At 32.4% G+C, this 67567-nt stretch overlaps 7 protein-coding genes across 10 annotated transcripts; all 7 read right to left on the bottom strand.

Annotated features, from left to right (window-relative positions):
• Nucleotides 1–13608: 13608 nt before the first annotated feature.
• LOC112466264 lies at nucleotides 13609–15370 on the bottom strand. The gene is made up of 4 exons (XM_025034283.1): nucleotides 14959–15370; nucleotides 14240–14387; nucleotides 13754–14167; nucleotides 13609–13656 (listed from the first exon to the last, which is right to left on the bottom strand). The coding sequence occupies exons 1-3, from the start codon at nucleotides 15298–15300 to the stop codon at nucleotides 14121–14123; spliced, it is 537 nt and encodes a 178-aa protein (XP_024890051.1). The 5' UTR covers nucleotides 15301–15370; the 3' UTR covers nucleotides 13609–13656; nucleotides 13754–14120.
• An 8779-nt stretch (nucleotides 15371–24149) lies between these two features.
• LOC112466207 (peptidoglycan-recognition protein LC-like) lies at nucleotides 24150–30837 on the bottom strand. 2 transcript variants are annotated; one of them, XM_025034173.1, is made up of 5 exons: nucleotides 30727–30837; nucleotides 30026–30580; nucleotides 27809–28409; nucleotides 25928–26077; nucleotides 24150–25662 (listed from the first exon to the last, which is right to left on the bottom strand). In XM_025034173.1, the coding sequence occupies exons 3-5, from the start codon at nucleotides 28404–28406 to the stop codon at nucleotides 25142–25144; spliced, it is 1269 nt and encodes a 422-aa protein (XP_024889941.1). In that variant the 5' UTR covers nucleotides 28407–28409; nucleotides 30026–30580; nucleotides 30727–30837; the 3' UTR covers nucleotides 24150–25141. The 2 variants fall into 2 exon arrangements, with proteins under 2 accessions (XP_024889941.1, XP_024889933.1); XM_025034165.1 differs by having other exon boundaries at nucleotides 30036–30580.
• Nucleotides 30838–35428: 4591 nt separating this feature from the next.
• On the bottom strand, nucleotides 35429–38306 carry LOC112466258 (peptidoglycan-recognition protein SD-like). Its single transcript, XM_025034269.1, has 4 exons — nucleotides 38212–38306; nucleotides 37886–37938; nucleotides 36500–36691; nucleotides 35429–36024 (listed from the first exon to the last, which is right to left on the bottom strand). Exons 3-4 carry the CDS (start codon nucleotides 36663–36665, stop codon nucleotides 35501–35503), a joined length of 690 nt encoding a protein of 229 aa, XP_024890037.1. The 5' UTR covers nucleotides 36666–36691; nucleotides 37886–37938; nucleotides 38212–38306; the 3' UTR covers nucleotides 35429–35500.
• A 2570-nt stretch (nucleotides 38307–40876) lies between these two features.
• On the bottom strand, nucleotides 40877–43986 carry LOC112466228 (peptidoglycan-recognition protein SD-like). Of its 2 annotated transcripts, none has more exons than XM_025034231.1 (4): nucleotides 43809–43986; nucleotides 43461–43532; nucleotides 42756–42914; nucleotides 40877–42261 (listed from the first exon to the last, which is right to left on the bottom strand). In XM_025034231.1, the coding sequence occupies exons 2-4, from the start codon at nucleotides 43483–43485 to the stop codon at nucleotides 41735–41737; spliced, it is 711 nt and encodes a 236-aa protein (XP_024889999.1). In that variant the 5' UTR covers nucleotides 43486–43532; nucleotides 43809–43986; the 3' UTR covers nucleotides 40877–41734. The 2 variants fall into 2 exon arrangements, with proteins under 2 accessions (XP_024889999.1, XP_024889991.1); XM_025034223.1 differs by having other exon boundaries at nucleotides 43461–43513.
• Nucleotides 43987–45231: 1245 nt separating this feature from the next.
• On the bottom strand, nucleotides 45232–50912 carry LOC112466244 (peptidoglycan-recognition protein SD-like). The gene is made up of 4 exons (XM_025034244.1): nucleotides 50685–50912; nucleotides 50344–50396; nucleotides 47491–47643; nucleotides 45232–46784 (listed from the first exon to the last, which is right to left on the bottom strand). Exons 2-4 carry the CDS (start codon nucleotides 50366–50368, stop codon nucleotides 46264–46266), a joined length of 699 nt encoding a protein of 232 aa, XP_024890012.1. The 5' UTR covers nucleotides 50369–50396; nucleotides 50685–50912; the 3' UTR covers nucleotides 45232–46263.
• A 4480-nt stretch (nucleotides 50913–55392) lies between these two features.
• On the bottom strand, nucleotides 55393–58692 carry LOC112466250 (peptidoglycan-recognition protein SD-like). The gene is made up of 4 exons (XM_025034255.1): nucleotides 58671–58692; nucleotides 57710–57762; nucleotides 56985–57140; nucleotides 55393–56276 (listed from the first exon to the last, which is right to left on the bottom strand). The coding sequence occupies exons 2-4, from the start codon at nucleotides 57732–57734 to the stop codon at nucleotides 55753–55755; spliced, it is 705 nt and encodes a 234-aa protein (XP_024890023.1). The 5' UTR covers nucleotides 57735–57762; nucleotides 58671–58692; the 3' UTR covers nucleotides 55393–55752.
• Nucleotides 58693–64019: 5327 nt separating this feature from the next.
• On the bottom strand, nucleotides 64020–66656 carry LOC112466224 (peptidoglycan-recognition protein SA-like). 2 transcript variants are annotated; one of them, XM_025034199.1, is made up of 3 exons: nucleotides 66355–66656; nucleotides 65983–66252; nucleotides 64020–65678 (listed from the first exon to the last, which is right to left on the bottom strand). In XM_025034199.1, exons 2-3 carry the CDS (start codon nucleotides 66242–66244, stop codon nucleotides 65125–65127), a joined length of 816 nt encoding a protein of 271 aa, XP_024889967.1. In that variant the 5' UTR covers nucleotides 66245–66252; nucleotides 66355–66656; the 3' UTR covers nucleotides 64020–65124. The 2 variants fall into 2 exon arrangements, with proteins under 2 accessions (XP_024889967.1, XP_024889978.1); XM_025034210.1 differs by having other exon boundaries at nucleotides 66385–66656.
• Nucleotides 66657–67567: the final 911 nt, after the last annotated feature.

Raw genomic sequence — 67567 nt, 5'->3', positions numbered from 1 at the left:
TATATAACGTTTCGGAGCACGCACAACAATTTCTTCTCTTTCATCTTTACTCTCGACGTCCAAAAAATCGAGAATATTATCCAAATCTCGCAAATCTATATCCTGCACGTTCATACTACAAAAAATTACATTCACATCACATATTTATAAAAAAAATAATAATAATTTTACAAATATGTTTGTTCTATTTCGAAGTAAACACTAGTCAGAAAGTTCTTCGAAAAAGCTGTTGTAAAAGCAATATAAATGAATTTATTCTATAAAAATATCAATAAATATCAGTATTAATAAGTATTAAATCAATGTTATTATGTAATTTTCTTACCTCTTGCGTGCTTAGATGTGATAGATTAAACTCGTTACAAATTTCTAAGCTACGTCTTTATCTTTTAGTGTAGTAGAGTTGCTTTTCTTCACTTCTATTATAGCTTATACCTTTAACATATCAAGAAATAGTTTTTTTTTCAAATAATGTAAAATGTCTTGATTAATTTATATATTTTTTTATATCATACTATTATATAAAACCCGACTGTTTGTCCGTCTGTCCGTCTGTCCGCGAACTACTCATTCGTTAGTGGACCGAATTTTTACCAAGAGTACATGAAATAGGGGTAGAATTTCCCGGGGAGTGCTATAGGGTGTATAGTTTTTCGTTACCGATTTTCTGGAAACCGGTTTTTTTAATTTCTTCAATTTTTCGGGAAATAATTGACGGAATTTCAAAGAATTGTATATAAAACAGAGGTTGAATTTTCCGGGGAGTGCCATAAAGTGTATAATTTTTTGTTACCAATCTCTTTGGAAGCCGGTACCGAAATTTTTTCAATTAAACACCATTTGACCGAATTTTTATTAAATTTCATATACTTTTAATACCGATTTTTTTGGAAACCGGTATGAGAAATTTTTCGAATTGAAAACCATTTGACCGAATTTTTATTAAAAGTATATGAAATAGGGGTAGAATTTCCCGGGGAGTGTAGAGTGTATAGTTTTTTGTTACCGATTTTTTGGGAAGCTAGAAACAAAGTAACATATCTTTTGCATCTATTGTGTTACAGAAGCTTTATACCGTTTAATTACTCTGGGTTTACATGATACGAATCAAATGCGAGAGCAATTCCGCCACGCAAAGCAGACTGCAGAGCAGTGAATTCCTTGCAAAAGTTGCAAACAGCAACTTTTAATTAATAAACTTAATTTTATATTATAAAACTTATTATTATGCTATATACATGTAAAACAGAGAGCATATAGACTTCTACATAACACATAAAAAAGGAATGAACCAATCTTTTACTTCCATCGTGGAGATTGAAATGAATTGGATTCCTGCCATTGACTTGTCCTTGTGCATTATAGATAAATAAATTTCCTCGTCGATAAACCTCTATAATTTTAATAATATGATTAAATTAAATAATTGTTAACTTTATATATTAGCCAATTGAGTCGAAAAATAAAACTTTTTATTATTGTTAATTTATATTGGCGGAACACTATCATTTTTGGTTTATTACACATCATCGACCTAAATAATGATGTCTAACAAGGAAGAATTTTTCCATACCATTATTAACAATCAATTTAGAAAGAATGCGGTAACTAAGTTGAAATCTTGGATTAATAACAGGAGGAAGATCTGCACAGCAAGACAGCAACTAATCTTTTTACTCCAATGTAGACGACACGAACGTGCTACCTCCACACAATCTATATCTACGCTTCAACATTAATTTGAGAAGTTCCACCGCAAAAACTAATATTAGTCATAAAAAGCGATATCAAAAAACAATGTTATTTAGAGATCAAAGATCTGAATCATCACTTGAATTATTCGAAGTCGAAGTTTAATTACATTCACGACCGTCTCTTCACTCTCTTACCAGAACGGATATTGATTGAGTTTTTCGATGAAACTGATCAGATATAACGGTACAATTAAGCAACGTTATAAAATCGATTTAATTATAGCCAAATACTACTAACAATAAGACAAATATAAATCTAAAAAAATAACATTTTTAACTACAATACATATGTTTAATTAATAATCTTTTATTTTATTTTTCTGTGTCTTTTTTGTGATTTCAGGCAAATTCTAAGAATAAGTCATTAAAACAAATCTAAAATCAAAATAAAGCATAAAAATTTAGCTCGGTTCGCATTTTGATATATAATGTTATGATCAAAGCCCGAAACGCAATCCTAGGATTGACTAAATTCTACCGAACAGCCAAGCATCCTGGTCAATAATGAGCGGTTGTGCTTTTGGGGCTCGAGTCTTGAATTCATTTGAAAGAGAAACATATGCGTAAATTTTACTCTTACAACTTTTCTGTAACAGCAGAATTTCTGCGCATACACAATTAATTTGCGCAATTAATTTTGTAAATTACATTAGTTTGTTTGAAACTGTTAAGTCTATCTTTCCCCTTCTTTACGCATTCAAGTGCTTTAGGGACTGTATAGAGAACGTGAAGACCGCAATTTCTTAAAATGCACAAAAGTCTCTCGCTGAGATCTTTAATGTAAGGAACTGTTATACAATTTTCCGATATTTGTTTTATATTATTATTCAAGTCGGATGTGTTATCGCGGTACTTAAGTACTTTCAATCTGTCCTTGGTACATTTGTCGATAATATGTGGGGGATAACAATTGTTTAACAGTATTCTTTTTATTTTGTCGATATTACTATCGTGAAACCGCTTGTCGGATAACAAAATTGCGTGGTCAACTAAACTTGTTATGGTGTTCAATTTGTATTACTTCGGGTGACTAGAGAAATAATTAATGTATCGACCCGAGAAGGTAGGTTTCGTGTATCAATTAGTAAGTAACGTATTACCATCTCTAATAACAGTCGCATTTGAAAAGTTGATTGAGTTATTTTCCTCTGTAAATTTCAGTCGGGGATGACAATTGTTAAAAACAGTTAAAATTTCATCGATTTTTTATTTAGGAATCACAGCAAAAATATCATCGACATAACGATAAAAAACCCGGACCACGAAATTTAATTGTTTCAGACAGAATGTCTCCAAGTCGTCCATTAAAATAAGGATAGGAAAGAGAGGGTACCCAATAAGGCTACCATGTTCATAAAATTGTCCGTTAAATTGAAAGCTCGTAGAAGATACAATGAGGTCAATCGCGTATAAAAATTGTTCTAAATTAAAATCTGTCTTACGGAAAATATGTTTCATCAAGAGAAACCAGCAATTCGTCAGAATTAATCTTGAAATTGCTGATCTCAGTCACGAAAGTCCAGCTATCTTTAATGTATGACTTAGGTTTCGGGGGTCAATCATGAATCTTTTCCCCTAGAGTGGAAACGTGAAAAATGAAAAATCTCTCTTTATATTCTGTTAAATAGAAAGAGATAGTCATATAAAACTTTTCACTTTCCACGTTCCACATTAATACATATATGATTGACCCCATGGAGTCATGTAGGATGTTGTGGAGGAAACGAGCCTCATTGTAGAGAGGACTACCCACGGCGGAGACAATGATTCGCAGTGGAAAACCGTGTTTATGTATCTTAGATAATCCGTAGCACCTCGGGAGGTTTCCGTTAGTACAATTAAGGCATTTATAAGTACGATCATCGACGATGCCATTTAATAGTGTGCCATGATTTGACCAGTTCGTTAAGTTTTATTGTTATTCGTTTAATTGGGTCATTTTTTGATTTCTTATACGTTGTTTGATCGTCAAGCAGCGACATCATCTGATCAACATGTTTTTTTATTCATGACAACCGTTACTTGGTCCTTGTCAGTTTTTGTAATAAAAATGTCGTCATTGTCGCGTAGATATCTATTACATTTCGTGAACTCACTTAAAATGCGACTATCTAAATAATTCATATGTCTGTTTTTACTTAAAAAATGTAAGGTGTTAGTGATCAAACGTGTTACATCAACGGCATCGTCAGCTATTTTGTAACAGTTATAAACTCGAAATTCTTGATTATCTCCAAAGTTGAACGCATGCGATCTTTTTCATTGTTTCGGTCAATCGGAACGCCAAACCTATCACCGAGGCTTAAGATTTTCAGTATTTATTCCGGAATTTGTTTACTGTTAACATTAACAATCCATTTCGATCGGTCTATGTTTGCGAAGGAGTTATAGGGTTTATTTTATTTATTGATGATACGGTACGATGAAATTTGTTCATTAACCTCATTTTTTCCAATCTATTATATCTATCAATTTTACTTATCGTTCGTAAGCGGACCGAGTACGCGAGAGAAGGCACAAACCGCGCGCGCGAATTGCAATGAGACAATAAAGAGTTGACGGACAAAGGTTTATTATAACTATAATTAACGTAATATGCGATTTACGTAACTATTAAACCGGTAGTAACGCATATTACGTAATCATAATTACTCCGCAATATTACAACTATTTACAATAAGAAGATAGAAGGGAAATCGATTCGCGCGGACACAGCAACGAACGAGAAAGCGAGCAACTCTTAGAGATATCGATTCGCGCGAAAGCAGCAACGAACGAAAGAGCGAGCGACTCTAACTATTTACCTACGTTTCTTTTTCGAATGAATTCAAGAATCGAGCCCCTAGATGCACCCAATGCCGGCGCGGCATAGACGGTACTACTTCTCACGGCGCTCGGCCGTCACAGTATAATATAAGAATATACAACAGAGACAAAGCACGTCGGCACCTTTGATCTTTTTCAGCTGACTTTTCAGAGTCCGCTATGTCTTTGGGCGGCAAGTACCGTATCAATATATAGTATTAGAAACAACCGCCTCTAGTAAATCTTTTTAATTTTTACAAATTATATAATAAAATGATAATAATATGGTCGCAGCACACATACGATATATTATTTTGCTTGGATAAAGAAAGCAAGACAAAGTTATAATACAAAATATGGAAGCAGCGTGACGGTAACGCTCATTAAGAGGAGAAACCAGTGTAAATTTTTTTTTGTATTTCCCTAATGTTTTGGGTCATAAAAATATCCCCTTGTAGTATTTTACTGAAATTCGGAAAAACAAGGGCGCTATTATACAAGCTACAGATGCATTGAGGTATGTCACTTAACCCTCGAAAACTGACCGCTCACAGCTGTTCGAAATGCCTTTATATACAACATTTATTTATTTATTTATCTATAATGTTGTTAAAGTAGCTACACTCCAATCTGAGCTCTTTCTCCGCGGTTTACTCGAACAGTCGCACGGGGCTATTTATTGTGTTTCACTATTAAAAAGATACTTATTGGTTTCACTCAAAATAATGAGTTTTAACGCTCTCGTTTGAAAATATGCTCCGATAAACACTTCAAGCGAAGCTAAAATCGCTGAACTGACGTCTTATTTAGCTATAACCCAGTAACGAAGGGTGTACACTAGATTATTGAAAGTATTAGAAAATATTCTAAAGGTAAAATTTGGACAACAAGCAGCCGAACAAGCAGAACGCGCTCCGTATTTACGCTACTGAACGAAAAGCAAAAGCAGCGACGCGTGACGCTATAGACTTCAACGGAGACAACTTTAAATGCACAGAAAGATGCTGAACATAATTTGGGAGACTTATTTTATGGTCCTGGATTAGATGCGCTATGTTAAGTTAAAAAATTTCAACGCATCTCATTTAAATAAATCACCCTGGCTGAGGTAACATTTTTCGCAATAAATTTAATTATTTAAATGAGATGCTTATATATAAGTATCAAAGATTACATCAATTTATATTGGTTAAAAGAGCGTCTTGATGATAATCGAATCAAATCGTTGTCTTGACGATTATAATGGCCAGTAGAGTCGATCAATATTCCCATTGTTATTTATTATTTGACTGACGAAGTATAAAAGTGATTTATTCTTGTTTGGCGCTCGCCTTTGTAAATAATTTTGTCATTATTAGTATTAGTGTTAATATTAGTTACCTTTGTTAGTATTAGTATTATCGGTACATTACCATATTTTCGGTAACTCGTCGGCGCGAAACGTCGACAGATCGCTCGGTTGTCCCGCTTGCCAAGTGTAAGAAACGTTTTTTCATAAATTATTTATTAAAAACTAACTAGTAAATAAGTTTCAAGGTGAATAAAATTTGACACACCCTCTGCTTTATTTTTCCACTCCCCCGCAGGGGTTGTCCCACCCTCCAGGTGTAAGAATTACTTTTTAATATTAGATGGATGTACTCTATCGAATATATAGGGTTTCCCGATGAATAAGATCTGACACAAATTTTGGTCGTGGGCTTCCGGTCTATTGCTGCTTGCTCCTGCCTAACGACGGACGAATCCCTCCAGGAGATGACGGCCGACCGAAGGTGAGTTGCTTTCGTTTCGCTTCAATTTCGCGTCGAGGAAACGCCACACACCTCCTCTGGTCCTTCGAGCAATATTTAGACCAACTCGCAACCGGGGCCTTACACCCCCCCCGAGACAATTTTGTATAAATAATTTGTTTTAAAACTTTAAATACGTTTTCCTCAAAACACGATTTTTTTAAACTGAGCGTATTCATAACTCAGTAAATTTTTAACGAATACATTTTGAAATTTTGCTTTGAAGTAACTATATGATATAATTTCTTTTAGATGGCCCATACTATTGCGGTTATTATAGCTATATATTATAGCTATATATTAGTATTTTTTCACAAAAAGTTCAAATTGTGTATTTTGTGATGTTAATAAAGTAATTAAAAAAAAAAAAAAAAATATTTGTCAGAAAAAAATCTTTAAAAATAGCCTTTTTTAAGCTGTTACTCTGGTTTCACCCCTTAAGTTTGGTTATCTTTTTCTATCGCTATGAACGGAGATACCTACTATAGGGTCATTGCTTTAAACGAGATTGGTGATTTGCAAAAACATATAGCCGCTTGAGATGCGCAAGCAAATCTACGCGGCTGAGTCGAAAACGAAGGATTGTCCGTACTGATATTCTTTAGGCAGGCATCCCATAGCATGTATTTTCCGCGTAACGCGTAACCGCGTAAGCAATCAGAAGTGCGAATATGAATAACCAAAATTGCGAAACATTTTTCTAATTGGTTACGCGGAAAATACGTGCCATGGGACGTTACTCTGAGAGAATAAACTTCCAGAGACCACATATTTTCACTCGTTGCTATATTAAATTGATATTTTTGAATAGATTAAATCGCATTGATTTATTTTGGGCTGCGGGAGTTTGCCAGGATACATTCATCTAAATCGTTGTAGTCAGTACTTTCCAATAAACGGTTCTGAAAACAATTAAGTCAAAAAAATAAACGAGAGGAAAAATATTATCTTTTATTATTGCTTTGTATTAAAAATTTTTAGATGTGCATGACAATGCCCTCCCTTGTATCATCCCATATGCTTTGATCTCGAACGATATTGAACACGCAATTATTTCTACACATATACATACATCAGCGTTTCTTCCGTCAGATATTGGATTCGGCGTAACGACAATAGCGCGTAAACAGCGTAAAATAAATAGGCGGAAACTGATACTGAAATGAGACGATGTGATTGGTCGACGTAAGTTACGCTTGCGCAAGTTCCGCAAGTTATTAGGGCTATAGTACACGTAACATATCCTATATGATTTTTAAGGTACGTTCCACAAAGCTACTGCTTGCAAAGCTCATGGAATCATTTCATCCTTGTTGTTTGTCAAATGTTAAACAAGGACGAATAATGCTCGCGAGTGCGTGGAACACACCCTTAGCACTCGGGTGGACGGAAGTAGGGAGAAAATAAGGTACCGCGCCACCGCGGTCTGGACAGGTAGTTCGAATTTAGCGTTCTACCGCCGCGCACGTTTTTGTCTCACGATTTCGTGAAGGTGGTGCGACGAATCATCTAATTAGTGATTAACGAGATTCCCACTGTCCCTATCTACTATCTAGCGAAACCACTGCCAAGGAAACGGGCTTAGAAATCTGTAAGGTGGCTAAAAGGTAAGGTGTTTATCAACGAAAATTATTCTTCTTCTTTTCGATTCTCTCTCTCTCTCTCTCTCTCTCTCTCTCTCTCTCTGTCGTAAAAACTCTCATGTAAGTGAAAACGATATAGTAGTGCAAAATTGGATTTGTTAAAAATAGCGAGCAACAAAATCAGGGATGCATAATCAATTCGGAAATCTGTTTAATTTACAATTTTAAGGTGTTGTGCTGGTGTAGGATAAGCTAAGGGTGGTATTTAAGCATTAAGGGTGGAGCAACAAAATCGGAATTAATGCAAATATTTGGCAATAAAATCAGTAAAACGTAATTAACTAATCTTGAACATAATTAATTAATATCTGACTAATTTGCAATTTTAGAGTATGTTTTTAAGGAGAAATAGCTTTTTGGGGGTAGTTTCCAGGATTTAAAAATAAAATTACAAAATCGGGAATAGAGCAACAAATTAGCAACAAAAAAGCACTAAAAGAATATGTCCTATTTTTTTATTTAACACAATTTTTTGAATGGCTGTGCTAACTTTAAACATAAGTTAGCTACTATTTTCTCCGAAACGGCTGGAGCAACAAAATTGGGAATTGAGCAACAAATTAGCAACAAAAGAGCACTAAATTTTTGTATAAATTTTATTCGATTGTGCTGAATTGGCTGTGTCAGCTTAATAGACGTCGCGGCCGCAGCATATCCCCACTAACTGGCTAGTTCGGACACGAACCATTAGCACGGACGCAAACCATGTGCGGTTACCGAGCGAAACGACGTAGTTGAGGCGCACTTTCTCAGGCGGCGCGTCGGAAAATCGGGCACACAAAAATTGACGGAAAACGCCGAGATGGCCTCTCTCAGGTTTCTCTCTGCTGTCGACAATCCAGTGACGAAGAAACGATATTACCACCATATGGTAATATCGCTTTTTCATGCCCCTGATGATGTATGGTGAAAAAGCGATATTACCATATAGTGGTAATATCGTTTCTTTGTCACTGGATTGTCGACAGTCGATAAAATAGTGGTAATATCGTTTCTTCGTCGACAGTTGATAAATTCCCGAGTAGAAATTTATTCAGGCGTGCCTGTTGTCATGTACGGCCCTGATCAGATATGAATGAGGCATGCCTGACTACGGCATGCCAGATCAGGTCCTGACTGGTGCCATATCAAGCGGTAGTCAGACAGAACGTCCAAAAAAAAATTTCCCACGACAGAACATCCCACGACATTATGTCCAAAAAAATAATATCCCCGTGACAAAATTTCCTGCGACAGGACGTCCACGCGAAACCAGGAGCCACATGGGTTCATAACTTTCCACGCGTGGAAAGCCTACGCATGTACTTTGAAGGCATACTATGTGTGTAGTTTAACCATAGTGGAGCCCCCCGCAGGGAGGCGGAACCTACCACCTCCATGCATACGCTATCCACGCAAACCGAGGTTCACGCACACTCCCCTCGTGCTTTTGGGGGAGGTGCGGTAGTCCCGAAATAGTTCACGCATACACTTTCCACGCGAACCGAGGTTCACGCACTAAATACTTTTAGTCATTTTGAGCAAAAACGCTTTAATTGAGCCTTATTTCATCGAAATCGGAGAGGAGTGAGCTTTCCTTCAGATTTACTAAAATAAAAAAAAAAATAGGTAGGGTGCATATTTTTCGGGCTCCCCCGATTGATTATCACTGTCGGAGTCACAACAAAGGTTTTTACCAAGAAAACCGCAAGAAAATATCAAAATTCGGAAAAGGCCCTATTCTGAAGAATTACCTTCATGTGCCGATTGTGTCGTAAGTGTTTTGTCGTGGGAAGTTTTGTCACGGGGATATTATTTTTTTGGACATATTGTCGCGGGATGTTCTGTCGTGGGATATTTTTTTTTGAACGTTCTGTCATGGATCCATATCAAGCATGCCTGGGTTATATATAACCAGGCAAGCCTGATAAGGCAATAGTCAGGACCTTATTGAGTATCCCTTAATACACAAATTTTTAAAGGTCATATCAAAATTAATTAATAATTATAATTAATCTGATATTATTAATATAATATCTATAATAAAACATTGAAGGTCTTTTTTATTTGACTAATATTATTATTGTAGGAAGTACAATTCGTCTTCTTTCATCATATAATATTAATATAATATTATATCATATAGCCAATTCAAAATTTTATTACTCTTTTTAAATTAAATTTGTTTCTTAAGATGATTTTTGAAAAATTATATATTTGCGCTGGTTATGACATATGTAGACTATATATAACACTTACATTAAATTAAGAAGTAGTCTACCACGTAAGGCAGTTGGCTCACGATCCAGAGGTCCCGAGTTCGAATCCCACCAAGGTATAGGTGTTTTTTTTCAAATACAGAAAATATTTATAATCATAGACTGCATCTAAGAAACAAATTTAGTTAAAAAATAGTAATAAAATTTCAAAATAAACAAATTTTTTTATGTCGGGTGAATATAAGGGTTTTCATTAATTCGCCTGACATGGTCCTTATTAGGTAAATAAAATCCGGTCCTGAACATGCAATGCGTTACACATCTTGTCAGGACCATGTCAGGTGACTTTACCAGGGCCAGATTATGTATTATGGCACACCTGATCTGGACTTGTTCAGACAGTAACTGAAATTTCTACTCGGGTTAGAGAACATCCTTACATGGTTATCTGGGTGTATTTTGACACTTTATCTTCCATATAATTTTTTTTTTCCTATTTTATCAATTATCGACAATCCAGTGACAAAGAAACGATATTTCAAAGTATATAATATTTCGAAATTTCTAAAGTGCCGCGAGTTTTCCGATTGTAAATCTATATAATTAAACGTATCTCCAACCTCGTGACGACGTTGCTGATGCTGCTGCTGCTGCTGCTCCTGCTGCTGATGATGATGACGATGATGCCGATGTTTGTCATCCTCGGCGGCGGTCGCGACAGTGGCACTATCGTTTGTCATATTTTAAATACAAGAAACAATTGTTCCATCGGTCGATCCGATATTTGCATCCCATAGGTAGAAAAATCGTGACTAAACTGTATGGGCTATAGTTGGACATGCTTAAATTAAAACGAAAGAAAACGTTGATGACCTAATCAGATTCGAGATGAACTCTATACAAATCAAAACATTTAATCATAACAATTAAAAAAAAAACTAAGTTCTAAAAGCCGGCTTCCTTACTTTATTTGAGGCTCAAGTTAGGAGTCTACCTTGACCCAAGTTCGGAAAGCAATAATTAACGTTACGAAAGATTTCTCTATTATTAAATTCTTTTTTTTATTGGAACACTCTAGCGACGGGAAAAGAGAAACTGCCCACGGATACAGCAACGTTAAACAGCATGCAACGCGGGCTTCCAGGTATCCGGGTGATATACCCTCAAAATGCGGTAAGTGGTCGCATCACTGAACTAAAACTGTACAAGAATGCAATAAAAGCATTCATTTTTTGAAATACATGTCACTTGAGTTAAGTTAGGTAATATAATTTTGTAAAGAAGAAATTAAAGATTTTACATCTTTTTTTTTTTAATACATGTCACTTGAGTTAAGTTAGATAATATAATTTTGTGAAAAAGATATAAAGCTACAACTTAGGTTAGTTTTTGAATTTATAAAATACATTCCCATACAGCACAGATTGTTGCAGAAAGCTTCCAGAAAGGTTTCTTGTTGCAGAAAGCTTCCAGAAAGGTTTCAAACCTTTCTGGAAGCTTTCTGCAACAATCTGTGCTGTATGGGTTGCGTGTACTTGGCACTTTTTTTACCTTTTTTGAAAAAGGTAATTTTGTACTGATTATAACGAAAGATTTTATTGAGTCAATAAATAATGTAATTGAATCATGCATACGATTTTATCATTATTAATGCATGTAATCGTTAATTTGATTAATGATTTCATTACTTTATGATCACGTTTATTGATAATATGAAGTAATTGACTACTTCATTGTATTAATGAATTATTTCATAGATTTATTAAAAAGCTTTACTGAGTCAATGAATAATGTAACTGAGTAATACATTAGATTTCATTAGTTTATGACCACGTGTTTTGATATTGTGTAATAATATGATTGATTTATTCATTAATGAATTTTTTCATAGATTAATTAAAAAACTTTGTTGAGACAATGACTTTTTTTATAAGTTATTGAAATTATTATTCATTGAATTAATGAATAATATAATTGAGTAATACATTTAATATTATTAGTATTAATGTATATATTTATTAATTTGGTGAATAACTTAGGGCAATAGTCCTTTAAACTGAAATTTATCTAAACTCACTCTTCATCTTTTTCTAAAAGGGATATTTCTTTTAGAAAAAAATAAAGAGTGAGTTTAGCTAAACTTCAGTTTAAATGACTATTGAAAAACTGGCCCTAAGTTATTCACCAAATTAATAAGTATATACATTAATACTAATAATAATAAATGTATTACTTAATTATATTATTCGTCTCTTTCTAACTATAGTTACAAAGAGACGAAAAGTGAGTTAAGCTAAGATTAGAGTTAAAAGCGACTATTGAAAAACTGGCCCTTAATCACATAACAATTACATTTTTTGACTTTTATTAATTACATTGCAATTATGTTTATTGATTATTATTACATTACAATACATTTATTGATATTATAAAGTAACATATTTGAGTACGGCATTGTGGCAATAAATAATTTTATTATAAATTTATTAAAATACTTTATTAAAATGCAAAAAACAACTGTTAAATCTGTTAATTTATTATTAATTCATTAACAGATTTATCACTTTTACAAAATTTTTTAACTATGTTTTACAATATTCATTAATGCAATGACATACTAAAATATACTATTTTATAGTAATAAACGTAGTTATAAAGAATATAAAGTAATTAAATCAGATATCGAGTTATTAAATACATACATTATTATTAATACTAATATTAAATATATATAATACTGTAATAAATGTATAACATTAAATGTATTTCTGCTTATACTAATAGTAGGTACTAATCCATCTGTGACTAATTTAAACTGATAATTTATTCTTAAAAATACGATTATAAAACCGTTTGAAATTAAATAAAAAGTTAATCAAAAATGAAAAAAAAAACAGCCCTAAAACTGATCTTCGGATAATAGAACAAATACAAAATAAGAATTTTATTAAATATCTATATTATTTTGTATAGATATGTGTGTATTATATTACATGAGAAAGTAAAATAATACGATTAATATTTTTATGTAGCTTTAAGATTTTCTATTAATACGTGAACTTTGAAAAAGGAATTATTAAATTTAATTTCAAAAAAATTCAATTCAATAAAGTTCCAAAACATTGAACTTTCAATCAGAAAACTTAAATTAAATACATAAAAAATTTTAAATAATATATTAACTGCCCTAAAAAAAGCTGTTAAACGAATAACATCGTCGAAATACACGTAAATATCTGTTATTCTTGAAATGTCTTCGCTAACATAATAAAGGGTTGAATGCACTGTTTTTGATTTTTGAGATACATAAGATGATCCTCTATTTCTTGATGAGATTTGCCAAAGTAAACAAAAGATTCCTGAGAATCTCTAATAGTGAATTTTATGATACTTTTTCTGCCAGTCAAATCTTTTTTCACAATTTTGTTGGTTGGAACCAATAAGTAACCGTGGAGGCTCTAAAAAACTATTGCATCACGACTATTTATACAAATAAAGTCAAATAAATAAAAAATGTTTACAAGTGAAAAAATATAAATTTCTAACAAAATAATATAACTTACTTTCAGAAAGTGTCTCCTGTTTTAACATTTGTAGGTATGCTTTTATGGATTTGTCTTTCACATGATTATCTTTGCATAAAAACGATATAAGATTATTTAAGCAAGTCTCTCACTTATTTAACAGACCATTTCTCGTGTAAAATAAGACATTAAAATCCATGTCAATCTGTAAAACATTTTAAGAATTAATTTGTTTGTTAGTTCTAAATTTCCGTTTAATATAAGTACCAATCTAAAGCAAGATGGTTTTTTATAAAAGGGCCACTTTTCAAAAATAGCTGCCGTGTTTGCAACACTGTTTATTTCTTTTAATCGGTGTTGGCCACATGCTTTCCAACAGTTGTCAAATGTTTCTGATGTCAGTTTGTCAAATTTGAGTTGCATTAATGCAACTTTCCGCATCGTTTTCTGGAACTAAAATATTTAACATCATTAACACATAATTAACATCATTAACATATAATTTTTAAATTTGTAAGAATTTACCAAAGATTTTCTCTGATGATCCCGTTGATAGTTTTGAACTTTCTGCTTTTTTTGCCAAAATATGTTTCCCAACTGTTGTTTTAAAAGAAGATTTTAAATTGGCAAGTTTAGTATATAATTTTCCGCGTTTACCTGTTCGATAACATTCCTATAATAAAAGCAAATTTTATAAAGATAAATATCTATACTGATCTTTTTTAATGGTTACTTGACCCTATCTAGTCATCGCTTATGTTTTGAAACATTTTTATTTATTAACATTTAAAATTATTTACACAAAGCAATAAAAAACAATTACATTACAATCGTAAAAAAAATTTTATAAAGTAAAATTATAAAAAGTATCAGTCTCTTAATAAATAATACAGTTTACAAGTTTTTATATATATATAATTTATGATCGTAATACAATTTTTTTTTGTCTTTATGCAAGTAATTTCCAACATTTTTAGTATTTAAAATTTTGTTTTATTTTTAGTTATAAATTATTATAAATAATTTTATTTTATATTTTTTGATTTTATTGTATATCTACTTTAAATACAAAAATTAAATGGAGTAAATAAACTGTCGTTGCTATATAACGTAGAGAGATTAATGTATTATCTTTTTATTTTAAATAAATAAAAATGTTTAAATCAAATGTATAACTGGATGGAGTCAAGTTAATAATTTTGTTACATAAATATTATTATATCTTTGTGTTCTAATAAACTTACTAATTTTTGAGTAGGAAATCTTTCTAATATTTCTTTTTCAAGTCTATAACTATCTGCCATCGACATCTTAATATTATTTTTTTCGAAAAAATTTGCACAAGTATTGATCAATAATGATCTTTGTTCATCATCAAATTTTTCATATTTTTTGTAGTATTCTATCAACATAATGCCCTTTGGGGTTTCATTTAAAATAGTTGATAATGTTATCATAGTAATTTCGTCTGATGGAGTTGACGATCTTCTATAAGGTGAAAAACGAGATGATCTCGATGTCGAAGGCACATCAGATTCAGTTGATAGAGCTGGGGATGATGGTCTGCTTAAATCGGAAAAATTCATATTTGGTATTTCCAGCGGAAGGTTTAAAGAATTTCTCCACTTCTCCAAGTTATTTTCGAATAATATTTGAGTGCCAAGATCGAATGTTTTCAGAAGTTTTTTCGATATAATGCTGCTTTTTTTTGCCCGCGATTTTAATAAGTATTTTTATTACAGCATTCTCCCCTAAAAAAAAAGGATATATTATATTGAACCATAGGTGTACACAAGAAATTTACTTACTTAGAAGATGATCCACTAATTCTTCTTGATTCCAATTTCGAAGTAGCAATCTTAATTCCTCTCTGTCTCTATTATTCACTAATAGTTGAAATGAATCTTGTGGTGCAATTAATTCGTTTGGAGAACTTAAGTTTTTGAATATTAGTTGAAGAGTTTCATTGTGAGGATGTTGCAAATTTTTATCCTGATTTTGATGAATTCGTGAATTTGCTGTCGTAGCTGTCAATTTTGAAGAAAAATTTTCAAAAACTTTAGGCAAATCATACTGATAAATATTTTCATCCAAAGAAGCGATAAGATTTATATTTTCGACGCCTTGAGGTACCGATGAATTATTATTTATATGGGTTTCCATTCCTTCCTGTGTAGTATCTTGACAGCTAGATTTAGGAATAACTTCTTTATCATTCATTATCTGTATTATATAACAATCACAGAGCGACGTTTACCTGCGGGATATAGTTTGACCATCAGTATAATATTGTAATATTACTAAAAATATAAATAAATTATCGAAAATACCGATATAAATGCACCTAAAAAATATAAATAATGACATTGACATTGCTATGACATTAAATCCTGTTTCGCGTCACCACCATACATAATCCGACATTTTGGGGATATCTGACATTTTTAGTACAAAATTTAGAATAAAATTTAGAAAGAATAAATGTTGACAGAAAATACTGCACAATGATTCGTGCGAAACAGAAATTGTACAGAAATCACATAAAACATCATCAATTCATTACTTAATTTACAACTTTTTCTTGTTATATAGAAGTAGGTGTAATATTTTAAGCGATAGATTTATAATATTTTTTTATCCGTATCATTGATTTGCTTTTAGCAGTTTTTATTAAAGTAACTGAAAGTCCGATTATATCATTCGGAGATATTATAGAAAATTGTCCTAAGATCGTTTCATCAATTTTATACACTAAAAAATGTTGCCTATATTGCAATCTTTGCAACTTTTGACAAAAAAATAAAACTTTATTGTTTCGAAATAAAATAATATCTAATATCAAATATATTTCAACATAATTTCCAAAAGTTGTTATATAGTTGTTTGTATTGTTATACTCAACGCCTTTATACTCTATACGAGAATACAATTTGATATCTTCTTCATTAACATTGTATAATTTTTTAATAATAATAGAATAATAATTACTTGATATTTTGTACTTATCATCGAACTTATAAAAGTTTTACTTGTTAGATTTTCAATTTTTATTAATTTACATGCAAATTGTAATCCATATTTTTTACTTAATGTAAGACAAATGTTTTTTCAAAAAGTGATACAATGGGAGGACACTTTAAATTGCCGATGCTTTGCCTCATATTTAAAACACTAGAATTTCCTTAAAGGTCTAGATTGACGAATAATTGTGGGATAATGAGTTAAATTATGAAACTTGGGCTTTAGCGTATCATTAAATAGTTTAATGCAATCACTATTATGATTTTTAATTTTGTTTTCTAATAAAAGAATGTTCACTTCGTCAATTTAAAAGCAAATTTTAATGTTAATGAATAAAATTAATTAGAAAATTCCAGACTTCATCATCAGATGGAACTAAGTCTCCAACCATAAAATGAAAATGCATAATAAATGTCATCATCTCTGCAGCTGACATTCTTAAATGTTTATTTTCTAAATGTGATGTGATTTCACCCGAAATATTTCCAATTTTTTTTGGTCTATATTCAAAATTTTGTTTTTTTGGATTTAAAATTTTTAGATCAAAATATTTCATTTTTATTGTGAAATAAGTAATTGCATAAATTGCATAAATTGTAGTGGCAGACTCCCTAAAAAATATCATGCATGATGTCCACATAATAGTTTTCAACTACATGAAATGATGGAATATTATTTAATAAAGAATTATTTTTAATTCCAGTGCGTTGTGAATTATTTATCTTTAAGTCATCATCGTAATTTGTAATTGTTCGCATCATTTCCTTATTTTCAGTGGTTAGTTTATACAATCCACGTTTTCTACTTTACAAAGTCGACAGAAGGAATTATTCGAAAACAATTGATTAAAATCCAAAAATAAATTTAATCCTAAATTATCCCCAATCACCAAACTCAAGATAAAATAAACGCATAAAATTAAGTTTTCATTGATTTTAATGTCTATACCATTTATTTCTAAATATTTTAATTTATTTATAAGAGACTAAAAACATTTTTCATTCCCATAATTTTTTATATCAGTGGATTTTATAATCGCAGCAAAAAATACATTTTCCAATTTAGATTCTTCCACCGGAAAACACGAAAAAGAATAGTAAACATTACAAATTGAATGAACCTTGGAATAAGATCCAAGAGGATTATTAATTTCAAACTCATCCAAGTACGAGAAATATGGCATCACTATTTTATTAGAATATAATTTAGTTTTTTGTTTCCATAATTCGCCTTGCACAAAATTTGTGAATATTGGACACTTTTGTAAAAAGTCTGTCCTGGAAAAATAGAAGATATGCGCCCGGGGCATCGAGTGTAAACAAAAGGCGCGAGCTAGAGAGTGGGGAGCGCTCGCCCGGCGACAGTAGTAGCACAGAGACCTGAGAGACCACGAAAGCTATCGGTCTTCTCAATAAAGGTTATTCTCTCTCTGCACTGACCCGAGCTGTATTAGTCGTGTATCCTACCCCGAGATCCTGATATTACCGAGAACGTCCACAACAAAGTCAATATTATCTAATGTACGCTTTAAAAGTCCTCCTTTTTCAAATATTTTTCTAAATTGAAATCTCAAGGGCATAAGAGGGCCTTTATTCCTTTTTCACCATATATAAAACTACCGTTTCGATGAATTCCACTACTTGCGTCATCAATTGTAAATTCTTGTACATTTTCAATGTAATTCTCACTTTTTAACCATTTATACAATAAATATTTAGTATTTAAAAATTTGAAGGGATTTCTACAATTTAATATCAGACTATTAAATTCGTTGTGTACAGAACTATTTGCTTAAAGTTTATTATTGACAAATGATTTCATAATATCTAATAATGGATCAATTAAATATTTGTTCGCGTATTCCTGTATTTTAAAAACATCTTTCCTGGGAAAATTATTATTATTGTGGAGAGTAAGTACAAATTCCGTAACAGAATTAACCATGTTTTTAAGCGACTCTTCCATTTGAAACTCAGGAATTGAACTATTCTCTATTTCAATTATTTCTGATGTTCGCGTTTCATTAATATCATCATATGACGTACAAACAGGATAATTAGAAACTAAAGATGTAGTAGAATAACTAGCATTTGCATCAAATTTCGTGTTATTTTGTATATCATTTTGTGTATCATCAAAGTTACAATCTTGACTTTCAAATTTATTACCAATATCTTTATCATTTACATGTTTACGCGTTATATGCTTTTTAAAGCTACTTAAATTTTTAAAAATTTGAAGACAATTGGATTCACAACATCTAAATATTGAATTTGTTTTCAAATTATGACTGCGTTTAAAATGACAAATTAGTAAACATAAAGACTTAAAGTCTTTGTTACAAATATAACATAACATTTTGTTTAAAAATGTATGAAATGTATGAAAGTATCTTATTCGGGCGAACTATTAACAGCAGCTTCTCCCAGTGGAGTAAATTCAGTTGTAATTATCAACCACACAATATTATAATAATTATATAGGTTTACAAGATATAACACATAAATATAACGCCAATTCATACAAAGTATTTAAAGTACCGCCAGATGAACATGTAAGTCATAAAGGTAAAAGTGGCAACGCAAACCAAGAATACAAGTAATAAATGAGAAGGATGTAATGAACGTATCATCACTCAAGCATAATAATAGTAGTGAGACCCCGATAAAATCCGATACGTGACGGTAATACAGTTTAGTAGTGTGAGAAATCTGCAGTCAAAAAGATACGAAAGCAACAGCCGATCTACATAATGCACGCATTAAATGTAACACAAGTAAATTGACATACGATATGTAACGCGAATAATGGAACACAAGTAACTCAATGGGAAACCAAAACGCAAGTCACGGGAATGGGTTAAAGTAATTGCAATGTAATAAATACAATGCGAAGAATATAACGTAAATGAGTCGTCGCAAAGTACACCGCAAAGAATAATTAAACTAAATTAACGCCAGGAGTAAAATACGAGTAAACACACATGAATAAACGCAAGAGATTATCACACAACAGATGTGCCGCAATTAAATAACAGCAACCGACATGTCAAGATTCCACCGTAAATAAGATAGACATGTAGTGTTAATTATAAATAATATATATCTTCAACTCGTAGTTAGATATAATCAAAGACACTTCAATATGAGTTTTATAGGAGCTCAATTCGCTTCACGGTCCCAAAAACGGTCAAAAATTCCCAACCTATATTAACATATATGAATCTAACTAGAATCATATTAAATCATATTAAATTTGGGTAAAATTCAAATTAAACCCAGATTTTATATTAAAATTATATTTGTTTAAATACAGTTTTAATTTGCACTTATTAAAATCAGTTATGTAGATTAAATATGATCCACAATAAAATAGGGCTTTAATTTAAATTTAATTAGATCACTTATGTGGATCATATAACACTTCGAATCAAATATGGTTTTAATTTATATTTAATAAGATAACTTATGTGGATTATATATGATCCAGAACCATACATGATGCAGAATATTTATATACATATATGATCAGATCAGAATATTGCATCTCAAAGTATCCAATAGATGGCATTCGATGTGATCTGTTTCTCGTAATTAAAATTTGACAAAGAGTGTTATAAGAACGGTATTAAAAAAACACGACACTGTCTCGCGCTATTCTCGCGCGACGCTGTCTCGGAGCGACACAATTTTTGTATCAGTTATATCGTGAAGTTCACTCTTATAATAAAATGGCACGCTTAAAAAATATTATAACCCCCTATAATTACAACCATTAAGACCAAATAAGATTGAGTTACAGTCATATATAAATATTATTTGGATCTTATTAGAATTTTATATAATCTGGTTTAAAGTTAAATTTAAATTGATTTAAAAATTTGATTAAATTAATTTTGAATTTATTACCATATTTAATCCACATTTGGCATATTAAAACCATATTAACTCTGCATTTCCTTAGGTCTGTGCGGCTGATTTTGCATATTTCAACAAAGCAAGGTCCAGTTTAATCCATATATAGATTAAATAAGATTGGGGTACTTTAATTTGATTTAAATATGACTTATATTTAAATTATAATTGATTTGCATATTCGGTCCTAATAAGACTCTTATTGAATTCATAAAAACTTTTAATACGGTTTTAATACAATTGTTTTTCGCGGATTGTTTATTTTAATTCATTAAATAGCCACACATAATAGTTATAAAATATAGTTAGCAATAGTATATACTTACTTGTGAATGTTACTTACAATTCCGCTGAAGCTGAATTTCGCAATCTTTCACACAAGAAAATTTAAAAAAACTAATAGTATGCAATACACACACACACACACAAAGCACAACTGCATCCTACAAGTTATAACGCGTATGTGAACTGTGGTCGTGGACGATCGAAGACGCGAAAAACTCATAAAAATCGGTATAAGTTGATGAAGTGGATACGTTACCTCAACAAATATTTTATTCAGCCAATGTCCAGTTTCATATTTAATGAATGAGTTTATTGATTCTACTAAACACATTCATTGGGAGAATTAACTTTTTTATTGATTTAATTAAATGTTACATTGAGCTAAGAAACGTCCAAGTACATTCTATTGAATTCGGAACAAACAGCGATTCGTGATTTAATGAATTCTATCATTGACTAATGAAAAATATTCAATGTACGATTCGTAATGTCAATTAAAATTCACTGTATCAATGAATTTCAAATTAATAAACGTTATTTACTAAGAGGCAAAATGGAATAAAAAATCCTATAATACGAAAATATGAGGCTACAATAGTTTTTGAGTTATAATTAGTGATTAAAATTTGCCAACAATATTGCGCAATAATATTGCGTACAATTCGCGCTCTCAGGCTCGTAACTACACTTATACCGATTTGTCATCTGTTATTAATTTTTACAAGATAAATAATAAATAAATTGATTTTCACAAATATTTCTCCGTGTGATAAAAATAAAAATAAACTTTGTTTCTTAAATGTATCAAAATATAAACTTTATAATTCTATTTGAATGTAATAATTAATCAACCATTTACATTGTTATTTAAGAAAAAATTAAATATTTTACGTACAACATTTATAACGCATTTAATATTAGTTGACCGCCGTATGTAATACCCACACAGGCACATAGAAACAATAAATCAGCTGTGCAATAAAAATCAATATCACCTGATTTGTAAAAATCAATAACAGATATGACAGATCGGTACGCGCGTATATGTATATCTATATAGTTACATCAGATCTGAGCGCGCAAATTCTACGCGATATCATTGACGATCGCTCATAACTCAAAAACTATTGCAGCCTCAAAATTTTTGTATTAGGGTTTTTGACTCTATAATTTTACCTTTAGAATACACTATATTAAAGTATTGTGAGACACTCTGAATATTTTTTCGTTATTTATTGTATTATTTGCCGTTGCGCTGGTAAACTGCGACTATATATATACATACATATATATGTTCATATATGTATATATCTATATATTGAAGTAAATTATGTGATACATTGATCTTATATTCAAATGAATCCGGTAAAGCTAATACGTTAATATAATTATGTGAATTCATTGTATTTACATATGCGTTATTAAAAGTAAAAACTAAGTTTTATAGTTTAATAAAAAAAATTTATTAATATAATGGACAGATCATAAATCCTTCTTCGATATTTCGATACATTGATTCAATGAATTCGGTTATTGAGCCAATGTACAAACTTTATTTTTTATCACTTCTATGAAATTTTATGGCACATTTAATGAATGAGTTTTTTTATTCCACTGAACACGTTCATTGGAAGAATGAACTTTTTCATTGGTTTAATTAAATGTTACATTAAGTTATGATACACTTGAGTACAGTATATTAATAAAGAGTGATTTGTTATATTAATGAATCCAATTATTTGTTAATGAAAAATATTCAATGTTATATTATATTATCAATTAAAAGTTTTAATAAAGTAATTTTTTCATTGTATCAATGAATTTCAAGTCAATGAGCTTCATTCATTGATATTACGAACAATATTTTTTTCAGTGCATAACGTGCAGTGACCAAAACCAATTTTTTCATTGCTGTTTTTATTGCTGTTTTAGGCGATTATGGTAGGCGGTGTCCAGGTCGGAGTAATAGAATTGAGACGAGCGCTGAGAATAATACTTCTGCCTGAACAAGTAAGTACGAAACGTCCCTTTATATAAGTATACGCTTTGTTTAAACTAATTTTTCCATTGCTGTTTTAGGTAATTGTCTTACAAGACCCCGTTGAAGTACTGGTGCACAATGAGTTCAGATTTGTGTTCGTGCCGGCAGATGTAAGTACAAATAAACGTTCCTTATATAAGTCTACTCTTAGTTTCTATGCGTTGCCACATATTTTTATATTTTTTATATTTTATATATTTTATATTTTTAGATAATATACGACGAGGTGGAGATAGAAGGTTATTTGAATTTCCGATACCGCCAGCGGATAAGACGGCAACGCCGAGCCCGTCGCTACGAGCTTTTACACCTCTGGCTTGAGACCGCCGAAGATAGAGAAATAGAGGAGTTTTATTATCCAGATTCTCCCCCATATGATATATTTAATCTGAACCTTTTATTTGATCTTCGGTCGAACGACGAGCCGGAAGAAAATTATTAAACTTTTGAAAATAATTTTTTGTTTTTTATTTTTTTCTTTAATTTTTTTATAACAATTGATTTCTTTTATTATTCTATGTATTACTCTTATTATGATTTTAGTATCTATTTCATTTACTTGTAACATATATATGTATGTACATGTAATCTGTATGTTTTTGTAATGTATACCTGTACACGTGATTATTCCAATTCAATTACTACTAACATATTAAACATCACTAATTAACACGGAAAAATATATATCTATGGAAAAATATATATGGAAAAATATATATCTATGTATAAATGTATTTAAAAATATATGTAATATATTATGTACATATATGTGAAACAAATTAAATTTTGATTCTCTCTGTCCAAGTGCTAGCTTGGGAGTTCGTTCCAGTATAGTATATATAGTTCACTGGCATATCATGTTCATGTATAAACAGCTTAATCAGTGAAATTACCGACATACATGTGTTTTGTCAAGTAATGCAATAGCGTATCTATTTATAGCCCTTCATAAACGTCGTACGACGTTTAATTAGGATTAATTAAAGTAGGACTTTACAAAGCGTTATTAAGACGGTATTGTGTATGTGTAATATTGCGATATACTTGGTAATTTGCCCAATAATCGATATGCTATCTGCTGAACACGATTCTGCAGACTACAGTTCAATTAGTTCAATAGCAAAACAAAATGGTTTTTCTGAAATAATGAATGTTTAAATAAGATTTACATAAATTTGGTTGTATCACTTGTATCTCATATTTATTAAAGATTTACATAGACTCAGTTGTATCTCATATCGAGCATGTTAATTATATCGTAATATGAGTGTTCAACATCACGCTTATTATCATTCGAGTCATGATTAAGAACTTTAATGGACTTAATATTTAAATGCATTTTGCTGAACGTTATGTACATTTTACAATCAAACGTGGGATGAGTAAAAATGACAATAGAATGAAGTTTGACAATGGAAGAAAGATGAACAGGAACTAAATATGTATGTTTTTTTACTTAAAAAATTGCAGGCTTGTTAAATGTACAACAAATATTATATTGTTTAACAATAATAAATTGTATACAAGATGGTCATCTCCAAGATCGTGTACTAACACAACCGGTGTAAATCCAGGATACTTATAAAATATATAATAGTATAATTGTCACGTTGACACCTTTATTTCTTTACACAAACTACTGAACTGGATAATCTTGTGTTTCTGCACACTAGTGAATGCATGTGATTGACCGAGTGATTGACTTAAAACGAATCGCTTATCTTTTCTTACTGTAGTGCATTCTGTATCATACTCGGTGTATATTTTCATAGCAATTTTTAATTTTAACATTTATTTAACACCCAGTTAATTTTATTGTCAAGTTCTACTAGTGCAATGTCTTTTGTACCTCCAACATTTAATATTTTTTCGTATACATATGACATTTCTTCCTTTATTCACTAATTAGCTTGCTTTAATTAAAATTATTGATACCACAAAATCTGCAGGGACTGTCTTTGTCATTTTATTGTATTCGAGTGTAAAAAGGTTTTATACTCGAAACGATAGTGGTAATAAATTCGTAAGATTTTCAGCAAACTGTTATCTTGTGGGAATTATCTATCTATATAGACAGATGGCAACTACAGATTTAAAGGAAAAAATGGATGTGAATATTTTCAGACATTGTATTTCATTTACAAGTTGAACTTTCAAGTTATCAAGTCAGGGCTGGGGTGACCAATGAGGCCAGTTTTTAATTTCATTATATAAGGCATCTCCAGGACTCAGAGTTTTCGAAACTTGTCGGTGACCTAACAATTTATAGTCGGGCGCGATCTTTCCGGCTTCGACGCCGAGCTCTATGATCTTTCGCGCGGCATGTATTTGCGTTTTCGGCGGTACAACCGAATTGAATGTACCGATGAAGGAAATGCCAATACTCTTGATGTTGAAACCGAAGGAATGGGCACCGACGTAATCCCAGCTTCTGCCAACGTATGCGAGGCCGTCGCCGCCGACGAGGAAATTGTAAGCGATATCCGACCACTTTCTAGATTCGATATGGAAAGTCTGAGCAAATCTCACGTGGAATGTACACTGCGATTGCGTGGTACAGAAATCCGTCGCGGTGTGACTAATAATTACATATGGTACTGGCAGCTTCAGTTTTGTCAGGGGTTCCGAGGGCGGCTGTGCACCCCATTCATTCCTTTCGACAAAGCGTACTGAAGTTATGTTTACACCTGAAAATCATGGAAATAAAGTACATATCAAGTACATATCTACATTGGAGTGTAGAATATTATTCTTATATATGAGAATGCAAAAAGTTTTAAAATATATAATATATATATGACTCGTGGAAAGTAAAGAAGATACGTTTTTAAGTAGACGAATAAATTGAATAAATACAAATATAGAGTGCAAAATACAAATTTTAATTTTGCAATCGTGATAAGATAACGTGTCGCGATTGCAAAACGAAAAATTTTCTACATAAACAATTACCCTCAAGCGATGAGTCTGGAATTTCCGGGAAGACCGGTGAATCCGGATGATGAGAGAAATATACAGTTGTGATTATTACAACAGCTAGAAGTATTATAGCTAGAATGCATGATAAAGCCGCACATCTCCACGTCCAGAGCCATTGGGTCACTAGAATAATTGTAAAAAGCTGTATTAGAACGATTGGTTTATGAGCTACTTAATAACGTTTAATAAAATGCATAATTATTACGTCGGGAAGCGCGTGTTCACGAAAGAAGTATTATAATTACATTAAGCCCCTCGCGTAAAGCATTAAAATTCTTATTTGATGTCACTTTTTTGTTATTTTATTCACAATCGGGTAAACAATTTGCGACGTTCAATATCTGGCCAATTTATACCAGAATAGCATAACACGTACATACTGTGAGGTCAAAATAGCTTTTTTATATTTAGCTTTAATTCTTGTATAGCGCGACTAAAAGTATAACAATTTTTAATTTAGAATATCATCGATATTGATTGAAAATTGTTATACTTACTTTTAATCGTGCCATATTAAAAACTATATTCTGGATTAAAACTATATTCTGGAATTATTGTGATAAGACCATTCAAAGGTATTAATGATATTCGTGACACATTAGTGAAATGGCTTTTAAAAATTGTTGCAGCCTAGCTGGCTCTGATGATAACATTATTATTACATTTTACATAAGAGAAAAAAATTATCGAAGCTATTTCGAGATAGATATAGATCATCGATTCTTATCGCATTTATCTATAATAATTAGCCATTAATACATAACGATATGTATCCGCTTTTATATTTGCTACTTTTCGATTATATCTTAAATAGAACTATCAGTACTACCCAAGATAATTAGTCAAATCGACGTCAATGCGTCGATGAATAAATTATGTCAAACACTGTTTGATAATTTTATCATCTCTATCTTTCAGCATTGACTTTAATTAAGTAATTACTTCATATTTCTATAAGTAAATATTTCTATAAGATTTCTATATCATTCAACCAATTTTATATTGAATTACATATATACCTACATATATACATATATTGTGCTTTCCCTCTTTCGACTTTGCACTAATTTGATATAGAGTTAAATAAAAGACAATAAAAATTTTACAAAAATATTTGCAATTATTTAATTAACATAAAAACAATTATGATAAGGTCAAAGATGGCAAAGATATCAATCAATATTTGATATCGATTGTTTATCAATACATTGACATCGAATTGACGTCGATTCGACTAATCATTTCTGGCTGGATACGTAAGCAACACAAAATGTGTTGAAATGTTTACCATGTAAATCAAAGAGAATTTAATTCTATGAATTTATCAGATTAAGATATGTCGATCACGCCTTCATCGATACACTTCATCGATTACGAAAATCAGTGCCCGCGAGTAATCATTATTACGTTTTACTGATAAATTTAAAATTTAGGACAAATATTGATTTTTCCTACAATATTTAGATACTGAAGATATTTACAACATACACTTTCAAAGTAATTTAAAGCTATAGCTTAGCTTATAGAGCTTGAAAGTATATTTTCTTTATGAGAAAAGATATTAGAGTTTTGTGGCGATAATATTGATAAAAAGTATTTACACCATAATATTTAATTGATGGCTTTGTACATTATAATTGAATTTAGTGGATCGCGATTTATAATTTCTTATATCAAACTGTATCCTGTTGTTATTCTAAGATCCAGGAAATTAAGAGAGATCTATCCTTATTAGTTATCCAACTACTTTGTAATTAAACACATCTGTACTTTGGGAAAAAAAGACAAGTGTAGATTAAAACTAAAAACAACGGGCCTAAACAATCTATTACGCTGCACAAGATTGCCCATTACCTTTATTTAATTCAGTATTTTGCGGAAAAATGGATTCGTTTGGGGCTCCGTTGTCCTTACTCGTCGACAAATCCGAGATATCGATGTCGCAGGCGCGGCTGGAGTCAAGTTTACTCGCATCCTGAATCGGAATGGGATTCGTATAAACGAATTGCTTTATGGTAACCGGACCCTGGTAGAAGGTCTTGTTACCCAGATGCACATTCGTCGAGTTCTTTACACAAACGTCGCCGAAATTTGACGGATCGGCGTTCGGCAGAACGACATCGCCATTCGGAGTGGCGACCGCTTGATGTTGCTGGACGATGGTCGACGACACCGACTGACTCGCGATCCAACCACCGCCTTCTTCGACATCCGTCTCCTCTTCCTCATCGTCGTCGTCTACGTCACTGCACTGCGTAGAGAAATCTCCAACGCTACCATTACCCGGAGCGACGACCGCGGTTTCCCTCGCCGAACTCCCAGCCTCGCCGCGAAACCTGTCGACCGCGTGACACTCGGCAGACACAACAGCACCGTTCACCTGCTCCTTTTGACACTGGTGATTATCGTCAAGCGTTTGCTGCTGCTGTTGCACCAATGTCACCATACCCATGCGCTACGTGTAGTTAAATAATTTTAATAATTCACCTTCTTTACTTCGGATATGTCTTAAAATGCGATATGCCACATGCAGCAGAATGCGCTCGTCGAGAAACAGCTGTGGAGTCTCTTTGTCAGGTCGCTACGAGATGCTTTCACTTCCATTAAAATATAAATGTGCGGTTTAATTCTTTGTCTTTTAATTTGTTCTCTCTTTTCAGATAACAAAGAAAGATCAGTTTGAAAACGTGATTATTTCGTTTAAATTGAAGAATTTGTTTAGTTAAAAAAAATTACTACGTTTTCGAGTTTTCCTTGTAAGATTTACAAAAAAAACTGATTGTGAGAATAGGTTTTGAATCATACTTATGATTGACTAATTGGTGAAACTGGTCATTATAGTATTGTTGAATAAAATCATCGAGGAATGTAACAAACTCGTTCTAATCGACGCTGCTGGATGTGCCTGTTGGGACCTTGTTTTACACAGCAATAGAGTGCTTTCAAGGAAATTATGTTAACAAAACGTAATGCGCGAATCAACAAAATTAGTGATCGGGGAGCAATTTCTGCGATATAAACGGCAATGATAAGAAGCTTAAATGAATAGATTAAAAATAAAATTTAATAAGTCTCAAATACTAACTAATATGGCAAAACTCAAACTTTCTCCGTTAATTGAACAAAATTCCAACGTTATGTATGCTGCATACGGTATAAGTCGCATTTATGCATTTTACACGTTGCGGATATTTATTAATCATTGTAAATTTGATACAAATTATATGCGTATATTAAAGACGTTCGGTGTTGCTGATTTAGTAAATAAATTCTTTATAATATCTAAGAATCATACTGTTTTGGTGAATTATGGTATCATCAGGAATTCTTATATAAATACTGACATCATTATGTACGCCATTATACGCTCTTTTTGCATCAAATTTTTTACGTTGTTATTTTAAAAATAATCGCGATTAATGCAAAATGTTCCGATAAAATATTCTTCTATATATATACCCCGTATTAATATAATATTATTTGAACTCCGTTTTTACAAATTATGGATATTTACGCCGATCACAATCGGACATGTCTCGAATAGAATGTATGTAATAAAAGAACGGCGAAGAGAAAATGATGAGTATGTTTCATAAGAAGTAGAATACCTACAACGAATTGATATTTTCGTAAACAAATTATGGACATCAATTATACTAGCATAAACTGAACGTCGCAACATCATATCTTCGCCGTTCAAAATATTTTACTGCGGAATAAGTTGCGTTCAATCTGGCCGATCAATCGTATCTCGCTTATCTATATCACAGTAGCAAATTTTTAATTAGTCATGGCGTCACTCTTGCTCAGGTAAAGTTATCCTCCGATCGCAGCAAATATAACAGTTCGTCACGCCTTAGCTTGACAAATTGCAACAACTGTAAAAACGAAGTTTATCATAAAAATACATATTTTAACGTGCGTTTTATTTGAATCGAGAACTCATAAGTAAAATGAAAGACAAGCTCGATTGGGAAACATATCACTCGTGATCATCAGTATTTCAAATCGGCGTAGTCGGTCGGCAACAATCCGCACTATCCGCTAAATTAAGTATTGACTGACTCATACTTGGGATTACCTCGTACAAATCATCGTTCGTGCTGGCGGCCGTCACTTTGACAACACTAAATTCACCATCGATCTACAACCTGGTGCCGTCATCGTGGAAAACGCTTCGTGGAAAAGAAAACTTCATTCTATATCTGGCCCTAACACGACGTTGACACCACCTGCAGTTGGAGGATGCACTGTCCCGCGGGAACAAAGTACAATCTGAACAAAAGCGGACTCTAGTTCAAGCCACTATCGGCTATTTTCGTTGATCCTACGACACTGTCAGATAGATACTGGCCTCAGCGATGACGCCACACGGCTACCGAAGGACGACGCGCCTTGGAGGTGGAATCGTGGACAGCGCTTGTTCTCGCTCGCGAATAGCAAAGCGAGAAAAATAACAGAAAAGCGGAGTCCAGGAACTGGTATAGCGTGCACGATATTCTCTTTCGCACAATAGGTATTTCCGTATTTCATTTGAATGCTAACGCCTTGGATTCCTCTGTGCTGATGATACTATACGTGGATGGCACTGCGGTCACTGCGGTCGCATCTCAATCTACGTCACTGCTGCGTATTAAAATGACGTTATCATAAATATAAATCCGAGAATATGTTGTACATATAATATATAAGTATATTTCGGAAGTGCGCGACGCTCGTTTTTATTGAAAAGAATGGATTTTGCAGTTGCAAGCCACTTGTTAAGCACTTACTGACAAACGAACTGCCGATGAAACCAAAGCACGCGTAATGGCAGCATTATCTCCGTTCAATTCGACACAGAACAGACTACTGTTGCGTTGTCGAACGTGCTCGGAAATCGTTGGCCCCACTCTTTGCCTCTTTCTCTCAACTACAACGTTGACGACATAGTTGCGGCGTGCATGTATATGTGCGATAACATCGCTTTACACGATTTTTAGTCTTTTCTGTGGAGCCGAATGGACTTGTATCTTTATTTCTATGACAGGAGATTTCTAACACCAGTAGCGTACATGAAACATCTATATTATTCCTATTATATAATGTTTTGCAATTAGAGACGATAGATTAGTGCTTCGCGCTAATTTTATCATGATTATTTGCCTTGAATTAAGAGGCTGTGTATTTAAGACGGAGCTAAAAGTTTTGTAGAGAAGAACTTTCTACAAACTTATAATCATGCAGTTATGTGTATATTTGTATAATTATATCTTAAAATCAAATAGACAATGTTTTAAGAGACAATTTTTTATATCTTTAAAAAAAATTAGTAGCATGAAGCATGATAATATGCCAGATTCTTTCGGATACAATGACATTATATGAATTGAAATGAATTTAACATGCCAAGATGTCAATATGTGTTTTACTTGGATATAATATTTTATTTAATAAAATAGTATTATTTAAATAAATATAAAATATTATATTTGATATAATAATATTCTACATTCATAGTATTCAACACATATTCAACATAATTATATTAAATCGACAGTAAATGAAAACATGTGATTAAAAACTTGATGACAAGGTTTTCGCAATACTAATAAAAATATTACATATGATAACTTGAGTTACATATGATGCGCGAATACATACATAAGATGATAATTCCTTAATCAAAATGCCTTCCTTTATGCTATCGCATTTATAGATAGAAACTTTAATATCGTAATGCTATCAGCGTCGAGTTTAAATTAGCAGATTGTTGTATTAATGATATAATAATACGTATGTAAAGCTATGTGACGAAAAATATCATATAATCAGAAAATAAATCGGAAACGTTGATTAAGTTTTTTTTCGGAGAAATTAATTTTTGAAACTGGGAAAAGTATTTTTAAGACACAAATAAATAATATATTTGTTTTATTTGCTTATAAGATAGGTTAGGTTTTTATATGCAGAATGCAAGATTTATATGGTGATTTCGGTTTGAAAGCTTTTGAGCGATTGAAACTTATTTACACTTTGATATCGTATGTATTTTACACACATGTATTCGTGACTAAAAGCATATTCGTGCATGTTTTACTGATATATTTTGTTAAAGATTATTACATATGTATACATGGGTATATGCAAATGCAATCGAGATTTACCTCCTACGATAGCTTCTGAGAATCTTAATCACGAAAATAATTGGAACACAGCGATAAAGTCGTGTTTCCCGGAATATAGATCTCGAATGTAGTTAATGTAGTTATATTAATTTTTTAATTTACCGAAGACTCTATAAAGAAGATAAAACTGAAAATAAATTAACAATAGTTGATAATTGTAAGAAAAGGAGTATTATCATCAATCTTAATTATTTTACTCTTGACTATTTTATTTAAGTACCGTCTAAGTTCCGATATCAATTCTCAACAGTATCACTTAACATATTTCAGTATTTATTATTACATATATTTATTATTAAATAGTTATTTACTGATACACTGATGAAGACTGACAATGAGTCGAAACGTTCGGTTATGTACAATGTTTAATCTCTTATTTTTTATTATTAAATAAATTAATATTTAAAACTTAAGTTTATTAAACTCGTCCTTGGCTTAGCAAACTTAGCTTATTGTTTAGCTTGTAATGAGAGAATTAATTTTATTTAATTTAAAATATTAATGTCAGTCTTATCTTTGACATTAATATCAATTATGTCTCTTCATATATAGCAAATTACTTGAATAACGATAATAATCTGTCAATTATCTTTCTTGTTATATGTTATATGTTATAATATAGATTGATTGATATATTAATATCAATACTGATTTGTAATTATATGATTAATAAGAGTATTCCATGCTTAAGATTAGGATAAGAATTGTGTTCTTCTTTTCAATTAAATGTAAAATAAAGTTTTATCTCTATTATCTTTAAATCAGATCTTTTTGTATATTATTTTTATTACTCAATTATTAAGAAATAATATTTGTACTTGAAGATAAAAACAATAATTTATTATGGAGATTAAGTATATTAAAAAATCATGAGCGTACAAAATAAATTTTTCAGAAACATTTCTGTTTGTCTAATTATAACTATTTTTGAAAAAATAAATAATAATGATATTTTAATAGATGAATAGAGCAAAAAAGAATATCGCTAACTACAATACTATTAATATATGAAGCAATAATTGCACGAAATATATTTTTAATAAATTATTTTATTGCAGTCGCGTTTTGTACACACTCCAATTTGATACTAGTTATCTTCTTCAAAATTATTATTTTCTCATATGCTTGATACATATATATGTATAGTCCGACAGATTATTCATTTATAAAATGCAATAAATAGCAAAAGACACCAAATGTTATTAAGAAATTTAATATCACGTCATAATTTACACTTTTAATAAGTGTATAAAAGGTTTTACTCTAGCAATACATCCTAATTATGAAATTACATGACATGAAAATAGGAATATCATTAGACTATTATTTATTAGATTTTTTGTTTACACTTTCTTTTAATTTGTTTTGAAATTATGTGAATATTTTTACGTACAATATATTTAATTTAAAAAATATATATTTACACCAATCTGGAAAAAAAGATACATATTATTTATCAAGCGACGCAGTAGCATCGTGACGCCAAGTACGTAAAAAAATGGCTTGTAATTTGACTGACCGCGTTGTTGCCTACATTCAGGGGCATATGACCGCGGCGCGGCGCGGCGCTACCAAATAACTTTACCGAATATTCATTTTATGCGTATAACGTTAATACAAGCTTTCGGTTGCGACTAGTCTGAAAAAGATTGGTACAGTCAATACTGAGATCTCAAAATCTCGACGTAAGACAAACGTAAATCTCAAAAAATAACATCTTTTAAAATACTACATATGTTTTATTAATAAATTTTTATTTTATTTTTCTGTGACTTGTGATTTTAGGCAAATTCTAGATCATATAAAACCCAAAATCAAAATAAAGCATAGAAACTTGGCGTGCCCGGGTCGCATTTTAAAATACTTACACATCACATTTCTATACAATCTAAATTTACTTCTTTTATATTTTATATAATAATTTGCAATTTTTTATTTTAATTTTAATTACATGCAATAATATCAATGATATATATAATTTGATACAATGGAAATATTATGTGTGTTTTATAATATTTAAATATATATGTAAATTGCGATTATATATCAGAGGACTAATGATATATTGTTATTATGCTCGAGCTAAACTTCCGCGCACTCACACATGCGACCGCGTTTGCGCATTCTCGGACCCGCGGAGGAATGAAAAACACCAAGTTTCCATACACTGAGCAAAAAAGCTGTTGCTTCAATTAAAGTGGTATCAGGGGGTGTCAAAACATAAGTAGTTTATTCAATTGTATTTATATTAGACCCAATATCTGGATTATTAAACCAATAATTTAATTATTGGTTCACTTAAATTGTTGTGTTAATTTAACATAATATGGATGTGTCAAATGGTAATACCGATGCTATGTTAAAATATTTCAACAGAAAGGAAATGTAATTCTGATCGTAATTTGAGGTTAATTATGTATAACAATTAACATAACTTTTATGTTGAAGTTAAGATTGTAAGATAAAATCAACACTTTTTTTCTGTAAATTTTAACACATTTAATAAATACGTTTAAATTATGTTACTTTAACATATTTTTAAAATTATTTTAATAATTTTATATTTGTTAAGTTCAATTAACATAGCAGGCATATGTTGTGTAAACTGTAAATCTACAATATGTATGCGTTGATTATTTTACACATAAATTTTAACACGGACTTTTTTTAACAAAACTAAAAAAAAATTCCAACAGTGTATGAAATTTGATCATAAAATGTCAAACCTTTTGTACCTTCAACATTCAATATTTATATATATATATATATATATATATATATATGACTAGATTTTTCGCCCGCGCTTCGCGCGGGCTCAAAATTTATTCCTTTCTCCTCAAACTCACTCATTAATTAAGAGCACCAATAGAACCCCATAAAACTCAATTTTCAACCCCATAGTAGCCATTTCCATAAAATTAGTAATCTTTTGGTACCAATTTCATCAAAATCATCAACAAAAAATTAGAAAAATTTTGGCACCGATTTTAAGAAAATCGATCCATTAATAAAAAATTATCCATTAATAAAAAATTAAACTTATCCTTCAAAAATTAAAAAAAAATTTGGCACTGGTTTTAAGAAAATCGGTTAATTAATACTTATTATTTCTCAAAATTTGAATAATTTCCAAACTGGTTTCCAAAAAATCGGTAACAAAAAATTATCCATAAAAAAAATTTAGTTTGATATCTCAAAGTTTGCGGAAATTGGAACAATCACGTACACTTTTTTAAAGCAGAAATCGGAAACTTTTTTATTATTAACAATTTTTCTGTTACATTCTTTAGTTCTTTCTACCCTTATTTCATATATAATTCTTTGAGATTCACTCAATTATTTCCTGAAAAATTGGACTTTTTTGAGCTAGCAGGAACCTTTAAGGTCTGGGCTGAGATGACCAATGGGGCCACTTTTTAATTTCATTATATAAGGCATCTCCAGGACTCTTAGTCTTCACAGCTTGTCGGTGACCTAACAATTTATAGTCAGGCGCAATTTTTCCGGCTCCTCTGCCTAACTCTATGAGCTTTTGCGCGGCATTTAATTGCGTTTTCGGCGGTACAACCGAAGTGAAATCACCGATAAACGCAATACCGATACTTTTGCCGTTATATTCTCCTGAATGGCCACCGACGTAATTCCAGTTTCTGCCAACATATGCGAGGCCGTCGCCTCCGACCATGAAATTGTAGGCGATATCCGCATAATCATTTTTCATCTGATAATTCTGGATAATTCTCAATTTGTTTGCGCACTTTGATTGCGTGGTACAGAATGCTGTCGCAGTGTGACAAATAATTACATGTGGTACTGGCAGCTTCATTTTTCTTAGGGGTTTCGAAGGTGGCTGTGCACCCCATTTGTCCCTCTCGACAATGCAAAACTCTGTCCCGTTATCATCTGCAAATCATAAAAATAAAATACATATTGTACAAAAAGTTCAAGATAAACCATGCAGACAATTTAATTAAATGCTCTTTAATTTAATATCAAATGTTGCAATTTTAATCAGATGCATACGTTAATTTTAATATTAAATTCTAGAACATTACTGTAAAGACTTTATCGATTAGATCCTACTGACTACCATTTTTAATTGTCATGACAATACGACCATTGATTTGATCAATTAATCATCAAGATGTTCTGACCATGGGTTTTGGATCTTTTAAATTAATGTAATTTGAATGCTTATATACATAATATAGATGACTCATGAAAAATAGAAAAGACACGCTTTTAAGCAGACGAATAAATGGAATAAATACAAATATAAAGTGCAAGATACAGAATTTAAGTTTGCAATTGCGATAAGATAAAACATTTGCCTCGTGTCGCGCTTGCAAAACGAAACATTTTCCAGATGAACAATTACCCTCGGTCGATGAGTCTGGATTTTCCGATGGGACCGATATGGTCGGTGCGGGCCCGGGCGGTGCTGGCGGTACGTCCGGATGATGAGTGAAATGTACAGTTGTGGGCACTACAATAGCTAGAAGTATTAAAGTTAGGACGCACGATAAAGCCACACGTTTCCACATTCAGAGCCATTGCGGTCGTGACGTCACTAGAATAATTATAAATTGCTGTATTAGAACGATTTGTTTACGAGCTACTTACTTAACTCATTAACTGCTTTGGACCAGAATACTTGCGCGACGATATCGCTCGTCAAACTCTTTAAAATTAACTTGGGCCGCAAGTTTGTCAAGCAAATTTTCATACTTTAACTACAAATATATCTAAAAATCAAGATTGTTTAATCAACATCAACTAAGTCTTTTTTATATTAATATTTAAGGTAAGAGGAGAAGTATAAGGAAAAAATGTGTATAAAGAAAAAATACTAATTTATTTGAATTGTTTTTTTGTGTGATAAATCCGAAAGTATGGAACAACACAAAGGACAACATTACAATGCTTATGACTTGACTTCTGAGTTTCCTTAACAAACGAGTTAACTCGTCCAAAACAGGCAATATCGTCGCACGAGTATTCTTATCCAAAGCAGTTAATGAATTAATAATATTGTTTGAAATTTATGCACGATTATTACGTCGAAAAGAGGGTGTGTACAAAATGAATATTATATATATATACATATATATAAATAAAACAAAGTCGGGTTAGTTACACCATTTATAACTCAAGAACGGCTGGACCGAATTTTTACCACAAGTATATAAAATAGGGGTAGATTTTTTCGGGGAGTGCTATAGAATGTGTAGTTTTTCGTTACCAATTTTTTGGAAACCGATTTTTTTAATTCTTACGGGTGGTGAAAAAAAAAGACCAGGGCGAAGCCCGCGGGTAACTAGCTAGTAATTATTATGAAGTCCCTCGCGAAAAGCGTTATAATTCTCATTTAACATCACTTTTCAGTTATTCTATTCACAATCGAGTAAACAATTTGCGGCATACATGTCTCGCTAATCTATGCCAAAATAGTATAACACGTATGTATTGAAAAATAAAAATAGCTCTTTTAGCTTGAATTCTTGTGGCGCGACTAAAGTGTAACAATTTTCAATCTAGAATATTGACGATGCTAGAACTATATTCTGGAATAGTTGTGACAAGACCATAAGTCAAAGAAGTTAATGATATTCATTACACATTGGCTGTTCTTTCAAAAACATCCATGTTCCGATTTAGGTCAGAGTTTGTAAACAATAAAATTTGCATTTATCTAATAATAATAGAATGAGTGTGATAAAAGAATGGCGAAAAGAGTAACTTTTGCTCAGATAAAATTACTTACATCTTGGAACAGAGTAGTTCGTCATGCCTTATCTTGACAAATTACAACATCAACTGCAAAAACGAAGTTTATCTTAAAAATACGTATTTTTCACATTTTATTTAAAAAATGGAAGACAAGGAGCGAGCTCGATCGGTATCCCAAATCGACGCAGCCGGTTTGTTAAATTAAGGATTGACTGACTCATACTTGGAATTATCGTACAAATCATCGTTCGTGCTGGCGGCAATTATATATACTTTACCAACACTAAATTTACAATCAATCTATAATGACAGTTATCGTGGAAAACTCTTCGCGGAAAGAAAAACTTTATTCGATCTTACCCTAATGATTTTTTGACACGTCGTTAACACTACGCTGCTATTAGAGAATGCAGCGTCCAGGGAACGAAGTACAATCCGAACAAGAACGGACTCGGATCAAGCCACTACCGGTTATCTTCGTTGATTTTATGACACTGTCAGTCAGACAGATACTGGCTTCAACAATGGCGGCACGCGGCTGCCGAAGGAAAACGCGCCTTAACGGTGGAATCGTAGAAAACGCTCGTTCTCGCTCACGAGAAGCAAAACGAAGAAAAGAACAGAAAAGCGGAGACTAGAAACTGGTACAGTAGCAGGAAATTGCCTTTCGCATAATAAGTATTCCTCTATTTAATTTGAATGATAACGTCTGGGATTTCTGTGCTGATAAGTGGATGGCACTGCGGTCACCATGTCGCACCCAATCTACGTCACTGCTGTGGATCACGCTGCGTATTAAAGCGAAGACACCGTAAATATAATGCGATCCGAGAATATGTTGTATATATCGCACCCTGAGAAGAATACTATCACAACAACAAAAATACACAATTTTTAGGAAAGAGGAAAAACAAATTTAATTCAATTTTTTTAAATTGTTTGATAACTAACACAATACTTATGCAATTATGATATTTTGTTATAATAAAACTTATATTGTTTTTTGAAGAGGTCTGCTATAATTTTACTTGTCAATTCACTTATAACACTATTTATCCAGAAAATCGCAATATAACGGGGTTTAAAAAAAAATAACAATACTTCTACTCCGGTCAGTGGACGTCGCATGTAGACTTGTGATTTATTAAAACACGTAGATAATATTTTAGGCATACCTACTGTTATGGGGTTAACTCAAAATCGGAATTTTTTTTAATTGTGACAGTATTCTTCTTAAAGTATATAATCAGTACAATCTCGTAATTCGGCACTATTAAAAACCAGGTTGTGCCGAATTAATGGATTTGGCGGATTATTGGAATGTAAGAAATATAGGAGGTAAATAAAATAATTGAGCACTTTAAAACTTTTGAATTTACAACAAACAAAATAAAACTAGAAAACGGCGATGTATTTTCGCAAAAACATATAAACAATGCAGTATCAGCGACAGTTTAACGGTCACTAATTAATAGATTAACAATACACGTAAGCGTTAAATCTGTCCCCGTGTCTTTTGCTTAAGAAGTCGCGGAAGCACGAGATAGTGCCGGATTATTGGACGTACAAGATTATTTATCAAAGTGCCGGGATTAGCGAGATTGCAGTACTGTATATATTTCGCAAGTGCGCGACACTCGTTTTTATCGAAAAGAATAGAATTTCTCGTAAGCTGCTTGTCAAGCACCACCAGATCTGTTTTCTATTGCTGAACTAGTGCAGCCAGTTCAGCAATAAGAAATAGACCCATTGATAATTGAATTGCCGATGGAATCAAAGCACGAGTAATGCCGACATTATCTCCGTTCAATCCGACACTGGAACAGACTGCTGTCGCGTTGTCTTGTCGAACATGCTTAGAAATTGTTGGCTCCACCCTTTGCTTCTTTCCCTCAACCACAACTATTAACGACATGTGTAGCTACGGCATGCATATATATGCACGATAACGTCGTATTACACGATTTTTATGGTGCGTACTCTCCACCTGCGAGTAAGAACTCTCGAGAGCAAAAAGAAAGAGAGAGAGAGAAAGACTCTCGAGAGTCTTTTTCTCTTTCTCTCTTTTTGCTCTCGAGAGTTCTTACTCGCAGGTGGACACGCACCATTAGTCCTTCTCTTGGAATTGAATGGACTTGTATCTTCATTTCTATGACCGGAGGTTACTAACACCAGTAGAGTACGCACGAAACATCTACGTAATTTTTATTATATAACTTTTTGCAATTTAATGAAAATGATTAGTGTTTTACGCTAATTATATCACGATATTTACCTCAAATTAAGAGGCAGTATTAAAAAAAATTTTTTTTAGAGCTATCGTAGAGAAGGTTTTTTTGTATAGAAACAAACTTATAATCATGCATGCAGTTATATGTATAATATTATCTATCTTAACTAAATTTAAAAAGACAATGTTTTAAGAGGCCATTTTTCATATCTTTGGAAAAATCTAGTAGCATAAACTGATAATATACCTTCTCTTGATGTAATGAGATTACATGAATTTAAATGGATTTAACACAGCTGAGATGTCAATATGTGTTTTACTTCGATATAATATTTTATTTAATAATAGTATTATTTAAATAAAAATAGAATATTATATTTGACAATATAATATAGAATAATGTTCTACAGAATATTCGACATAATTATAATAAATCGACAATAAATGGAAGCATGTAATTACAAATTTGCTGATAATGGTTTCGGAATATTAATAAAGATATACATATATGTATATAAAGTAAATGCGCGAATACACATGTAAAATGATAATTCCTCAATCAGAATGTCTTTATGCTATTGCATTTGTTATAGATAGCTAATAATTTTAACCGATTATATCAGCGTCGAGTTCAAATGCGTTGTTGTATTAATTTAATTGTAGAAAATCATATGTATAAAGATATGACCAAAAATATAATACTACCAGAAAATAAATCAAAAGTGTCGAATAAATTCTTTTCAAAAAAATCGATTTTAGAATGTGGGAAAAATATTTTTAAACCAAAACCGTAAATAAATAATATGTTCGTTTTATTTGCTTATAACATAGTTATATATTCATATACGAAACTCAAAAGACTTCCAATAATTTCGGTTTGGAAGCTATTGAGCCGAGATTAAAACTTATTTGCATTTTGATATTGTATGTATATTTTACATATGTATATGTAATAACGGTTAAAGATATATTTATACACATGTTTCATATACTTTGTTAAAAATTATTACATACACTGGTGGAAATGGAAAAAAAAACACCATGAAGGGCAGATATATCCACTATTAAGGTACCTGTAAAGTACTCTCAATAAAGATTTAGATAATGTTGTACGATCTTGTCTTTTTTATTATGCATCGTGCTCGACCGTACAAATAAACACAGCGTTATCGGATATTATAGGGATAAAATGTTCTAGATGTTCTCTTTTCTATTTCCATCAGTGTATGTATGTAAGTATACAAGTATAATCGAGATTTACCTCCCGTGATGACTTCTGAAAATTTAATCGCGAAAGCGATTGAAGCACCGGTAAAATCATTTCTCGGAATATATATTTCGATAGTTATAGTTATATTGATACAGGTCGGAGTTAATTACATGATTAATTGCATAATTATCAATTTTATTATGAAGTTTGACCATAAAATGTCAAACCTTTTGTACCTTCAACATTCAATATTTTTTATATATATGATATTTCTTTCCTCTATTCACTAATTGTTCTAAATATTTAATATTTTCAGTAAACTGTTATCTTGTGGGAATTATCTATATAAACAGATGGCAACTACAGATTTAAAGGAAAAAAAGAAAAGTGAATATTTTTAGACATTGTATTTCATTCACAAGTTGAACTTTCAAGTTATCGAGTCAGGGCTGGAGTGACCAATGGGGCCAGTTTTTAATTTCATTATATAAGGCATTTCCAGGACTCAGAGTTTTTGAAATTTGTCGGTGACCTAACAGTTTATAGTCGGGCGCAATCTTTCCAGCTTCGACGCCGAGCTCTATGATCTTTTGCGCGGCACGTAATTGCGGTTCGGGCGGTACAACCGAATTGAATGTACCTATGAAGGAAATACCGATACTCTTGCTGTTGAAACTGATAGAATAGGCACCGACATAATCCCAGCTTCTGCCAACGTATGCGAGGCCGTCGCCGCCGACGAGGAAATTGTAGGCGATATCCGACAACATTCCAGATTCAATATGGAAAATCTGAAGAAATCTGACGTGGAATGTACACTGCGATTGCGTGGTACAGAAATCCGTCGCGGTGTGACTAATAATTACATATGGTACTGGCAGCTTTATTTTTTTTATGGGTTTCGAAGGCGGCCGTGCACCCCATTCGTCCCTCTCGACAAAGCGTCCCGGAGTCTCTGTTTCATTATTGTCTGAAAGTCATGAAAATATAGTACATATCGTACAAAAGGGTCAATTAAGATATACCATATACAGACAAATTAATTAAAAGCTCTTTAATTTAATACCGAATGTGACAATCTTAATCGGATGCATACACCAATTTTAGTATTAAATTCTAGAACATTACTGTAAAGACTTTTTAATTCTACTGACTACCATTTTTAATTATCATGACAATACGACCATTGATTGGATCAATTAATCATCAAGATGTTCTAACCATGGGTTTTGGGCCTTTTGATGTAATTGGGCCAAATTAATGTAATTTGGATGCTTATATACATATACAATATAGATGACTCATAGAAAATAAAAAAGACACGCTTTTAAGTAGACGAATAAATAAAATAAATAGAAATACAGAGTGCAAGATTATACAGAATTTAAGTTTGCAATCGTGATAATATAACATTTGCCTCGTGTCGCACTTGGAAAACGAAAAGTTTTCCAGATGTACAATTACCCTCGATCGATGAGTCTGAAATTTCCGAAGGGATCGGTGCGTCCGGATGATGAATGAGGTATACAGTTCTGGGCACTACAATAGGTAGAAGTATTGAAGCTAGAACGCACGATAAAGCCACACGTTTCCACGTCCAGAGCCATTGCGGTCGTGACGCCACTAGAATAATTATAAATTGTTGTATTAGAACAATTTGTTTACGAGCTACTTAATATTGTTTGATGAAATTTATATACGATTATTACGGGAAACTGGTGTGTATATGAAAGGAATATTATAATTACATAAAGCCCTTCACGTAAAACGTTATAATTCTTGTTTGATATCACTATTTTCTGTTATTCTATTCACAATCGAATAAACATTTTGTGGCATACAATATCTCACCAATCTATGCCAGAATAGCATAACATGCTCTTTTATACTTGCTTCAATTTTTGTGGCGTGACTAAAGTGTAACAATTTTCAATCTAGATCTAGAATACCAACGATGTTAAAACTATATTCTGGAATAGTTGTGATAAGACCATAAGTTAAAGGATTTAATAATATTCGACATTACATATCGGCTGTTCTTCCAAAAACGTCGTGCTCTGATTTAGGCCAGAGCTTTTAAACAATAGGATTTGCATTTATTTAATAATAAAATGCATGTGACAAAAGAATGGCGAAAAGAGTAACTTTTTCTCAGTTAAAATTACTTACATCTTGGAGCAGAGCAGTTCGTCATGTCTTATCTTGACAAATTACAACATCAACTGTAAAAACAAAGTTTATCTGAAAAATACGTATTTTACACACTTTATTTAAACAATGGAGAACAACAGCGACAAGCTCGACCGAGGACCATCACTCGTGATCAGTATCTCAAATCGGCGCAGCCGGTTCGTTAAATTAAGGATTGACTGACTCATACTTGGGATTACCTTGCACAAATCATCGTGCGATCACTTTATCAACATTAAATTTACAATCAATCTATAATGACTATAATGACGCTTATCGTTATCGTGGAAAGTGCTTCGCGGAAAGAAAAACTTTATTCGATCTTACCCTAATGGTTTTCGACACGTCGTTGACACCATCTGCTGTTAGAGGATGCATGCAACGTCCTGGGAACGAAGTACGATCCGAACAAAAGCAGACTCGGATCAAGCAAACTCTACCGGTTATCTTTGTTAATTTTACGACACTGTCAGTCAGAGAGATACTGGCTTCAGCAATGACAACACGCGACTGCCGCAAAACGACGCATCTTAAAAGTGGAAAACGCTCGTTCTCGCTCGCGAGAAGGACAACAATAATATTCCTCTGTTTATATTTGAATGATAACACCTAATGGGATTCCCGTGCTGATAGGTATGTATCTTCTCAAACAGGATTTCTGATAACGAGATAAAAAATATTTTTGACGTGTTTAACCCTTAAATGCCACACCTCTCAAGAATCTCGTAAATGACATGAGGGGTCTAAAAGACCCCAGCATGAAAAATGTCTCCTTACTTATTGATTTTTTGATCTTTAGTTATGAAAATTTTTTTCAATGTTGTTCAAGACTTATAAAAGAGAATAAAATGCTTATATTGTTAAAATTTTAATTTCAACATAGTATAAAAAATTAAGTAAACTGAGTACTGCTAAGTGTACAAACGGGTAGGTCAATCACTCAACTATCATCAATGGGAGTATGAGCTCCATTTTTGGTACAAACATTTGAAAATATATCATTGTAAAGGGTCTGGGGTCCGCTGGACCCCAAAAGGCATTTAAGGGTTAATGTAATCACAACCTGAAACAGTATAAAAATAAAACAATATTAAGATTAAACAATAATTCCTATTCTTCTTCGTCGAATGAAATAAGATTGACTTAATATCTTGAGAAAAGAGTAACACATATAAATTCAAGCTTATATATTCTTGCGTTTAGATTAAGGTTGTATTCTGATATTTATTGGGTACTTTCCATTTACTGACACAAGTCGACACAAATCTCGTTCTGTCTTTGTTACTCATTAAATGCCAAGAAAGGTACAACGACACGTTTATGTCGATTTGTGTCACTAAATGGAAAGCACCTATTGTCAGCTTTAATAACTGATGATATCAACATCGAGTTCAAATGCGTTGTTGTATCAATTTAATTATAGAAAATATATGTATAAAGATATGACCAATAATATAATCAGAATATAATCATATAAATCGGAAGCGTAAAGTAAGTTTTCTTTTCGGGAAAATTGATTTTAGAAACTGGAAAAAATATTTTTAAAACATAAATAAATAATATGTTCGTTCTATTTGCTTATAAAATAGTTATTTATGTACGGAATGCAAAAGGCTTATGGTAATTTCGGCTTAAAAGCTATTGAGCAGAGATTAAAACATATTTGCATTTTGATATTGTATGTTTATTTTACATATATGTAATAATGATTAAAAGTATATATATATATATATATATATTTATGTGCATGCTTTATGTACTTTATTACAAATTATACATATGTATGTGAGTATACAAGTGTAATCGAGATTTACCTCTCGTGATGACTTCTGAGAATTTAATTGCGAAAGCGATTGGAGCACAGATAAAATCGTTTCTCGGAATATACATCTCGATAGTAGTTATATTGATACAGATCGGAGCTAATTACATAATTAATTACGTAATTACCAATTTTGTTATGAGATTCGACCAGTGCAATGTCTTTTGTATCTTCAACACTCAATATTTTTTTATATGCAGTATTTTCTTCTTTTATTCACTAATTTGCTTGTTCTAATTAAGTTTATTGATACCTACCACAAAATCTGCAGAAACTGTTTTTTTTGTCATTTTATTGTATTCGAATGTAAAAAGATTTTTATACTCGAAACGGGAATAATAGACCCGCGATATTTTCAGTTAACTGTTATCTGTACATGTTGGAATCATATCTAACTGACATAGGCAGATGACAACTGCAGATTTAAAGGAAATAGGATGTGAATAATTTTAGACATGGTATTTCATTCACACGTTAAGGCTCCTATTCACTTACTGCAGTCATCTTGAATTGATAACGTCAAAAACGAGAAAAATATTATGAAAATTCTTGCGACGTACATTAGTAAAAATGTTTTTCAATAAGATAGCGTTTGTAATCGATAGAATAGACTTGTAAGATATATCAAAAACTTCTTTTTTGTTTGGATAATTCACGTATGTCGAATTGAATCAATGCCTAATCAAGGATGAAAACAAGCCGTTTAGCAGCTGCCGAATTGAAATAAAAATATTTGCTTTTACATATTAAATTATAACAAAATAGTAGTCTTCGGTATATTTTAACACTACGACAATTATTTTAAATAAAAAAACACTACGTTGAAACGAAAAATACGCTGTAGGTCGCAAAACTAATTCAGTTTTTTAATGTTATTTTTCGCACCTTTTAGTTCACAATTTTGCCAGGTATTTGTATATTGTCAACGCGGACTTTTGGCAATCGAGCTAGCAGGAACCTTTATCTGGGCTCGGATGACCAATGAGGCCACTTTATAATTTCATTATATAAGGCATCTCCAGGACTGTCAGTCCAGGGCACAGCTTGCCGATGACCTAACAGTTTATAGTCAGGCGCAATTTTTCCGGCTCTGACGCCGAACTTTATGAGCTCTTTCGCGGCATTTAATTGCGTTTCCGGCGGTACAAACGAAGTGAAATCACCGATGAACGCAATACCGATACTTATGCGCTTATAGCGATCAGAGTGGGCACCGGTTTGATTCCAGCTTCTGCCAACATATGCGAGGCCGTCGCCTCCGACAAGGAAATTGTAGGCGATATCCACTAAATCTTTTTTATCCTGCATAATTCTTAATTCGTTTGCACACTCTACGTAATTGGTGCAAAAATTTGACGCGGTGTGACAAATAATTACATATGATACTGGCAGTTTCACTTTTTCTAGGGGTCTCCTAGGCGGCCGTGCAAACCATTTATCCCTGTCGACAATGCATAACGGAGTTTCTGCTTCGTTACTACCTGCAAGTCATGAAAATAAAGTACATATCGTACAAAAAGTTTAAGATATACCATGCAGACAAATTAATTAAAAACTCTTTAATTTAACACAGAATGTGACAATCTTAATCGGATACATACGCCAATTTTAGCATTGAAATCTAGAACATTACTGTAAAGATTTTTTAATCGACCCTACTAACTATCATTTTTAATTGTCATGAAAATACGATTATTAGTTTTAATCAATTAATCATCAAGACGTTTAGACTATGGGTTTAGGGCCTTCCAAATTGATGTAATTTGGATGCTTATAAATATACATTTAATTTATTGCGAAATATACCTCAGTCAGGTTAGACAAACCAAAACCCATAATTGAAACGTCGTGACGATTAATTGATCAAAACCAATGGTCGTATTATCATGACGATTAAAATTGATAGTCAGTATAGGGTCGATTAAAAAGTCTTTACTGTTAATTGTTCACTGGCAAAGTAAATGTTACTATTCGGCTAGAATATTACTCTTATATACATATATGACAATGCATTTTGAAATATTAATATAATATATGTAACTCATGGAAAATAAAAAAGATACACTTTTAAGTAGATGAATAAATGGAGTAAATACAAATACAGAATTTAAATTTGCAATTGCAATAAGATAACATTTGCCTCGTATTGCGCTTGCAAAACGAAAAATTTTCCAGATGTACAATTACCTTTGATCGATGAGTCTGAAATTTCCCAAGGGACCCGTGCGTCCTGATGATGAGTGAAATATTCATTTATAGGCACTACAGTAGGTAGAAATATTGAAACTAGAACGCACGATAAAGCTACATGTTTCCAGAGCCATTGCGGTCGAGACGTCACTAGAATAATTATAAATTGTTGCATTAGAATGATTTGTTTACGAGCTACTTAATATTGTTTGATGAAGTTCATGCACGATTATTACGTCGGAAAGCGGGTGTGTACGAAAGAAATATTATAATTATACCCGGGAAAAAATGATTATATTTACTTAGATCAAAGTATAGATCTGAATTATCAGATATGATCAGATCTGCATTTTTTGTCTATAACTAATCAGATCTGTGCTGATCTGGGTCAGATCTCAGGTAGCACATATTCGTTTCAGAAACGTTTAAGAAATGTTTGTTTGAAACGTTTTATAACCGGTTTAAAAACATTCTTTTGCTTTATCTAGTAAAAAATAAAAAAAAAAACGTTTTTTAAACTCTGTTTCTTTATATACGTCGTAGCAATCATTCATCCGAGTATAGTACCGCATCCTCGTTGCTTGACTTTGATGATCGAGTGGACAAATTACGATCCTCTGACTCGAATCTGACGCTTCCTTTTTACCTGTACTTGTCTATAACACATCTTTAATGTGTTCAGAAATCTTGTAATGATATATTAACTGGCAAATATTAAAAATAAAATAAAAAAAATTTATATACAATGAATATTAATAATATTAATTAATATTTACTAACGCTAATTATTATTAATTAATATATAATAATATTTATATTTATATTTATATTAATATAAGATTTGTATATTTAAAACAATATAATATATAAGAAAATATTAGTACTCCATATAGTATTACGATCTGATTATGTACACATCTAAATAGATCTGATTGGACTTATTTTACGCATATATAATAAATATAACTAGATCTATTTAGATCGACATCCCATATCTAGTTAGATCTAATCAGATATAAAAATAGATCTGATTTGATATAATCATTTTTTCTAGGATTCCAAATAGATCTAAATAGATCTAGTTGGACCTATTATATACGCAATAAGTCTAAGTTAGATCTAATCAGATATAAAAATAGATCTGATCAGATATAATTTGACCTAAATTGATGTGATCATTTTTTCCCGGGATTATAATTCTTGTTTGATATCACTTTTCTGTTATTCTATTCACAATCGAGTTAATATTTTGCGGCAAATATTTTGCATACAATATCTCGCCAATCTATGCCAAAATAGCATAACACGTATGTACAGTAAAAATAAAAGTGTCTTTTTGATACTTATAGCTTCAATTTTTGTGGCGCGATTAAAATGTAACACTTTTCAATCTGGAATATCAACGATGTTAAAACTATGTTCTGGAATAGTTTGTGACAAGACCATAAGTCAAAAGGAGTTAATGATATTCATTACATATCGGCTGTTCTTCCAAAAACGTCCATGCTCCGATTTAGGTCAGAGTTTGTAAACAATAGGATTTGCATTTATCTAATAATAACCCGAGAAAAAAAGATTATATATAATTATATATTATATATTATATATAAATATATATGATTATATATATAATTATACAGGCGATTAAAATATATTTAAATATATATAATATGTCATATACAATTTGACATGATTTGAGTTTTTATAATCTATATATATATAAATGAATGTATGTATGTATGTATGTATGTATGTATGTATGTATGTCCTTTATGCACTCTTGAACTATTTGATCGAATTTTTACCAAAAGTATATAAAATAGGGGTAGAATTTTCCGGGGAGTGTTATAGAATGTATAATTTTTCGTTACCGATTTTTTTGGGAACCGGTATTCGACATTTTTTCATTTTTTCGGGAAATAATTGACCGAATTTCAAAGAAATATATATGAAACAGGAGTAGAATTTCCCGGGGAGTGACACAATGTGTATAGTTTTTTGTTACCGATTTTCTGGAAACGGGTTTTTTTAATTCTTTTTAATTTTCGGGAAATAATTGACCGAATCTCAAAGAATTGTATATGAAACGGGGGTAGAATTTTCCGGAAGTGCTATAAAGTATATAATTTTTTGTTACCAATTTTTTTGGAAGCCGGTATCAGAAATTTTTTAAATTTTTTGGGATTTAATTGACCGAATTGCAAAAAATTATATATGAAGTAGAGATAGAATTTCCCGGGGAGTGCTATAAACTGTATAGTTTTTCGTTACCGATTTTTTTGCGAATCGGTATCTTTTTGGAAATTGGTTACGCAATTTTCAAGAACGGGAGAGAGAGGGAGGGAGAGAGGAAGAGAGGGAGAGGGAGAGAGAGAGAGAGAGAGAGAGAGAGAGAGAGAGAGAGAGAGAGAGAGACTATTTGTGTGTTTTAATGCACATGTTCTCCGGGGCGAAGCCCGGCGGGGCATGCTAGTTTATATATAAATTATATATAAAAAACATTTATCCACATGGATTATATATATAGTTATATATAACCATCAATATAACCATATATAAACACAACACATGTGCATTATATATATTACACTTTTAAATTCGGATTATTCGATAGATGGCATCCGATAGGATTCGTTTCTCGTATTTAAATTTGACGAACAGTGGTATAAAATCGGTATGAAGAGACACGGCAGTGTCTCACGTCTCACGCCAAGCAGCGTCAAGTTATAATATATGGAATAAATCATTTCACTTTTGATTCTATAGCTTTTGAAAAAATATATATGAATAGAATGAGTGTGATAAAGGAATGGTGAAAAGAGTAACTTTTGCTCAGATAAAATTACTTACATCTTGGAGTAGGGCAGTTCGTCATGTCTTATCTTGACAAATTACAACATCAACTGTAAAAACAAAGTTTATCTTAAAAATACGTATTATACACATTTTATTTAAACAATGAAGGACAACAGCGACGAGCTCGACTGAGGACCATCACTCGTGATCAGTATCCCAAATCGGCGCAGCCGGTTCGTTAAATTAAGAATTGACTGACTCATACTTGGGATCAACAATCGAAATTTGTTCGTGCGATCACTTTATCAATACTAAATTGACAATCAATCTATAATGACATGGAGCCATTATTGTGGAAAGCGCTTCGCGGAAAGAAAAACTTCATTCGATCTTACCCTAATAGTTTTCGACACGTCGTTGACACCATCTGCTGTTAGAGGATGCAGCGTCCCGCGGGAACAGAGTACAATCCGTACAAGAGCGGATCAAGCCACTACCGGTTATCTTCGTTGATTTTACGACACTGTCAGTCAGACAGATACTGGCTTCTACAATGACGGCACGCGGCTGCCAAAGGAAGACGCGTCTTAAAGGTGGAATCGTGGGAAGCGCTCGTTCTTGCTCGCGAGAATCAAGACGATGAAAAGAGCAGAAAAGCGAAGACTATAAGAAACTGATAACCTGCACGATATTGCCTTCCGCATGATGGGTATTCCCCTGTTTATATTTGAACGATAACATCTGATAGGATTCCCGTGCTGATAGGTACGTGCCCTTTGAAACCGAATTTCTGATAACGAGACAAATACTCACATAGCAAAATATATCACCAAGATATCTGGAAGATATCTAAATAATAGAATATCTGATTGTGCAACACTTGTCGAGGTATCATGAGAATATCTGAGAGACATAAATCTGCAAGATTATAAAAAGCCATAATAACTTTATCCCAGATATGATATCTGATTCTGCATATACATATTTCGGATATCTATGCCTTATTTAAAAACAGATATATTATATACATACAACTCAAATAGCAAGAAGAAAGAATTTTTTTTAAATTGTCGATTTATGAAATTAATTTTTTTTTGTATTTATTCTGTTATAAAATAATTCTTAAAAATTCAAAAAAAATTTATTTTTATGTCACTAATTCTGAGTTTTTCTTCAGATATAAAAGAAGTTTTTTTCACAAGAATTTGCAATAAATTCAAAATTATGCTTCGATACTATTTCAATATTTTGAATTTTGCCATTTCTGCACTGTATGATATCTCGGAGATATCGCGAAAAATATTACAGCCAAGTATCTCACAGGTTCGCCTCTTATCCTAATATGTAAGGATTCTTGCTTACAAGAAGGTACCTGGGTAGCGATCATGTAACTTTTTCCCTAGAGCGGAAACGTGAAAAGTGAAAAATTTCATGTAACTATTTCTTTCTATTGGTATTGAATAGAAAGAGATAAACTTTTCACTTTTCACGTTCCGTCCTAGGGGAAAAGATACATGATCGATCCCCTGGCGCATGTAGCTGCGTCACGGCAGCGCATATGTTACTAGCGCTCGCCCGAGCAAAAATTTTCTAAGTTTCCTCGCGGCGTGTGGCTTTCCCCGGAACGAATCAGTACGGCGTTCTCTCGGACTTAAGCTGGCCACACACACTTTCCGTAGAACGTAACAGTAAGATTTCGACCAATCGCGTTACTCGATTCGGGAACGTACGGCCGAATCGAGTAACACGATTGGTCGAAATTCTACTATTACTGTTACGAAAAAGTGTGTGTCCGGGGCCTCATTGCCCGAAGCGACGACCGCGATTTCCCTCGCCGAGCGCCCTGCAGTCTCGCCGGAAAATCTAGTCGACCACGTGACTCTCGGCAGACACAACAGTATCATTCACGTGGTCCTACTCTCTCTTATCCTGATGATTACCGTCGAGCGCTTACTGTTCTTGTTGCACCAATGCCACCATATGCGCTACGCGAAAAATTCACCTTCTTTACATTGGAAACATCTTAAAATGCGATACGCCGTATGCAGCAGAATATGCTCGCCAAGAAATAGCGGTAGAGTCTTTAGATATCTATATTCGTAAAGTCGCTACGAGATTTTTTTACCATTAGACTATAACAGTCTGTGATTTTTAATTCTTGATCTCTTCTTTCTCTCATATCAGATAAGGGAAAGATTTATACTAGCAAAAACTGAACGTCGCAATATCATATCTTCGCCATTCAAAATAATTTACTGCGCAATAAGTTGCGTTCAATCTGGCTGATCAATCATATATATCTCTCGCTTATCTAAACACAGCGGCTTATATAATTAGTGACGGCTTAATGGCGTAACTCTTATAATCAGTTAAAATTATTGACATTTTCCGATCGTAGCAAATATAACAGTTCGTCATGCCTTAGCTTGACAAATTACAATTACATCAACTGTAAAAACGAAGTTTATCATGAAAGTACATATTTTAACGTACATTTTATTTAAAAATCGAGAACTCGTAGGTAAAATAAAGGACAAGCTCAATCGAGAAACATCACTCGTGATCTGTATTTCAAATTAGAGCAGCCAGTCGGCAACAATCCGCATTATCCGTTAAATTAAGGATTGACTGACTCATACTTATTGTTACCTCGCACAATTCATCGTTTGCGCTGGCGACGATCACTTTGCCGACAATAAATTCACCATCGATCTATGACGACATGCTGTTATGGTGGAAAATGCTTCGCGAAAAGAAAAACTTTATTTGATCTAGTCCTAACAGTTTTCGACACGTCATTGACATCACCTGCAATTGGGGGATGCACCGTTCTGCGTGCACAAAATACAATCTGAACAAGAGCAGACTCCGACCAAGCCGCTATCGTTTATCTTCGTTGATTTTATGGCATTCGAACAGTCAATTAGATAGATACTGGACTTCAGCGATAAGGCCACGCGACTGCCGAAAAACGATGCACCTTGTAGGTGAAAAGCGCTCATTCTCATTTGCGAGAAGCATCGCGAGAAACAGAATAGTTGAGACCGGAAACATGAATAGCGTGCACAATATTCCCTTTCGTACAATAGGTATTCCCCTATTTAATTTGAATAATAACGCCTCGGATTTCTGGGCTGATACGTGAATAGCACCACGGTCATCAATGTCGCGCACCCAATCTATCTCTCTAAATCTGAAACAGTAAATAGTCAAGATATCAGTGTAAAGTATGCCACCGATTCGAATCAGTGGCATACTTTACACTGATGTCAGTGACTATTCACTGATTCAGATTTAGAGAGTATGTACGTCACTGCTGCGTATTAAAATAGTTATCCGTATAAATATAAATCCGAGATTATGTTGTATAGATGTATATATATTTCGAAAGTACTCGTTTTCGAAAAGAATGGATTTTACGATTGCAAGCCAATTGTAGGCACTCACTAACAATCGAATTGCCGATGGAATCAAAGCACGAGTAATATGGCGACATTATCTCCGTTCAACCCGACAAGACAAACTGCTGTAGCGTTATCTTGTTAAACGTATTCAGAAATCTGTTGCCCCATTTTTCGCCTCTTTCTTTCAATCGCAACTGTTAACGACATAGCTGCGGCATGTAAGTAGGTACCCACACAGAGCATAACATCCAACAGATATTTAATGGATATCTAGATATCCAATGGATATCCACTGGATATCTAGTTATCAATAAAATATCTGTTGGATGTTATGCTCTGTGTGAATATGTGCGATGACGTACGTATATAGTCTTACATGATTTTTAGTCTTTTCCGTGAAGCCGAATGGTCTTATATCTTCATTTTAATGGCTAATGATAGATTTGTAACACCAGTACGGCATATAAAAACTTCTATATTATTTCTATTATATAATTTTTTGCAATTTAAGACAAAAGATTAGTGTTTCGCACTAATTATATCACGATTATTTGTCTCCCATTAAAGGTAGTGTATTTTAAAAAAATTTTGGAGCTAAGAGTTTTGTAGAGAAAATTTTTCTACATAGAACCAAACTTATGATGCAATTATATCTATAATCATATGTCTTAAAACTAAATTTAAAAAGACAATATGTTTTAAAAGACAATTTTTTATATCTTTGAAAAAATTTAGTAGCTTAAACAGATAATATATCAGATTTTTTTTTATACAATAAGATTACATTAATTAAAACGAATTGAACATGTTAAGATGTCAATATGTGTTTTACTTTAATATAATATTTTATTTAATGACAATATTATTTAAATTATAATTTACATTTATTACGTAATCATTTGATTGGTTTTGACATTCCGCAATCGGAATGTCTTCCTTTATGCTATTGCATTTGTTAGATAGAAACTTTAATATTAAAATCGATAATATCAGCATCGATTTCAAATGCTTTGTTGTATTAGATTAATTATATATAGGAAATAATTATATATGTATAAAGACATGACCAAAAATATAATATAACCATCAGAAAATATAAATCGAAATGGTAGAGGTAAGTTTTCTTTTCGGAAAAATTAATTTTAGAAACTGGAAAAAATATTTTTCAAACATAAATAAATAATATGTTTGTTTTATTTGTTTATAAGATAGTTATTTATGTACGGAGTGCAAAAGGCTTACGGTGTTTTCGGCTTAAAAGCTATTGAGCAGAGATTGAGACATAGTTGCATTTTGATATCGTATGTATATTTTACATATTTGTAATAACGGTTAAAAGTACATTTGTGCATGCTTCATATACATTATTAAAAATTACATATGTATGTGAGTATACAAGTGTAATAAAGATTTACCTTCCGCGATAACTCCTGAGAATTGAATCGCGAAAGCGATTGGAGCAGATAAAATCGTTTCTCGGGATATATATCTCGATAGTAGTTATATTGATACAGGTCGAAGCTAATTACATAATTAATTGCGTAATTACCAATTTCATTACAAGATTCGACCAGTGCAATGTGTTTTGTATCTTCAACACTCAATATTTTTTTATATATGATATTTTCTTCTTTTATTCACTAATTATAGCTTGTTCTAATTAAATTGATTAATATCACAAAATCTGCAGAGACTGCTTTTTTGTCATTTTATTGTATTTGGGTGTAAAAAGATTTTTACATTAGAACGGGAATAATAGACCCGCGATATTTTCAGTTAACTGTTATCTGATGTACATGTTGTAATTATATCTAACTAACATAGAGAGATAACAACCGCAGATTTAAAGAAAAAAAGATGTGAATATTTTCAGACATTGTATTTCATTCACAAGTTAAGGCTCCTGTTCACTCACTGCAGCCATCTTGGATTAATAACATCAGAAACGAGAAAAATATCATGAAAATTCTCGCGACGGACATTAAAGTAAAAATGTTTTTCAATAAGATAGCGTTTGTAATCGATAGAACAGACTTGTAAGATATATCGAAAATCCTCTTTAAGGTCTAGGCTGGGATGACCAATGGGGCCACTTTTTAATTTCATTATATAAGGCATCTCCAGGACTCTTAGTCTTCACAGCTTGTCGGTGACCTAACAATTTATAGTCAGGCGCAATTTTTCCGGCTCCTCTGCCTAACTCTATGAGCTTTTGCGCGGCATTTAATTGCGTTTTCGGCGGTACAACCGAAGTGAAATTACCGATAAACGCAATACCGATACTTTTGCCGTTATATTCTCCTGAATGGCCACCAACGTAATTCCAGTTTCTGCCAACATATGCGAGGCCGTCGCCTCCGACCATGAAATTGTAGGCGATATCCGCATAATCATTTTTCATCTGATTATTCTGGATAATTCTCAATTCGTTTGCGCACTCTGATTGCGTGGTACAGAATGCTGTCGCAGTGTGACAAATAATTACATGTGGTACTGGCAGTTTCATTTTTCTTAGGGGATCCGAAGGTGGCCGTGCACCCCATTCGTCCCTCTCGACAATGCGAAACTCTGTCCCGTTATCATCTGCAAGTCATGAAAATAAAATACATATCGTACAAAAAGTTCAAAATATACCATACAGATAAATTAATTAAATAATCTTTAATTTAATACCGAATGTTGCAATTTTAATCAGATGCATACGTTAATTTTAGTATTAAAATCTAGAACATTACTGTAAAGATTTTTTAATCAGTCCTACTGTATCATTTTTAATTGTCATGTGTCATTACAATACAACCACTACTTACATTAATTATCAAGACGTTTCAACCATGAGTTTTGGGCCTTCTAAATTAATTTAATTTAGATCCTTACTTATAAATATACATTTAATTTATTGCAAAAAGTACTACCTGAGTCAGGTTAGACAAACCCCATGATTGAAACGTCTTGACAACTAATTGATCAAAACTAATGGTCGTATTGTCATGACAATTAAAATTGATAGTCAGTATAGGGTCGATTAAAGTCTTTACTGTTATTTGTTCACTGACGAAGTAAATGTTATTATTCGGCTAGAATATTACTCTTATACATATACATATATGACAATGCAAAGTGTTTTGCAATACCTATATAATATATGGACTCATGGAAAATAAGAAAAGACACATTTTTAAGTAGATGAATAAATGGATTATATACAAATACAGAATTTAAATTTGCAATCGCGATAAGATAACATTTGCTTTGTATCGCGCTTGCAAAACGAAAAATTTGGACAATTACTCTCGATCGATGAGTCTGACATTTCCGAAGGAACTGGTGCGTCCTGATGATGAATGCAATATTCATCATTTATGGGCACTACAGCAGGTAGAAGTATTGAAACTAGAACGCACGATAAAGCCACATGTTTCCAGAGCCATTGCGGTCGAGACGTCACTAGAATAATTATAAATTGTTCTATTAGAATGATTTGTTACGAGCTACTTAATATTGTTTGATGAAGTGCACGATTATTACGTCAGGAAGCGGGTGTGTATGCAGGAATATTATAATAATTACATATTAAAGCCGCTTGCGTAATGCATTATAATTCTTGTTTAATATTTTTTTGTTATTCTGCTCACAATCAAACAATTAAACATTGGTGGCATACAATATATATCTCGCCAATATGTGCCAGAATAGCATAATACGTATGTACTGTGAAATAAAAATGTCTTTTTTATACTTATAGCTTCTTGTGACTAAAGTGTAACAATTTTTAATCTGGAATATCAACGATGTTAAATCTATATTCTGGAATAGCGGAATGGTCTTGTGACAAGACCATAAGTCAAAGGAGTTAATGATATTCATCACATATTGGCTGTTCTTCCAAAAACGTCCATGCTCCGATTTAGGTCTAAGTTGTAAACAATGGGATTTGCATTTATCCAATAATAATAGAATGCATGTGATAAAAGAATGGCGAAAAGAATAACTTTTGCTCAGGTAAAATTACTTACATCTTGGAGCAGAGCAGTTCGTCATGTCTTATCTTGACAAATTACAACATCAACTGTAAAAACGAAGTTTATCTTGAGAAAATACGTATCTTACACATTTCCATATCTATTTTGACAGTTGTGTGTATCAAGGAGTTAATAATGTAGAAGTAATAGCATAATGTTAAAGCTAAATAGCGCGCGCGAAGCGCGCGTCTGTGGTGTCTAGTTATTTAAAAAATGGAGGACAACAGGGGCAAGCTCGATCGAGAAACATCACCCGTGATCAGTATCCCAAATCGGCGCAACCGGTTCGTTAAGGCTCCTGGTCCCTGAGCCGAGAACTCTGCGTTGTCGGTGGCGCCGTACCGTCGCGGCAGAAATAAGAACTCTCTCCTCTCACTCTCTCCAATGGAGAATTCTGTCTTGTGACATGTTGACAACCTTATTTTAAGTTGCGGTATATTTCTTTATTATTCGCTCTGTACTTGTGCTCTAATGTTTAACGTATTCGTGAAACTCGTAAAATTGACCGTATGGTAAGATTTGCAAGAAATATATATGCGGAAGGAACATTCACCACTCCTTTCGATAGTCGTCAAACGGCTTGTTTTCCGTATGTTTAGGCTTCGTTTTATGGCTGTTTGTTTATTGTCGAGGGAAAAGGATAGTATCCGGTCAATTTTTGAAGTGTGTTGAAACGATCTGTCGTGATTTTTTATTGAAATGTCTTTTTATTTCGGAAAATACCGCAACTTAAAATTAGGTGTTTTCCTCGCCTCGATAGTAAGAATCCAATATGGCCGCGGTGACTACCCAGGAGCCTTAAATTAAGGGTTGACTGACTCATACTTGGGATCAACAATCGACATTTGTTCGTGCGATCACTTTACCAATACTAAATTGAGAATCAATTTATAATAACATGGAGCCATTATCGTGGAAAGTGCTTCGCGGAAAGAAAAACTTTATTAGATCTTACCCTATATAGTTTTCGACACGTCGTTGACACTACCTGCTGTTAGAGCAGCGCCAGCGTCCCGCGGGAACAGAGTACAATCCAAACAAGAGCGAATCAAGCTACTACCGGTTATCTTCGTTGATTTTATGACACTGTCAGACAAATACTGGCTTCAGCAATGACGGCACGCGGCTGCCGAAGAAAGACGTGCCTTAAAGGTGAAATCGTGGAAAGCGCTTGTTCTTGCTCATGAAAAGCGAAACAATGAAAAGAGCAAAAAAGGGAAAAGATTATGAGGAACTGATAGCCTGCACGATATTGCTTTTCGCATAATAGGTATTCCCCTGTTTTAATGATAACACCTGATGGGATTCCCGTGCTGCTAAGTACGTGCCCTCTCAAATCGAATTTCTGATAACGAGACAAATAATAATACTCTTGACATGTTTAATCTAATCACAATCGGAAGCAGTATAACAAAATAAAACAATATTAAGATTAAATCCATAATTCCTATTTTCTTTTTTCGAATAAAATGAGATTTACTTAATATCTTGAGACTAGAGTAAAGAAGCCCATTCACGATCAATCATGTTGCTCAAAAAGTAGTTGCGCAGAATAATGTTGCACGAAGTAAAATTCCACACACGCTGACATTTTACTGCGCAAAATTTAGTTGCGTACACAGTTCTTGGTGCTCGCTTCGTTGTAGTAGTGGTTGTCGCTTTGTTTATAATAATATAATTCTAAAATGACTACTGAAGCCGTTATATGTACCTGTTTCTGAACGTATATACATACACTTTGTCAATCAGGTTACAACTAGAAAATTTGTGCAATACTACCACTCACAAAACAAATGAGTCGCGCAACAGGCGTGTTTCGCAAAAAATCTCAGGAAGGTTTTGATCTTACACAACAGTTGCGCAAATCGTCAATCAGTCTCATTCACGATCAATGATCTTGCACAACGGACAATATTGCACAATATGATTGATCGGGAATGGGCCTCTTAAGGTATATAAATTCAAGCTTATTATATTCTGTTTATTATATTATATTATATTTGTTTATTATATTCTGTTTATTATATTCTGCTTATTATATTCTGTTTATACTGTTATAAGGCTGGCGTTCCGATATTTATTAGGTGTTTACTATTTACTGACACAAGTCGACATAAGTCTCGCTCTTTGATACTCATTGAATGTCAAGAAAGGTAACACGACATTTGTGTCGATTTGTGTCACTAAATGGAAAGCATCAATTGTCAGCAACTGTCAGTACTGAAAATCTATAGTATACGTGACGTAAATATAATTATAGATATAAAAATATAGATTTTTAGTACTGACAGTGAATATCGGAATGCAGCCTAAATCTTCACGCAATGTTATAACGCGCGATGTTAATACCACAATATTTAGCGCGAAACCGATGTGTGTTATTGTCTTGTCGACACTAAGAACGTGATACACTATTGACCGAAAACGAAACGTAAGTGTTAATTACATCTACGTCGTAGTCGTGTCGTGGACATAAAGTAAGACAGAGTAAAATATTGTAAAATAGCTTTATATTACGTTTTTCTTGGTCTTATTTAGTGTCTACTCTACGACAGGCATCTCGTTCTCTGATGTCATTAGCCATACGCGAGTAACGTGTTTGTGCCTGTGATGGATTTGATTATTGTCTGGGTGATGTTCCAAAACTCACTCTGAGTAACTAAAATCTATAGTTTACCTCACGTACACTATATCATTTTAGTTAACTAGAGTGAGTTTTGAAACATGACCCTGTGGTGGATTTGATCTATTATGAATAAAACGTGTTACTAAATAATATCTGTGTTTTCGCTCATAAAAACCTTTATTTCTTTTATTACAAAAAGGATCTTGAAAGAGTAATATAAAATTCCTGACACAATCTACAAATTTCTTTTGGCAAGAGTAGAATATGATTTCCTTTAGATCCGTCTATTGTTGAATCGAGAATATTAGGAGATTGTCACAAATTGCTAATCTAAATCTTTCTGAGAAAATTAGAGGGATGGCGTCAAAATTACTTTATTTTAGATTTAAGAATTTTATATATTTAACATTAAAATATTCTTTCTAACACTAAATATGATTGTCGCTATATCGACCCTATTTTATGATAGATTGAAGAGTAATAGCATATTGTATCCAGAAATCTTCTGTGGGTGTGAATGGCACCGCGGTCATCATGTCACACTCAATCTATGTCACTGCTGCGGATCACGCTAAGTATTAAAGCGAAGACACCGTAAATATAATGCGATCCGAGAATATGTATGTATACATATATCATACCCCGAGAAAAATACTATCACAACTCAAAAAAATACACAATTTTTAAAAGAGAGAAGTAACGAATTTAATTCAATTTTTTTTAATTGCGAGATAACCAACATAATATACTTATACAATTACGATATTTTGTTATAATGAAACTTATACTGTCTTTTGAAGAGATCTGCTGTGATTTACTTGTCAGTTCACTTATGACATTATTTATCTAGGAAACCGCAATGTATGTAATGGATTTCAAAAAAATAACTTCTACCTCGGTCAGTGGATTTCGCATATAAACTTGTGACACTATTATGACACGTAGACAATATTTTAGACATACTCTTTATGGGCTTAACTCGAAATCGGAATTTCTTTAAATTGTAACAGTAGATATTCTTCTCGCAGAGTATACAGTACAATCTCGTTAATTCGGCACTATTAAAAATGAGGTTGTGCCGGATTAATGAATTTAGCTGCCTTATTGGAATATAAGGAATAGAAGATGAGCACTTTAAAACTTCTAAATTTACAACAAACAAAATGAAACTAGAAAGCAGCCATGTATTTTCACGGAAACATGTAAACAATGCTGCATCAGCGACAGTTTAACGGTCACTAATAATTAATAGATTAACAATATACGCAAGCGTTAAATCCGTCCTCTGTCTCTTGTTTAAGAAGTCACGGAAGTCCGTGATAGTGCCGGATTGTTGGACGTACAAGATTATTTATCGAAGTGCCGGATTAGCGAGATTATACTGTATATATTTCGCAAGTGTCCGATGCTTGTTTTTATAGAAAAAAAAAATAGATTTTACGGTTGTAAGCCGCTTGTCAAGCACTCACTGATAAACAAACTGCCGATGGATTCAAAGCATGCACACGTAATGCCGACACATTATCTCCGTTTAATCCGACACTGGAACAGACTGCTGTCGTGTTGTCTTGTCGAACGTGCTTGGAAATTGTTGGCACCACTCTTTGCCTCTTTACCTAAAAACAATTGTAGCTGCGGCATGCATGTATATGTCGCATTATACGATTTTTAGTCTTTTCGGTTTAGTTACCGGAGCCGAATCGACTTGTATCTTCATTTCGATGGCCGAACATTTCTAACACCACTAACATACCTACACGAAACATTTATATAATTTCTATTATATAATGTTTTGCAATTTAAGGCAAATAATTAGTGTTTCGCACTAATTATATTTGCCTCGAATTAAGAAGTAGGGTATTAAAAAAAAATTCCAAGCTCTCGTTGAGGAGGTCTTTCTATATAGAAACAAACTTATATTTAATTATATGCATAATTATATATCTTAAAACCAAATTTTAAAAGATATTGATGTTTCAAGAAACAATTTTTTATATCTTTAAAAAAAAATCTAGTAGAACAAACAGATAATACATGTACACCAGATTCCACTGGATACAATGACATTACATGAATTGAAAAAAATTTAACATGCTTAGGTATCAATATGTGTTTTATTTCGATATAATATTTCATTTAATAATAGTATTATTTAAATAAACATAAAATATTATATTCGATAATAATATCGAGTACTGTTCTTACACGATCAATATTCGACATAATTATAATAAATTGATAATAAATTAAAGCATGTGATTAAAAATTTTCTAACAATGGATTTGCAATACTAATAAAGCTATATGTGTATAAGGTACATGCGCGAATACATCACACACATACGTAAGATGATTCCTCAGTTAGAATGTCTTTATGCTATTGCATTTGTCAGATAGAAACTTTAATGTCACAACCGATGATATCAGCGTCGAATTCAAATACGTTGTTGTAACAACTTAATTATAAAAAAATACATGTATAAAAATTTGACCAAAAATATACTATTATTAAATAATGCATAATATAACCAGAAATTAAATCGAAAGCGTAAGAGTACGTTTTCCTTTCGGGAAAATTGAATATAGAAACTGGAAAAATATGTTTAAAACATAAATAAATAACAGAATAATGAATTTTTTTTCGCCAGTGATAGAATAACAAATAAGTAATTTAAATCGATTTTGACTGGCAATATATAACATCCCTTCGATGTGACCATTGAAAAAACTATAAATAAATAATATGTTGGTTTTATTTACATATAAGAGTTATTTATGTACGGAATGCAAAAAACTTATCGTGATTTCGTTTTGGAAGCTATTGAACCGAGATTAAAACTTATTTGCATTTTGATATCGTACGTATATTTAACACATATATATATATATATATATATATATGTGTGTGTGTAATGATGGTTAAAGATATGCTATTCAGGGAAGACCGGAACGAAGTCGTCACTATTTTTTCGGTATCGATTTTTAACAACAAAACGAATAATTTTAATAAAATGTGGTACACCGTTGTAAAGAGTGAACCCTTGGCTACAAAATTTATAAGGACATTTTTGGTCCACGTCGCTTTGTTCAACTGGTATAGAGTGAAAACGACAAAGATGCAAAAATTGAAATGTTAAAATTGCCGGGGCGGAGTCGCACTTTCATTCTCGGCCTGAATTTTAAATGAAAATTCATAATTCCGATCTTGAAAAATGATAGGATACATTTTATTAATTATTTTTTAATAGAAAAATGGAAACATTAATTAAAAACACGATGGCGAAAAATAATTACAAGAAAATCGCACACACTTATGTGCGCCTGCACGAAATGCACCGTTTCTCGTCAGCTCTATTCTGTCATTTCTGAGCACACGCAGCACATATTATCCAAGTCCTCGCCGGAATCCGATCACTGCTGCTTCTTTGACTTTGATTTTCGCCAAAAGCCTCCATGATATGACTTGGTGACGACTTCGCCCGGGACACAAGTTTCAAGTTTGCTCATAAAATATTAAAAATCAACAAAAATAAAAAAATTTTACTGGATTCGTGTTCAGCATGCATTACTCTTCAGAATCACTTATCTCGAGATTCGGAGAGAAAATATAATATTTAAAATATTTAAAATTTTTGACGCGCAAAAATTTTATTTTTGATTTAATTTTACTCCGAAAACACGTTTACTTTAATGAAAATCACAACATGGCATATAATCTCACTAAACTCCGTTGGTCATATGAGCACCATAAGCAGCGTTTACAATATTAATGGCGAGTTCACACAATATACAGATTTCGAGATAATTGTAGTAACGACCCGCCCCGGTCTCTCTTACTTTGTTAAAAATTAGGGGAGACCAGGGACAAAAGTAACGCGGAATAAACGTAACAAACGCGATTACTAAAAAAATAATATTTCTGTACGAATCTATCTGCTGTTATATAATGTCTTTTAAACTCCTTCCTCACCTTAGTAGCGCTCGAAGCTCTGTCATGAGAAGTTGTGTGTCGATGCCGTAAGAATACGGTCAAAGTAAAGTAGAGGTTTAGCAACGTTTGTTTAGAATAATTAAAAATATTTAGAACTATTTAAAAAAAGTCTTTTAAGAACTAAAACATTACGCTACATTGATTATATGTTTATTTCTTTTATTTTACCTTGTTAAACTCGATCTTCAGCTCTGTTACAACCAGCCCTAGGAGTAGGGACAATTGTAACAAATTTCGATCTTTGTAAAATTTGATTTTTCTACGTAATTATAAAATGTGGATAAATTTTATCTATACTATAATGTAAGTAAAGAATGTATTTTTACCTTATGAAAGAGAAAAAGTTTATATATAAACAAGCAAATCGAAGATATCAACACAAATGAGAAAATTGTTACGTTTGTCCCTGGTTTCTCCTATTACATATATGTATGTAAGTATACAAATATAATCGAGAGAAGCGATTAAAGCACAAGTGAAGTCATTTCTCGGAATATATATCTCGATAGTAGTTATATTGATACAGGGCGAAGCTAATTACATAATTGCATAATTATCAATTTTATTATGAGGTTCGACCAGAACCATGTCTTTTGTATCTTCAACACTCAATACTTTTTATACATGAACTTTTCTTCTTTTATTTACTAATATTAATACCACAAAATCTGTAGGAATTGCTTTTTTGTCATTTTATTGTATTCTAGTGTAAAAAAAATGTTACACTCGAAACGAGAATAATAGACCCGCGATATTTTCAGTTAACTGTTATCTGTACATGTTGCAATTACATCTAACTGACATAGACAGATTTGACAAGTCTATCTAACCAGTAGGGCTCGGATGACCAATGAGGCCATTTTATAATTTCATTATATAAGGCATTTCCAGGATTCTTAGTCGTCACAACTTGTCGCGCACCTAACAGTTTATAGTCAGGCGCAATTTTTTCGGCTCTGACGCCGAACTTTATGAGCTCTTTCGCGGCATTTAATTGCGTTTTCGGCGGTACAACCGAAGTGAAATCACCGATGAATGCAATACCAATACTTATGCCGTTATAGTGTCTTGAATAGCCACCGACGTAATTCCAGTTTCTACCAACATATGCGAGGCCGTCGCCTCCGACCATGAAATTGTAAGCGATATCGTCAAAAATACCTTCCATCTGATTATTCTGGATAATTCTCAATTGGTTTGCACACTTTGATTGCGTGGTACAGAATGCTGTCGCAGTGTGAAAAATAATTACATATGATACTGGCAGCATCATTTTTCTTAAAGGTCTCGAAGGCTGTGCACCCCATTCGTCCCGCTCGACAATGCGAAACTCTGTTTCGTTATTACCTGCAAGTCATGAAAATAAAATACATATCATACAAAAAGTTCAAGATATACCATGCAGACAAATTTATAGTTAGAAACTTCTTAATTTAACACCAAATTTAGCAATCTCAATCAGACACATATATGTCAACTTTAACATTAAAATCTAAAATATTACTCTCCATATATAAAAATGTAAAAAGTTTTAAAATATATGACTCGTGGAAAGTAAAAAAAGACATGCTTTTAAGTAGACGAATAAATGGAATAAATACATATATATAATGTAGGAGACAGATTTTAAGTTTGCAATCGTGATAGATACCATTTGCCTCGTGTCGCGCTTGCATAACAAAATATTTTCTAGATGGACAATTATCCTCGGTAGATGAGTTTGGAATTTCTGGTGTGGTTGGTGTGGATGGTGTTGTTGGTGTGGTCGGTTTAAACGGTGTAGTCGGTTCGGGCGGTGCGGGAGATATGTCGGATTGATGAGTGAAATGTACAGTTATAAACACTATAATACCCAGAAGTATTAAAGCTAGAACGCACGATAAACCTATATACCATTTCCACGTCCACAGCATTTGCGTCACTAAAATAATTATAAAAAGCTATATTAGAACGATAGTTTTACGAGCTACTTAATATCGTTTGATGAAATTTATTCGCAATTATTATAACGGGTAACACGTACGAAAGGAATATTTTCCAGATAGACAATTACCCTCGATTGATGAGGTTGGAATTTCTGGGAAGACCGATGCGTCTGATTGATGAGTGAAATATACAGTTATGGGCACTACAATAGCTAGAAGTATTAAAGTTATAACGCACGATAAAACCGCACGTTTCTACGTCCAGAGCCATTGTGTCGCTAGAATAATTATAAGAAGCTGTATTAGAATGTTTGTTTAACGAGTTATTAATTCACTACTTATTAATACTGTTTGATGAAATTCATACATAATTATTATGACGGGTAGCACGTGTGTACGAAAGGAGTATTATATACACTGTAAAAAAATTGTGTAAAATTACAACTATTATAGTGGATAATTTTAAGACCGACTATAATAGTTGTAATTATACAAGATAATGGTTGTAATTTTACAAAATTACAGTACGGAAGGAAAAAGTAATTTTGTATTACAATTACACAAATTAAAAATGTGTAGAAATTTACACCTATTATAGCGGGTCTCAAAATTACCTGTAATTTTACAAAATTTTTGTACAGTGTAATTACATTAAGTCCCTCACGTAAAGCATTATAATTCTAATTGTTTGGTACCATTTTTCAGTTATTCTATTCACAATCGAGTAAACAATTTGCGGCATGCGATATCTCGCCAATCTATGTCAGATAGCGTGACACATATATATACTGTGATAAAAATAGCTTTTTTATATTTAGCTTTAATTCTTGTGGCGCAACTAAAGTGTAACAATTTTTAATCTAAAATATCGTAGATATTAAAACTATATTCTAGAATAGTTGTGACAGGACCATTAGTCTAAGTAGTTAATGATATTTGTGACATATCGGCTGTTCTTCCGAAAACGTTCATGCTCTGGTTTAGATCAAAGTTTGTAAATAGTTTTTTTTAGATAAAAAGGCATATATTAAAAGGTATTTTTTGCGACTCAAATAAAGTTTTTGACATCGACTATTTATTAGTTTATCGGCATTAGATTGGCGTCAAATCGATTAATCATTTATGGCTGAATATGTACGCAATACAAAGTGTTGAAATGTAAAACGTAGAGAAAATAATTTGATTCTATGATGTCTCTGAATTTACCAAGTAATTATTGCGTTCTACTAATGTATTTAAAATTTTTAGGGTATATTTTCTTTTATAAGGAAAGATTAGAGTAATGTATTGTTGCGATGATATCGATAAAAA

This window comes from Temnothorax curvispinosus, unplaced genomic scaffold (assembly GCF_003070985.1).
Source record: "Temnothorax curvispinosus isolate PA1 unplaced genomic scaffold, ASM307098v1 QBEX01001525.1, whole genome shotgun sequence".
Lineage (NCBI taxonomy): Eukaryota > Metazoa > Arthropoda > Insecta > Hymenoptera > Formicidae > Temnothorax > Temnothorax curvispinosus.
The sequence above is the reverse complement of the archived record's forward strand: the minus strand, read 5'-3'. Positions and strand labels throughout refer to the sequence as shown.

What these genes read in the sequence shown, in the direction of transcription:
- LOC112466264 (XM_025034283.1), bottom strand. Translation starts at nt 15,300, where the DNA reads ATGAATTTTTCCGATTTAAGCAGACCATCATCCCCAGCTCTATCAACT. An exon ending in GATTTCCTACTCAAAAATTA is followed by an intron (nt 14,388 to 14,958) that starts GTAAGTTTATTA and finishes CTTTTATTATAG; the next exon opens with GAATGTTATCGAACAGGTAA. An exon ending in ATCATCAGAGAAAATCTTTG is followed by an intron (nt 14,168 to 14,239) that starts GTAAATTCTTAC and finishes TAAATATTTTAG; the next exon opens with TTCCAGAAAACGATGCGGAA.
- LOC112466207 (XM_025034173.1), bottom strand. Translation starts at nt 28,406, where the DNA reads ATGGGTATGGTGACATTGGTGCAACAGCAGCAGCAAACGCTTGACGAT. An exon ending in AAATACTGAATTAAATAAAG is followed by an intron (nt 26,078 to 27,808) that starts GTAATGGGCAAT and finishes CAATTATTCTAG; the next exon opens with TGACCCAATGGCTCTGGACG. An exon ending in TCCAGACTCATCGCTTGAGG is followed by an intron (nt 25,663 to 25,927) that starts GTAATTGTTTAT and finishes CATGATTTTCAG; the next exon opens with GTGTAAACATAACTTCAGTA.
- LOC112466258 (XM_025034269.1), bottom strand. Translation starts at nt 36,665, where the DNA reads ATGTGGAAACGTGTGGCTTTATCGTGCGTCCTAACTTTAATACTTCTA. An exon ending in TCCAGACTCATCGACCGAGG is followed by an intron (nt 36,025 to 36,499) that starts GTAATTGTTCAT and finishes TATGATTTGCAG; the next exon opens with ATGATAACGGGACAGAGTTT.
- LOC112466228 (XM_025034231.1), bottom strand. Translation starts at nt 43,485, where the DNA reads ATGACGAACTGCTCTGCTCCAAGAT. An exon ending in GAACTGCTCTGCTCCAAGAT is followed by an intron (nt 42,915 to 43,460) that starts GTAAGTAATTTT and finishes TAATTATTCTAG; the next exon opens with TGGCGTCACGACCGCAATGG. An exon ending in TTCAGACTCATCGATCGAGG is followed by an intron (nt 42,262 to 42,755) that starts GTAATTGTACAT and finishes CATGACTTTCAG; the next exon opens with ACAATAATGAAACAGAGACT.
- LOC112466244 (XM_025034244.1), bottom strand. Translation starts at nt 50,368, where the DNA reads ATGACGAACTGCCCTACTCCAAGAT. An exon ending in GAACTGCCCTACTCCAAGAT is followed by an intron (nt 47,644 to 50,343) that starts GTAAGTAATTTT and finishes TAATTATTCTAG; the next exon opens with TGACGTCTCGACCGCAATGG. An exon ending in TTCAGACTCATCGATCAAAG is followed by an intron (nt 46,785 to 47,490) that starts GTAATTGTACAT and finishes CATGACTTGCAG; the next exon opens with GTAGTAACGAAGCAGAAACT.
- LOC112466250 (XM_025034255.1), bottom strand. Translation starts at nt 57,734, where the DNA reads ATGACGAACTGCTCTGCTCCAAGAT. An exon ending in GAACTGCTCTGCTCCAAGAT is followed by an intron (nt 57,141 to 57,709) that starts GTAAGTAATTTT and finishes TAATTATTCTAG; the next exon opens with TGACGTCTCGACCGCAATGG. An exon ending in GTCAGACTCATCGATCGAGA is followed by an intron (nt 56,277 to 56,984) that starts GTAATTGTCCAA and finishes CATGACTTGCAG; the next exon opens with ATGATAACGGGACAGAGTTT.
- LOC112466224 (XM_025034199.1), bottom strand. Translation starts at nt 66,244, where the DNA reads ATGCTGTGGACGTGGAAATGGTATATAGGTTTATCGTGCGTTCTAGCT. An exon ending in AGCGCGACACGAGGCAAATG is followed by an intron (nt 65,679 to 65,982) that starts GTATCTATCACG and finishes CATGACTTGCAG; the next exon opens with GTAATAACGAAACAGAGTTT.